Raw genomic sequence first — 72,089 nt, 5'->3', positions numbered from 1 at the left:
TGTCTAGGTATGACATCCCTTGGGTTGGCTGTCATATCAGCAGGTCTCAGCTAAATCTTGATTATGTGAATCAAATCTCATGAGCTTCACATTTTTCGTGTGACTTGAATTTCACAAAAAAATCGTTTTGTAGTTGCACCATTTCTTGAAATTTTCACCCTCATTAGATTGGTTCATGCACAAAATGTCTTTCATGAACTGTAAAACAGGTTCCTACTGATAACGCGTCCAGCCCTTATAAATTACCTGTACCTGGACACATTGGAGGTCGGTGGATCTTTTAACCAAGTCGGGCTCTCCTCATCCTAGGATAGTCGGGTCGTTCGGATCAATAATCAATAACTATTGTACTCGATAATCAATACTCAATTAATTGATCAATATATCACATCAGAAATCAACAACGGTTTGCAATTCGGCGCACCATGACCTTTCAGTCATGAATAACCACACCAGTTTATTAAAAGTTAGTGAATTTATTTCCCTATATTAACAAAGCTAGCACAATGTGTATAAGTCTCAAAACCAAATGATATATGTATATGAACATTGCAAGCTGTCCATAGGGGCGGAAGAAACGCAATCTACGCAAAATCTGAATAATGTACACTCAGTTATGGCAATGCAAATCACTAATATGACTAATTGTATTTGACTAATTTCATACATTGGTCAGCATAACAAGATCTCAAATTGACATGGTGCATCGAATGAATACCTCAACTAACCTCTAATTTAGCATTGGCATGTGGGGCTTCATGCAAAATGAATTTAGTTGACACAAATTTGGAAAACTCCTAACTTGGGCCCTATCAAAATAGCAGTTGGTACCTAAAAGGAAAAACACAATGCATAATACATTTATCCTTTCATATTTACCAAATACAAACAGCATTCAAGAATGTCTTCGTCCCTCAGGTACCCGTTCGATCAGCATGGGGCAGGTTAACAGGGGGAAAAGTTGAGGGCAAGTTTCCTTGCAGCGGCAAGGAGAATGGGGCAAAGTTACTGCATGGACAATACGGGGCAAGTCAAAGTTAAAGTCTCTAGGGTGAGAATTCTTAAAGTCTCCTTCTCTCAGATAGAGAAAAGAGCATCAAGGTGCAGTTCAAAATGGAGTATGGCATCCGGTTTCAAATTGACATCGAGGAAAATGGCTGACTTCTCTTTGTCCAGGGAGTTTAAGTAAGAAACATTCCAAATTCTGCAGGGTCTTCCATTGGAGGGTTCATTGGTTGGCTTCAAATTGTCCAATGAAAATTGCGCTCATTTATGCATACACTGTCCTTGGAGCCTTGGAACACAAATTGTAACATGGTTTGCCAATTATTTTACTATCTGTACCTTCATTGTCCGCACCTGCAGACTGACCTTGTATCAAAGGGGATGAAACCGGCCTAGTACGAAACCTTGGAGATAAATGTATTAGTCATCTCTACTGGAAAATTACAACTTCAAGCAAGAATATATGCTTCATTAGTTCAAGGAAAAGACACGTAGTTAGAATCTGAGACCAGGCAACTAGGCCAAAGCCTCTACTAAATTTAGGCTAAGCAAAACAGTTTCAAACGAGAAATCATGGCATACATTTGCAATTATGACGGATTACTACATTTTCAATACTTCATGATTAATAAAGCTCGTTTACAATGATGGCGAACTACCCCGAGGGCACAATTTCCTTCTTACATCATTTTCTTTACTAAAATCACACCACATTATACGTTTTGATTACACAATATGTATGAGTATATGCTAGACCGTCTTTTCTGCGTCATCAATCCCTCCTCTGATGACTAATTATGTCATCACATTAAATCTACCCACAAATTTTATTCCATTAAAATTCTGTATAGTAATTTGACACTTCAGTCAATTCCCTTTTTCTTTTAGTCCCTTTTGATTTTTCTCTATATATTTCCACCATTTTGTTCTCTATTTTCTCTTCTCTTCTCCTTTTGTTCCTTGCTTTTAGTATTTTAATAGCTTTCCATATTCCCCAAGAGCCTAATAAACAAATTAATATTATTAATATTCCCTTTACTATTTTTAGTAACATTCCGTTCCAAACGTTGCTGAGCCAATTTCCCACAGAAGCAAATCCTTTCCCGACCTTCTCCCAAACTCCGGGCTCTTTCAATTCCTTCAAATCTACACTTTCTTTGGTTAAATTTGTAAGCATCGTTCTAATTTTTCCACTGCTGTCCGGTATGTATGTACAGCAGTGACGGGTACCAAGCATTTTACAAACGCCGCCATCCTTTGCTAAAAGAATGTCTAAGGCAAGCCGATTTTGAAGAGTCATATCTCTTTCTGCAGCAAGTTCAGCATCCATCAGGATTATAGCTCCTGAAAACTTTGTCAGCATGTTATCCACAATGGTAGACAACTTTCGTATTTTGATTGAATGCAATATGACTCCTACTGAAGGAATCAATGCTCCAAATATATCTCCTACCACACCAGAAGCTGTTTCCCTTTTCTGAACATGATGTGATTCAGACAGCCTTGGAAATTTCTTTAAATCGTCTAGTTGATAAACCTTTGGGAACACTATTCCCAAATAACATCTCCCATACCATCCTTTAGGAAGACGATAATAGGCGTTGAGTCCACAAATATAATATATTCCAGGAATAACTGGGTCTTGTCCATTCAGCATGAACGTCCACTTAGGTTTAAATGCATACGTATGTTTGCATTCACTCGTTCCCACAAAAACTGTGTCATAATATGATTCAGCTCTATATATACAAAATCTCCCTACGTGCAATGTATCTAAAGCTATTTTCCCTTGTGTCTTTATTGCGGCAAATGCATAACTATCTACAGATGTCCTTTTGTGTAATTCCCTCTCTAATTTCTCCTTCATTTCATTCCTCCTATCATCAGTGCGGTCTAAAAAATCAATTTCTACTGGTGAAAGCAAGCATGTAGGATTCTCCCTATGTGTGTGAGCTGTGTGAAAAGGTGACATTGGCTCGAAGAATTCCCTCATTAATTTGGCATACCAATCTCTAGCTGTTTTACTCGGGTGCCCTATTATGGGGACATATGCAAAAGTAACATTATAATTAGTGTAAAAATAATGAATGTTCTTTTGATCATAAAATCTGGACGCTATTATACTACATGTGATTCCATATGTAAGTGGCATGCTGTGATATGTTACCCCTTCCACCACTGAGGTAGGTATTTGTGTACACACATAACAATCTTTCGCATCCATGGTCTCAACCTACTCACTCAGCAAGCGATAGAAAACGTTAGATGAAAGTTCCTTTTTATCATGCAAGTGTCTCTCGTCTTGTTCGAGTCTCTTCAGAGCTTTTAGTTCAGTAACGATAATAGGTTTAGAAGTAGAAGCACCATTCGTCTCATTTTCATTCTTTCCATGCATTCCAAGAACTATCGCTACAATGATTATTACGCATGCGGTTATTAAACCTATACACATGTATTTACAACACTTCATTTTATGCCCTTGTGTAGTGAAACTAGTCATGATCTTTATAGAATCAGAAAGTTGAAGACACCTTATTAAAGCGGATTCGCAGGTATTTACAAAGCTGAACGAGTTCAATGTTCACACAGTTTTCTTTAGCAGCTTTTGGTCTCTTATCGGTTAGCAGCGTTGTCTCAAGAACGGTTTCAAAGTCAATCAAGTTAGCAATGTCTTAGCCGGTTGAAAGTCAATCAGATGGTCAACGTCTTCAATCGACAGAGTCCATGAAGTTTTTATTTCCAAAGTGAAGTTCTGCCTCTTCGTTCTCGAGACTGAGGGATACGAATTCGTCTGACCAATCGTTATTGGCTACATATGCCCACTCCGGACCGGAATACCTTCTGCTCGGTATCCTTTTTCTTTTCAGTTTTGCATCTCTCTTTGATTCTTTCTCGCTGGTACTTTCCTCTTTGGCCAAGTCCTTTTCTTCACTTGGTGCCGGTACTACGACATACACTTCCTTTCTTTTCTCTTTCACCTTCGGCCCTTCACTGTCGTTCAACGTTTCTCTTACTCTTAGTTTTACCGGTGATATGCTTTGTCTTCGTTTTGCACTGGGTCCACTTGATGAACTTGCAACTTCTTCCGAAGGAGTTTGAACAGTTTCGCTCTTTCCTGTTTTGTCTTCTCCCTCTGGGAAGTCAATCAGGTTTTCCTGTTCTTTTCCTATATCGTCTGCTTCTGGGAAAGCCCTCCTCTGATCAGACTCTCCTGCTTCTTCACCTGTTTCGAGCCCTTTGTCACCGTTACTTTGTTCAGGCTCTTTATCACTTTCAGCTGCTTCAGGTTCTCTGTCACCCTCAGCTGCTTCGTTGCTTTCTGAGGCTCCTCCTTGGTCTTCCCCAAGTGAATCAGTTGCTTCGTCCTCATAGAATATTTCTCCCTCCTCTATTTCTGCCTGTTCGCTTCTAGTTCTTTTTCGCTCTGTCTCGGTGCTTGGCACTTTGTTATCAGGCACTAGTGACTTCAGCGCGTCAACTTCCTCGTCTGTGGGACACAATACCCTCTTTGTGTGACTGGCGTGAATCCAGTTGGGAACTCCCGCACACTTCACAGCGGTGGTAGTCGTCAGAATCACTTGAAAAGGTCCTTTCCAACGGGGTTCCAAGCACAACTTCCTCACGTGCTTCTTTATCACGACCCAGTCACCTGCTTTCAGGGCGTGTCCTGGACCTTGGATCGGTGGCAAGGTGGTCGCCTCCACCTGGTGAGAGAAAGAGCGAACCACATCAGCTAGACCTTTGCAGTAGTCTAACACCATATCATCTGTAATATTCAAAAGAGCATTTGCAGGAACTGCTGGGAGTCTCATGGCTCTGCCCATGAGAATCTCGTGTGGGGACAGTCCAGTCTTTCTGTCAGGGGTGTTTCTCATTGACATTAGCACCAAAGGCAATGAGTCAGGCCATTTCAAGTTTGTTGATGCGTATATTTTCACCATCCTCGATTTCAATGTGCCGTTCATTTGCTCCACTAGACCTGATGCTTCAGGGCGGTAGCTACAATGCAGCTTTTGCTCAATGTTCAGTGCTGCACAAAGCAACTTTATTACTTCGTTATTGAAGTGACTTCCCCTATCTGATTCTAAAGAGATCGGGAATCCGAAACGGGGTATTAGCTCTCTCAAGAGTAGTTTTGCAACTGTGAGGCTGTCATTTCTGCGTGTAGGGTATGCTTCAATCCAGTGACTGAAAATGCACACAAACACCAACACATACTTCAAGCCTCCATGCACAGACATCTCAATGAAGTCCATTTGCATCCTGCTGAAGGGACCCCCTGCTCTTCCAATGTGGCTCAAATTTACTACAGTTCCCTTCCCTGCGTTCATCTGTTGGCAAATGACGCAACAATGGCAAACTGCTTCAGCAACTTGACGGAATTTGGGGTTAAACCAATCAGTTTTAAACAGTCTAATCATGGCATCCCTCCCAAGATGAGCTTGTCCATGGTAAAACCTAGCTAACTGTGTCAAAAGACTGTTTGGAAGAACAAATTTCCCTTCACTTGAAACCCACAATTCATCTAGTCTCTTTACACATTGTGATTTGGCCCATGAGAGTTTCTCATCCTCACTTACATCATTCTGTAAGGTTTTCAATTCATCCATCGTGTCTACAACTTTTAGAGAAAAAATTTCGCTTGGTTCAAGTTCTGGTTCGTTTATCAAATTCCATTCATCTCTGAGCAATATACAGTTCATTGCGCAAAACCTTGAGACTTGATCCGCATATCCATTTCCCAGAGAAACATAGTCTTGTCCCTTCGAGTGTGCACTGCATTTTACCACTGCTACCTCTCCTGGTAATTGAATGGCATGTAGCAATTCTCTTATTCTTTCACCATTTTTCACTGGTGATCATGAGGAGGTCATGAAGCCTCTCTGCGACCACACTTGTCCAAAGTCATGCACTATTCCAAATCTGTACTGGCTGTCAGTGTAAATGGTAACTTTCATTAATGCAGAGAGTTGGCAAGCTCTAGTAAGGGCTACCAATTCTGCTACTTGCGAAGAGTAAACTCCTTGAAGCCAAGATGCTTCCAGAACACCTGTTACAGTACACACAGCATATCCTGCTTTCAATATACCTAGTGCGTCTCTTAAACATGAACCGTCAACAAAAATAATTTGATCATTTTCTTCCAATCGGGTATCTTTGATATCAGGTCTTGGTTTGGTGCAAAATTCAGTCACCTGAAGACAATCGTGCTCGAAGTCTTCAGCGTTCTCAATTCCGGCATTTTCACTGGGAAACAAGGTTGCTGGATTCAACGTAGTGCACCTTTTCAGCTGCACGTTAGGTGATCCCAGAATTATTGTTTCATACCTTGTGAGTCTAGCACCAGTCATGTGCTGCGTTCGGGAACATGTCAAAAGTATCTCGACTGAGTGAGGGACCATGACTGTTAAAGGGTGTCCCATCACTATTCCTTCACTCTGAGTGAGGCTGATACCAACTGCAGCTACGGCACGCAAGCACCCTGGCAGTGCTGCTGCGACCGGATCCAAAGTAGCTGAAAAATATGCTACTGGTCTGTTTACGCCACCATGGGCTTGGGTCAAGACAGACAAGGAACATGCATCACGTTCATGGCAAAACAATGTGAAAGGCTTTGTGTAATCAGGCATACCTAAAGCTGGAGCCCTGAACATGCATTCCTTTAACTCAATAAAAGCATCCATTTCATCTCCTTTCAGCTCGATTTCATCCAGTGCCTCTTTCTGGGTCAGTTTCAGTAAAGGTTTTGCTAGAGTCGAAAAATTGGGAATCCATTGGCGACAGTAGCTCACCATTCCCAAAAACGTTCTCACCTCCCTCCTTGTCTTTGGGGGACTCATTTGAAGTACACTTGTTATTTTTTCCTTCATTATTCTCCGTGACCCTTTCTCTATTTGGTGACCCAAATATTTCACTTTCTTCTGGCAGAATTGTAATTTTGAAGGGGACACCTTGTGTCCATTCCTTCCCAAATGGTTCAATAGGGCAATGGTGTCAGCTGTACAATCACTTTCTGTCTTGGATGCGATCAGTAAATCGTCAATGTACTGTACTAGGGTTGACTCCAATGGCAACTCCAGTGCTTCCAAATCTTTCTTTAGAATCTGATTGAAAATTGACGGTGACTCCGAAAACCCTTGAGGAATTCGACACCAACTCTAGACTCTGTCTAGGAATTTGAAACAAAAGAGAATTTGGCTGTCCTCATGAAGTGGCACAGAAAAGAATGCTTGTGATAAGTCGATAACTGAGAACCATTCAGCATCACAAGGAACTTGAAACATTATCACAGCTGGATTTGGTACTACAGTGCAACATTTTATTATTATGTCATTTATTTTCCTCAAATCCTGAACAATTCGGACCTTTCCACTGGGTTTTATTAATCTCATTATTGGCGAATTACATGGGCTGCTCAATACTTCTTTCAGTACTCCCTGTTCTACAAACTCATCAATGAGTTGGGCAACTTTTATGAGGGTGTCTTGTGCCATGTGGTACTGAGGGGTCTGGGGAAAGGTTACATTGGGTTTCACAGTCACTTTCACTGGTTCCACTCCTTTCACCAATCTTACCTCTTTCCCTGTCATATCCCACACTTCCTTTCCGACTGTTTCCTGTAACTCAGCAGGAATATCTGCTTCAGTGATCATCGGATAAAGGGTAATCAGGGGATACTCTTCATCTACAGTTTCCACTTCGTCCCCTCCTACACTGTCCTCTTCTTCCCCATTGCTGCTCGTCTGAATTTTAATTCCATCGTTTGAACACATAATTGAACATCCCAATTTGCACAGTAGGTCTCTCCCTAACAGTGATATCGGGCTTGAGTCACACACCACGAATTTATGTGACCCTTGGTAGTTGCCAATTCTGACTTGTACTGGGTCTGTGATTGGGTTCGTCAGATACCTATTTGCTACTCCCACTACCTGAACGGTTCTCCCTGAAAGTGGCAAATTTGGTACTTTAATGCTCCTAACAGTGGAACGTGTAGCCCCTGTGTCAACCAAGAATGAAACGTGATGACCCATAACTCTTCCTTCCACATACAGACCCTTTTGATCAACTTCCATAGATGCTGCAAGCATGCAATTTCCTTCCACATCTGAACTTTCACTCTCCCAGGCATCGTTTATTCCATTCTCACTGTGTAATGGGAACTGGTGTACTGTGTCATTTTGATTCGTTCCTTGACCCGTGACCTGTTGAGGAAGCATCGCTTGCTGCTGATTCATTGGTGCGAAGGGTATTTGCATTTGCTGATTAGGTACCATTGGAAACTGCTGTTGCATTGGCTGCAATTGTGCCATTTGCACACGGTGCATTTGCACCTGTTGCGGTTGCATGGGTTGTAAACCCTGCAGCTGGTTTATATTGTTTTGGAAATTTGGATTTGGACCTCTCAATTTCGGTCCTCCCATAATCTGGAATACATTGACATCATTGTTTTGCTGACCTACACCTTCCTGCACCATCATTGGGCACTCCCGTTTCCAATGCCCGACGATTCCGCACGTGTGACATGGCACTACCTTCTTCATTGCCTGTATACCATTCGGAATCATAACGGTATTCAAATCAGGACCATTATTCACAAAACCTCCTCGGCCTCTGCCTCTCATCTGTGGCTGAAACATAGCATTTCCCTGCTGCTGCTGCGGCATTTGTTGTTGAAACCCTTGCAAACCTTGTAAGCCTGTCTGAGCTGCTCTGAGCTGCATCACCATCACCTTTTCTTTCAACCTTTTCTGCTTGGTCTCAATCTCATCACTGCAGTATTTTGCATAATTCAATACCTCATCGATCGACTTCGACTGCCAACAAATCAAATGCGTCTTAATCATCTGGCTGATCTCGGGTCTCAACCCTTCCACAAACCTGAACACAAAATGGAGCATATCCTTTGCCTCAATCGTTTCCGTGCCACTGTAATTTTTAAATGCTTTCAACAACCTCTCATAATACGCATGTATAGACTCTTTAACCTCTTGGGCAGTCCTGTCAATCCTCTGCCAATCCATATTTTTCGACGCAACCTTGGTTTTCAAGTGCTCGATCACCTTGTGGTACAAACTCATTACCGTAGGTGATGGCGCACCTGTATCCCTATCTCTCTCTGGTTCACTCGTCGGCCAACCTACAGCCCTTTTACGATCTTCCCACAAATCTGCCGGAACCACAATTTCAAATAGATTATTCAGGTCCTCCCAGAGACATTTTGCAAGTTTCACAAATCTATCTGTTTGTTGATACCACTCAATCGGCTTCTCTCTCAATTTGGGAAAGTCATCCGTAAAGGATTGAATATCGCACCTGTGCCATGGTACATGTACAAGTTTTCCCCCTGCTGTCTCTCTCATTGGTAACATAGTTATCAGATCGTCGTTCTGTTGTTTTTTCTCATTCCGCTCTGGAGTATTTTCTTTCTTTTTGTCCTTTTTCTTAACCCATCTGCTTTCCCATTTGTCTAAACATCTCCAGACCTGTGCACTCTGTAGTATCTCTTTAAGGTGTGTTTTCATCCCTGCGGATCTCATGTGTTCAAAATCTTTTGTCTCGAAATCTAACCTGTAACTTCTGCTCAGGTGTTTAGTCTTACTTATATCGATCTCATTTCTGTCTGCAATTTCTTGTAACTTCTTGTGTATGCTGCTTACTTCTCTTGTAATTCTAGGGCATATGTATCTTAGTTCTTCCTCTGTGTATGATTCTAATCTGTTCAAACCCATTGTTCCCTCTACCAGTTCATCTGCCTCCATACCCAACCTTATCTTATTCAGGTATTCTTCTCCCTTCCCGCTAGATGTACTCTGTGGGGAGTTCAGACTGTTGAACCATTGCATTAACTGTTGCGCGTTCAGTCCCATCAGTGTGGCAGTTACATCAACTGCCACTGATGGTTTCTGTAATGTTTCGGTCTGTGAGGTCAACGGTACTAATAGTGGTGGATGTGATCTTACCACAGTTGACGGAGCACAGATTGGAATTGGACTAAATTCCGACAAGGACCTAGATCCATCTGGCAGTGCCGCTATCGGAGTTGTCTCTGGAGTGGTTTCTATGCATCTTCTCCCTGTCCCATTCTGTATCATTAACCCTTGGTCGCTTGTGCTTGAATTTGCCTGTATGTACAGTGGTACTGGTGGTCCTACAGTGATAGGCAGAGATATCGCGTCTGGATTCTGTCTGTTCCCTGAATTCTGTGGCATGTTAATCCCCATATTATGGTTCATCATTGCTGGTATGCCTAACTGGCACCCTGTCACTTGGGTATGCTTCAGCACTTCTTGTGTCTGCTTTTGAGGCATCAAGAACTGTGTTGATTCAGCTTGAATCAATGTTGGTCTTTGATAACTCTGTCCTCTCTGCGCCGTTGAATCAGAAGTCGTCCCCATGTTATGCTCATCACAACAGTGCCTTTGAACCTGTGGCTGATAGTTATCAGCAAGTTTCAATGTAGGCACATCCGGGTAAATTCTTCGAACCTGTGGTATCTGCTGTGAGAAAGGCGTATCAGAACTATTCGGCCTCTGAGATATCCTCAAATTCGGTGTTACATTACCCTGTATTGGTTCTGGAGGGGCAGTACTAATGCTTGAGCCCTGTTCGCTTTCCACATATGGTGGCGGGCGATCATTCAACAATTGTATAATGAACTCCTCATGGTCTGACTCATCTCCTCTTTTCGAGTTTCTATTATTCTCTCTATCTCTGGACTGACTCCTGTTTGTCTTATAGGTAGCTTTTCTTCCTTCCGTCTCCGCTTCATCGGTAATTGCTGGAAACAATTTAATCCCCTGCAATACGTCTGATCTCCAAACCTTTTGTGTGGTGTCCCATCTAGCATCCGCTAGTGTCTTTTCTACCTTTCTTATTCTGGTTTCGAACTCCTTTTGTTGTTGGTTTCTAGCCATTAGCTCCCAAATTGCTAGTGCCTCAAATTGTGCTGGTCTTGGAGGTACTTTCATGTTGTATAGCGCAAATCTCAGATTTTCTAAAACCCTTAGATTAAACGACCCGTGGATAGGGAACGCTACACTTCCATGTTTCTCCGTTAATTTGCACCATTGTTTTAACCACAGACATGGTGCTACACCCTTTTCTTCAATAACAATGTAAGCTGGTGTACCCTCAGGCGGTGTTTCTTCTCCTACATTTGCTTTAATATAAACATCTCCCCTCATGGCACTCTTAAATGCTTTGAAAAATGTAATCTTTCCGTCTCTTATTTTTTTTTCTTAAAATGTGTAATCAATAAGTGACTTTAATTCCCGGAATACTCTTCGCTTGCCTTTCCCTTATCAGTTGCACTTTACGGACTGTGTCCAATCCGTGCGCGACCCTTCTCTCAAACCGACCTATCCCAGCGCGGCTCCCAGTGACGTCACACTCACACACTGCGGCTGACAAAGTCCCGCGGCTTGTCCTCTTTCACTCGTTTTTCACTCACAAACTAATTTCTGCAATATAACGCAAGCGTTTAACCAAAATAATAAAACAAATCTGTCGGTTTACTACAGGAAGGGTAATACAATCGCTTCAGAAACCTTAGGGATTTTTCACTAGCCTTGGCAGTTATTCCATCTTTCTCGGTTTCCCACTTTCGCAAGCAAGGTTTGACCTGCAAACCTTACTCTCAACTGATCAATGAACTATTCTAGTGCACTTTAGAATTCGTCAAATCTCAAAGTCGAAGTTTTTCTTTCACTCCGCAACATTCGTACCGACTTGTTGACCACGCCCGATCAACCTATTAAACCGACCAGATTACAACATTAAACAAGTGTCTCATACACTTTTCAATATACTCCGGAGTCTCTTGACCTCGCAGGGCCCGTCTCAACATCAACAACCACGTGGACAATTTTTTCTGCACAAAACGCTACACACACGTGAAGTTCGACGACTTCCCTACTCTCACACTTTTAGAGTAACACTCCTCTAATATCTCTTAACCCCCTCAAATCCTCACAAACTTCTCAATTAATCTGCGGCAATAAGCTGTGCAAGCGCAAAACCCTAACTTCACTCATACTGTCACTAGAAACGCCGAGAACATTCTCACACCCCCATGTCCTCCATTTGCAAGCTCCGAGATCCCGGGAAAGTCATTGGGGACTTAGGGCATCATCATCCCTCCAACTTGTTTTATCAAAGAAAGTTCTAATTTGACTCTGTCTATCGTTCGGATGGGGTCCCAAAGGGCTAAACCATCAATCTCTGCTACCATCTACTGATAACGCGTCCAGCCCTTATAAATTACCTGTACCTGGACACGTTGGAGGTCGGTGGATCTTTTAACCGAGTCGGGCTCTCCTCATCCTAGGATAGTCGGGTCGTTTGGATCAATAATCAATAACTATTGTACTAGATAATCAATACTCAATTAATTGATCAATATATCACATCAGAAATCAATAACGGTTTGCAATTCGGCGCACCATGACCTTTCAGTCATGAATAACCACACCAGTTTATTAAAAGTTAGTGAATTTATTTCCCTATATTAACAAAGCTAGCACGATGTATATAAGTCTCAAAACAAAATGATATATGTATATGAACATTGCAAGCTGTCCATAGCGGCGGAAGAAACGCAATCTACGCAAAATCTGAATAATGGTACACTCAGTTATGGCAATGCAAATCACTAATATGACTAATTGTATTTGACTAATTTCATACATTGGTCAGCATAACAAGATCTCAAATTGACATGGTGCATCGAATGAATACCTCAACTAACCTCTAATTTAGCATTGGCATGTGGGGCTTCATGCAAAATGAATTTAGTTGACACAAATTTGGAAAACTCCTAACTTGGGCCCTATCAAAATAGCAGTTGGTACCTAAAAGGAAAAACACAATGCATAATACATTTATCCTTTCATATTTACCAAATACAAACAGCATTCAAGAATGTCTTCGTCCCTCAGGTACCGGTTCGATCAGCATGGGGCAGGTTAACAGGGGGCAAAGTTGAGGGCAAGTTTCCTTGCAGCGGCAAGGAGAATGGGGCAAAGTTACTTCATGGACAATACGGGGCAAGTCAAAGTTAAAGTCTCTAGGGTGAGAATTCTTAAAGTCTCCTTCTCTCAGATAGAAAAAAAAGAGCATCAAGGTGCAGTTCAAAATGGAGTATGGCATCCGGTTTCAAATTGGCATCGAGGAAAATGGCTGACTTCTCTTTGTCCAGGGAGTTTAAGTAAGAAACATTCCAAATTCTGCAGGGTCTTCCATTGGAGGGTTCATAGGTTGGCTTCAAATTGTCCAATGAAAATTGCGCTCATTTATGCATACACTGTCCTTGGAGCCTTGAAACACAAATTGTAACATGGTTTGCCAATTATTTTACTATCTGTACCTTCATTGTCCGCACCTGCAGACTGACCTTGTATCAAAGGGGATGAAACCGGCCTAGTACGAAACCTTGAAGATAAATGTATTAGTCATCTCTACTGGAAAAATACAACTTCAAGCAAGAATATATGTTTCATTAGTTCAAGGAAAAGGCACGTAGTTAGAATCTGAGACCAGGCAACTAGGCCAAAGCCTCTACTAAATTTAGGCTAAGCAAAACAGTTTCAAACGAGAAATCATGGCATACATTTGCAATTATGACTGATTACTACATTTTCAATACTTCATGATTAATAAAGCTCGTTTACAATGATGGCGAACTACCCCGAGGGCACAATTTCCCTCTTACATCATATTCTTTACTGAAATCACACCACATTATACGTTTTGATTACACGATATGTATGAGTATATGCTAGACCCTCTTTTCTGCATCATCACTACCACAGCCAAGGAATATTTTCTGCCAGAACTAGTTTCCTGCCAATACCATGCATGACGTATGTACAGGTGGTATAACCTTGCATTAAATTTTCATGTGTGCTGCTTGCCTGCCAACAACTTTGATTTAACATGCACATGTTTCCCAAAAATTAAGTGTATTTCATGTATTTTTTCACAATTTTTCCCACCACTACAGGGCACCTGCACTTTTTTCGCACAGTACATGTATTTTTATTACTTTTGAGCATACCTGTACTCGCACTGAACTTTCCTTATGTCCATACTGTAATTTAAAAAAAAATACTCAACAGATACTGACAAGCCATAGTTGGAGGCAATCTAAGTGGTTGTGCTGAATCGGTTGTGTTGATTTAATGTTTCACAAAAATGATAAACAATGATACAAAAAAATTAATCAAAGCACTTTCTAGATAACATTACCAATAACATTAATTAGAAGAAGATGCAAACAGTTCCTTTTTCCAGAGGTCACTGGACATAAGTTGGGGTCATCGGACTGCAGATACTGCACCCCAGAACTACTGATTGCCCACCTGCCACAAGGACTTAAAGTAAAGGGATCAAGGAGGTGTACCCTTTTGAGACCATGAAGTAAGGAAACTAGATTAGGGTCTCTCTTGTCCTAGGGCACACCAAAGCTGCTCCTGGTAAGTCCTAAGGGGCATATTTATGAACCCCTTGCACCGCGGTTGCATCACGTTTTGTGATGCCACAGCGGGGCAAACCTTGAAATTATATCCGTGAGGCCACGCAAAGCGGCATTGCGTGGCTTTGAATGGCCTCACAGATATGGATTAAGGCAAGACAGAGCAAATCACTGCATTGCCTTACTCTGCAGAAGGGAGGCATCCCTTGGGCATTGCAGTGGGTGTTCCTATGCAACACCTATGGATTTTGATGCATCCCCAGATTTATAAGGACTTGTAAACCTGAGAATGCGCCAAAACCTTACACGGAGAAATAACCGTTAAAAACAAAGACAAAGGGAAAAGTGGCAGAAGGCACAGCCAGCTCAGTCAGCTTGCAAGCTTCCTCCTTACTCCAGAGCTATATTTGCTGTCCACATTGATGCAGACAAATGAGTAAATGGGAGCAAGTGTACGAAAGGTAAACAAATGAATGTGGGAAAGCAAAAAACCACCAGCAGCCCGAAAATGCGACAATGCAAGGCAGCTCCAAAGAATATTGGTTATATGCAGAACCACCCACACAGACACACTCTCTCTCTCAGACATGCACACACTCACACACACAAACACACCCACCCACATTCACACACACATACACACTCTCTCTCTCAGACACACCCACACTCACACAGTCACACTCTCTCTCTCAAACACGCACACACACACTCTCTCCCAGACACACACACAAACACACACAAGTAACACGAGGCAGAGCCCATTTCAAGCCCCCCCTCTGGTGACCCTGTGTCAGACATCAGACAGTTCTCCCCATAGAGCATTGACACGTGTGACAGTGCGCTTGCAGGTCCACCTGAGCAGCATGTGGCACGGAAATGACATAAGAAGCTTCTCTTTAAGAGCGGCACACTCGCCAATGGAGCTCCTGGTTTGCCTGAGGAAAAAAACACAGTCATAGTCTCAATGTATACATGAAGAAAGAACCATGCAGCTATGGGACAGGGAGAGGGGGTACATAGTGGAGTTAGTTATGGGCCTGCAACTTTGGAGGTGAAATCTCATAATTAAGGCCATAAGGAAGAAAAAACCGGTGGGAGGAAAGGGAAAGGAGGATTGAAGGTTAAAAGGAAGTAAAGGTAAATGTATAGAAGGGGGAAGAAGCCTGATAGGAGGGATAGTTGGATGGATGAGTGGGTCAAAGGGCGGTTGAATGGATAGGTGGAAGGGTCAGTTAAATGATGGCACAGTACATGAAAATCTGAGGATACATGGATAGAGGAATTGATGGATGAAAATGTTTATTGGTGGATGGGTAAGTCAAATGATGGATGTACGGGCGGATGGCTGTAAGGATGAATGCATAGACGATATTTGTGTGAACGGATGGATGGAATGACCAATGAATGAATGAAATGGTCAAAGACTGAATAATTATTAAAGTATTAAATGATGATAGAATGTAAAGTTAAAATGTTGGATAGGGGTGTATGAAAAGGTGAAAGGTTGAACTGAACTGATAATTGATTAAGCGGAAGAGACAAAAATGATCTGGGGAGGGTTCACTTGCTTTGCTTGTTTGGTCCTGTCAGAGCCTTAGTTTAAAGTAAGTGGGACTTTAATTTTCTGGCTACTCCCTTGATTTGCATCATTCATAGGCAGTTGTTGTGCAACAGACGTAGAGGGAGCTCAGTGGCGGCCCATCCTTTAGGGCGGAGGGGCCCCGCCCCCCCGCCCCATGAAGAGTGTCTGTCAGGCTGAACAAAGGTCAGCCTGACAGACACTCTTCATGTTCAGGTCAGGCAGCCAGGAGCAGACATGCGCGATTTGCGCAGACTCCTGGCTGCCTGAGCTGAACTTTGCTGGGCTGAGGAGATCACGACCCCTATGGGCGTGACCTCCTTGGCCCAGCAAAGGTGCCTCGAAGCCCTCCCCTGGGTGACGAGGAAAGCGTCACCCATTGACACTCTCCCTGGGCGCTTCAGGTTTAAGCCCTGAAGTGCCCAGGGCGAGTGTCAATCAGTGACACTTCGTCACAGAGTGGGGTGGGGTCAGCAGTCTTACTGACCCCATCCCACTCTGTGACGAGGCTGGGACTGCTGCCTTCCCTCATTGGCTGACCTCAGGTCAGCCAATGAGGGAAGGCAGCAGTCCCAACCCTCCTGGGACCTCCGAGGCTGAAGGTAAGAGTGTGTGTGTGTATGTTTGTATGTATGTCTGTTATGTTTTACATTGAATGTTTGGTGCGCGCGTGCATGTTTGCGTGTTATGAGTGTTGTTAATGGATGTGAGTGCGTGCGTGCGTGCGTGCGTGTGTGTGTGAAAGAATGAATGTGTGTGATCTTGGAAAATGAATGTTTGGTGCGTGCGTGTATGTTTGAATGGAATGAGTGTTGTTAATGGATGAGCGTGCGTGCGTGTCTGTGTGTGAAAGAATGAGCCTGTGTGTGTGTGTTTGTGTGTGTGCCCCGCCCGCCCCCCTCCCAAAGCTGCCGGCCGCCACTGAGGGAGCTCATGGTCCAGTCTGTCAATGCCAACCCCCAGGTGTAAGAGTTGTTCTCTGTTCCTACATCACAATGTAAAAGAGATGTAAACTGCTAGCGGTCCATTTAATCTCTGCCCATACCCAGGGTGCTATGGCGTCGCCCCCCTGGCTGAGCCTGGAGCAGAAAAATAAAATTATAGTTGTTTTATTTTTCTTCTGCTGGCTCAGCCAGCCATGCTGGAAGGGGCGGGCTGGGCCATGGGAGGTAGGAGAGGAAGTGGAGAGAGTGCAACTAAGTGCGCATGTGAGTTTGGCCTTCTGTCTCAGGCCGGCCAAACACACATGTGCACTTAGGTTTCTCTAGCCTGGCTGTGTTTAACAGCTGTGCTAGAGAAACTGCAGAGACCCCAGGGCTGTGTGTGAGGGGCTGGCACCACCATTCAGACCAATTCTGACGCTGCTTTCATGCAAGCGTAAAAACAGCACCAAGTTTGCTGGGGAGCCTGTGCCTGTGTCCCAGCACTTAATGCTGGGACACCGCAAGAAGAGTGATGAGCCAGGCGGCAGGAACGAAGGCATCGAGGTAAGTGTGTTTTATTTTATTTTTTTGAGTTGTGTGGCAGGTGCCACTGGCCATACCATGTGTTGAAACTGATAGGGCAGGGACGCACTGTGCATGAAGTCTACTCTGACCTTAGAGTGAAAAAGACACATACTCATGTTATATCACTCTGTCTCAAGTCCATGGTGCAACAGTAACAGAAGAAAGTATTGTGGAACAAGGAAAAGGTGTATCTGTTCTCTCAAAATATTCCAATTAATGCATTCGGTGTAATAGACAGAAATACTCTGGAAGCACTGAGTCTGTCCACAATGTTTGTTCTTAGAGGAAGAGATCTCTTTTTACAATGGACCTACCACACATTGTCAGCACATGATGACAAATGTGTGGGGTAATGGACCATCGATTGAATGTCCTTGAAATTATCTAGGATGTCTTGATATAGCCCTTGGGTATGCACATCACCACTGGGGGGGGGGCACCTTGAAGGACCATAATATGTTTATATGTTTGCATACCTAGTTTCACCTGGGCACCTGATGTGGATTCTGGGTCAGGAGGGTATAGATCAGCCCTTTCATCCTAGGGTTTGAGTATTTTTTTCCTTTTTGACTGAATGACATGTTCTTACTGATTGGCAGCAGATCCCTATTGTATTTATGCATTCTTGGGTGATTCTGTTTCTTGACTCCTTTGTTGTTCGGTCAAATTTGAAGAAGCGTTTGGGGGCAGGGTATTTGCAAAGTATTGTACGAGCCTTAAATTAAGTGGAGGAGGAATGGAAAGGCAGTGTGTATGTTGGGCAATTGATCTTGTGTATGCTCCAGTTTACATTGAATACAAATATTAAAGAGTGAAGTGATGTGTAAGAATCACCTCATGCTCTCAGAAAGGGCTAAATGCCACATAGCAGTTTGTTTTGTCACCATTTTATGCCCATAACATAAAATAAAGGCCCCCATGAAACCACATTGTCGCAATTGGCCAACATATGCTTCAAGCGGTGTGTACTTAGAATATCGGAACCAAAAATATTGTGGGACAAAATATTGTGTCAAGATTATCGAGGACAAAAATATCTTAAAGATAAGTTTCAATACATAAGTAAAGTTTTACTATATATAACTCTACATATAAGTACCTTGATGATATATATATATATACATATATTTATATATATATTTGAGGCACGCAGATGTGAAGTTAAGAATAGTAAATGTATAGTTACCTATTTGCTCATACTTACTCAAAATTTTGGTCCTCAATATTTTTGACACAATATTCTGTCCACACAATATTTTTGGTTCGGATATTCTGTCAGTGATCCTTTGCATTCAGAGGGTACCACTGCCACCCTTTACGTATGTAATGGGAAAGATGCAGGAACATTACATCACGTCACAGGTACAGGGATGCATAGGCAATGAATGGGGTTTTATGTTCTGGGACAATGGCATTTTCATTTTTAGGATGACGAATGAAGTGATCACCTCACTGAAGTTTAAAAATGTGAAATTATCTCACACTTACAATAAGGATTCTTCCCGGCCATCAATCCAATGCCAGTGGCCACGATCTACATCCTGGTGGCCCACCCAGAAATACTGCTCGCCTGCTGTTCTGCTGATGAGAGCACCCTGTGGAGAAAAAGCACTGCCATTAAAAATCCACTCTTTCCTAAACAGAATTAATTGAGCCAGCACTGATCTGATCCTCTTAATGGGGAACAGGAAGTGCAAAGTTACACCTACCAGTTCGTTGAGATCATCGGAGGTAGCAAGGACACCAGCCTTATTAGAGCAGGCAGTTTTGCTCCCCGGCCAGGAAAGTTTTTCCTTCTCATTTGAGAAATAGTAACACTTGTTCCTCAGGCAGGTCCAGTTTTCAGGACAGACGGAGTAAGGTGCTGCAGACAGAAAAACTTTTATCAGAACTAAAGGAGAACAGGAAAAAAGAGAATGACTTAGGAAGCAATGGGAAGAGAAACAGGAGAGAAATGAACAAACATGGCAAAAAAAGGAGAGGTGAAAGACATTCTAAAACTAGAGGGAGTGAGCAGAAGAGCGTAGAGATAATTAAAGATAAGAAAAACTGAGGCTCCGGAGGACACAGTAAGGAGAGAGGAAGGTAGAGGAAGGAAATAGAGAACAGCAAATAACCAGAGAATTGGAGTCTCGGGGCAGTTAAATTAGTTATACTTGTAAATATTATTTATTAAAAAGGAATCCATCAAAGAAGAGCATGAAGTTCTCTCACCTCTTGCAATATTACAATGAACCCACTCAAAATTACAAAATTAATACACTATTTAAAACAGTTTACAATTAACTATTTCACATTATATTTCTCATCAGAGCAGAACTCTATTTGCGCAGTACAGTTCAAATTTGATGTACTTTATACCTTCTTCATAGCCCATGAGGGAAAGCACTTAAATCAATAATTCTTTTGACTTTTGAAATTTGTTAGGGTTCCCAGTTTGTAAATGTCCACCTCTAGTTTTCTAAATGATTATCGTTTCTTTTTTTTCCTTCTTCATTCAGTCTCCTGTTTCAGTCTGAATATTTTACTTTGCTATTGCAAATACCAGATAAAACAATCACACACTTTTTTTACGGTGCCAAATTCCTACAGTGCATCCATCCTACTTTTGCTTCCCTGTTATCCTATGGTCCCTAACCTCACACTAACTTACACCAAATCATTTTAGGGATATAGAATTGTTCTTGTCCTGAACTTTAACCTTCATAAATATATTTAGCTCTCTTCTATCCCAGGGTGTAGCTATCAATGGAGCAGCTACGACGCCATCACCCTCCACGCACTCAACGCCGGCTGCTCATCCACCTGCCACCATGCCACCCCGAGGCTCACCCGCGGACCCTTCTCCTGCCGGAGCTGCACCTTTACCAGCCTCCAAGCCAGCAACCCACCCACCAGGGCAGGACGCAACCATCTCAGATGCATCCTACTCAACACCCGCTCCATCCACAAACACGCCATTGACTCTGAAACCTACTCGACTCAGCCTCCCCGGACGTTGCCTTCCTGACCGAGACCTGGATGAACCCCTCCTCAGCACCCAACATCGCCATAGCCATCCCGGACGGCTACAAGATCACCCATAGGGACCGCACCATAAGCCCAGGAGGAAGCATCGCCATCGTCCACAGGAATACCCTCAGAATCATGACCAGCACCGAAGACACCCTCAGCACCGATAAACACATACACTTCTAGATCCACACCGATCCAAACGCCACCCTCAGAGGGACCCTCATTTACAGACCCCCTGGGCCCTCACAGCAGTTCAGCGACTCCATCACTGACTTGTTCAGCACGCACGCCCTCGCATCCACAGACTACATACTCCATGGGGACCTGAACTTCCACCTCGAGAACACCAACGACAACAACTCCACCACCCTGCTCGACAACCTCGGACTGAAGCAGCTCATCACAACACCCACCATCTCCGCAGGACACATGCTCGACCCCATCCTCTCCGCCAGCAAACACGTCTCCTTTAGCCACACCACCATACTCCACTGGACCGACCACCCCTACATCCACTTCACCTTCGGGAAATCCACAACGCACCACCACCTGCAGTGGATTCCCCGCCGCAGCTGGAACAAGGTCACCAAAGACCAGCTGATCACCACCCTCTCTCGAAACCCACCTACCGACACCACCAGCACCGACACAGCCGCCCGCAACCTCAGGCAATGGATCGACGACTGTGCCAACACTCTCGCCCCGATCAGGAAACCTTCAAACAGACGCACCAACAGAAAGGCCATCTGGTTCACCGCCGACCTCCAGGAATCCAAGCAAACATGGCAAAGACTCGCGAAGAAGTGGCTCCAAGAACAGACACCGGAAAACCACACAGCCCTCAAGAATGCCATCCGCAGACACCACCAACTCATCCGAACTGCCAAAAGAACCTCGTCCAAAGAACGCATCGACAACAATGCAAACACCTATAAGGAGCTCTTCAACATTGTGAAGAAACTCTCCAACCCCGGTTCCAACGCCAACGACATCCTGCCATCGCAAGACCTCTGGGACTCCCTAGCCTCCTTCTTCTACCGCAAGATCACAGACACCCACGACAGCTTCAATACCCAGGACCCCGTCAACTGCCGACACCACAGACTCAGTGCCCCCCAGCGAAACCAAACTCCTGCTCTCTTGGATCCACGTCAACGACGACGACACCATCAAAATCCTGAACACCATCCACTCTGGCTCACCATCCGACCCCTGCCATCACCACATCTTCAACAAAACGAGCTCCATCATCGCACCCCAACTCCGGAAAATCATCAACAGCTCCTTTGAGACCGCCACCTTCCCGGAGAGCTGGAAACATGCTGAGATCAACACCTTACTTAAGAAACCCAAGGAGGACCCAAAGGACCTCAAGAACTTCTGGCCCATCTACCTGCTCCCCTTCCCAGCAAAAGTCATCGAGGAGATTCTCAACAGACAACTGACCCGCTTCCTTGAGGAGAACAACACTCTGGATTCGTCCCAAGCCGGATTCCACAGCAACCACAGCACCGAAACCACCCTCAGCGCCACCACCAACGACATCAGGGCCCTACTTGACAATGGAGAAACTGCGGCCCTCATCCTCCTGGACCTCTCGGCCACCTTAGATACCATCTGCCACCACACCCTACGCACAGGCCTCAGCGACGCAGGGATCCACGACAGAGCCCTGGACTGGATCACCTCCTTCCTCACCGGCAGAACCCAGAGAGTCCACCTCCCTCCATTCTGCTCTGAAGCCACCAAGATCATCTGCGGCGTACCCCAAGGGTCATCCCTCAGCCCGACCCTCTTTAACGTCTACATGACACCGCTCGTAAACATCGTCCGATCACACGACCTCAACATCGTCTCATATGCCGATGACACTCTCCCTCCCCAAGCACCCCGCCACTGCCAAAACCAACTTCCACGAAGGAATGAAGGCCATCGCCGAATGGATGAAGAACAGACTGACAAGACTGAGGTCCTCATCCTCAGCTTCACCCCCTCCACCTGGGACGACTCCTGGTGGCCTGCCACACTGGGAACCGCACCGACACCCACCGACCACGCACGCAACCTGGGGTTCATCCTGAACTCATCGCTATCAATGATCCAGCAAGTCAACGCCTCTCTTCCTCCTGCTTCAACACCCTCCGCATGCTTCGAAATTTCTACAGATGGATCCCCACCAGAATCAGAAGGCCGGTCATCCAAGCCCTCGTAAGCAGCAGACTGGACTACGGCAACACCCTCTTCATGGGAACCCCGGCCAAGCTCCAGAAAAGACTGCAACGCATACAGAATACCTCTGCATGCCTTAGCTTGGACATCCCCCACCACAGCCACATCACAGCCCACCTGAGAGACCTGCACTGGATACCCGTCAACAAGAGAATCATATTCAAACTCCTCACCCACGCCCACAATGCACTGCACAGCGCTGGACCAGAATACCTCAACAGACGACTCACCTTCTACACCCCAACCCGCCAGCTTCGCTCTGCTGACCTTGCCCCCGCCACTGTTCCACGCAGCCATAGAATGTCTGCCGGTGGCAGATAGTTCGCCCGCCTTGCCACCAAGATGTGGAACACCCTTCCTATCCACCTGCGACAGACACAGGACCTGCTAACATTCAGGAGAGACCTCAAGACCTGGCTGTTCGAGCAGTAGCAGCACCCCCGCCTCAGCACCATGAGAGCCTCACGGGTGAGTAGTGCACTTTACAAATGCTATAATTGATTGATTGTCACAGGGGCCCTGGTACCCAAGGGCCCCACTGCACCAAAATCACAGCTGTTGATGCATCCAAATTAGGGATGGTGCCTATTTTCCTAGCGTGCGTTGGGAGCAGTACCGCCCTGGGGACAAAACTGCCCCACTCAATGAGCTAGGGATCCCTAGAGGAGTAACTTTAGCCCTGTAACAGAAGGCCTCTTCTACAAGGTTTGTTATTACTATTGAATGCAAAGAGTTGTATATTAACAATGGTTGCTACTGTTTGAGCCCTGAAATGCAAGATTATTTCTCTATTTTACTGACTTCAGTGGGTCATCCTGATATTTGAAAAAGTAGCAAAGCTTCTCAATACTTCCATTTCATTTTACTAAAATCAACAAAGGAGACTAGCTTTGATATCATTACACCAGTGACACAGCAACAAAAAAACTCCCATTTGCTCCTTTGGAGGAATCTTGTAAACGTATGCCGACCTGATCACAAGCTTCTATGGTTTGTTGCGGAATGGTATTAAAACTCATCCCGCCTAGCTCTCTTAATAAGTTGCCTATAACAATTGATTTCAGGCATGATTCATAGATGATGTCCATTATGGATTTCAGAAACACAACCACTATTAATTGGTCCAGCATGAGAACAGTACAATTTATGCCCATATTCAACTATAATTTGCTCCACAGATCAGCTCCTACAGTTGCACCAACGTTTGAGCAGCTTCATATAGTCTATGTTTGAAACCTTTTGGCAGATTTCAATAATCTTCTGTCCTGAAGAAGACCATGTCAGTTTAGCTGAAGGAGTGAAATAGTAACACATTTATCTCAGCTTATCTGTAGGTCAAATCTATAAATATTGATTGACTGTGATTCCTCTGTATCACTGAAATTTACTTGTTATATTTGTTTATAACTTCCCATGTCCCTCTGTCTCACATCCATCCACTTGTTCACTGCACTATTGGACTTTCTCATTATTGACACCATTCATTATGTATGTAATTAAGATGATTTTTGCCCTTTTTGTGAAATTTTCACATTTATTTCTGTAATGTATCCACTTTTAAAGAAACAGTTGTCTCCTGAAGGGATATTACTTTATTGTGCTCCAGTTGGGAGTTGGGGGTGGTTTTCTGACAGCATGCAAATATGTGGTGGACAACTTATCTATCTCTAGGGCATCTTTTGCAATGAGTAGCAAAGATGAGATCCATCTGGAAATCCTAAGCGTAATAAAGTAAAAATCATTAGAAAACTCTTCTCATGTTATGCATTGAGTATCTAAGACTTATGAGCAACAATAGCTTCCCCTCCCTAAGTCATATTGCAGAAAAAGCACCACAGTCTCCCTTTCAAGATGCACCTTCCCATCGAAGTCCACCAAAGAAAGTGTTGGTCCTTTAATTAGATGATACATCAAGTGATCAAGGCAAAGGGCAGACTGGATCCATGACATGGCCTCAAAGAAACTTGATTGATAACTAATCAGACTACGGTGTGGCATAATAACTGATTGCTCCCCTCAACTGTCTAACTTTAAGGTCTGGAAAAAGTTTCCTTTGCTTAACTAGTCAAACTAGGCACTTTTCTGTCATTAACATCTACATCGGAAGGTGTGGTACCTCATGGCTCCCCTCTGTCTCCTTACCAATGTACTAATCACACCTCTATTCTCAGGTATTAAGGCAAAGGGGTTGCTATGTCACTCCTAGGTTGACGACACCCAGATGTATCAGTGGGTTACCGGTTTCGATACTGTGGAACAAGGACTACAGGAAGCAGTGCACAGGATGGAAGACAGTGGGCTAAAACTGAACGAAGTATTACTAATGGGTTCTCATCACAAGATGAGATCCCCAATAATCTCCTACAGAATTCTCATCTTTTTGGTTTCTTCACCCACTTCAATGAGCAATCACTGGGGGCGTGGATTGGAAGAGCAGTCGCAGCCTAACAAGCCTCCTGTGCAGACAGAAAGAACCATTGGCATTTGGGGTCATGAAAGCAGCTTACCAGAGCCAAAAATAAACAAGAAACTGAATGCAGATGGTTGATGAGTAGCTCTGCATATTTTCATGAAGAGGTGAGATGTGTTTATTGTGACAAACAGGCCGCACCCCCTGTTGTCTTGAAGATGCACCTGAGGGGATTACGTGCTGAGTGACTAATTCTTGTATCATGTTTTTCTTTGTTCAAATGCTGCTTTGAACAGAACATTAAATAAATGTTCTTCTGTGACGTGAAACTATTAGTTATGTTTAAAGAATGTGTCTATTTGACCACTGACTAAAAACAGCAGCAAGGTAACCAGTCCTCTGAGGAAAAGGCTGTGCATTGCTATAAAAAGTAAAACATTATTTTATCAGCTGACATATATATATATATATATATATACTGCAAGGGCACACTGAACTAACTATTTCAAAGAAGGAATACAACCTTTTCTATGTGCAGTACTTTTCGTAAACTGACTTTTGGCAAAAATGTAGTTTTATGTGGGGTTTTCTGCAGTGTGGTTTTCCTCCTCCTCTTAATTGATATGAGCTCATTATATAATACTATTCAGATTATTTCCAGGGCCCCTTTGCATACTGTTCAGTATTTATTTGTCTCTTGGCTGAGCTTTAAGGTTTTACTAATATCAAGACTGCCATTTCAGTGAACTACGTACGTTTATGGGCAGGAGCAGAAGCTTTATTTAATAATTCCAAATAAAACCACTTAACCTTCTGGTTCTAAAAAGGTTGTATCGAATTTGTCTCATACAACGGATCTTCAATTGTCTGAACTGACTAAGCCTGTCAATAGCGTTGTTAAATTGTCTGTGCAGGAAACAGACACTACAACACGGTCATTACCACGCATGAATGTTACGACGAAGCCTTTACCACGAATATATCTTTACCGCGCATGCCTTTACAACTAATTTCGTTTGCAAGACATGAATGGTAAAGACATATGCGTGGTAAAGGTTTTAAAGGTAAGTATTATTTTTTTTATTTTATAAAAGCATGAACGCTAAAGGTATATGTGTGGTAAAGATATATATATATATATATATATATATATATATATATATATATATATATATATATATATGTTTTTAGAGGTAAGGTTGGTTACTGGTTTTTGGGTGGTAAAGGGGATTTTTCGGTTTTAGGGTGGGTATGGGTTTTGGGTGGTAAGGAGTGTTTAGGGTGGGTATGGGTTTTAGGGTGGTAAGGACATTTGTTAGGGTTTAGGGTGGGTATGGGTTTTTGGGAGGTAAGAGCATTTTTAGGTTTTAGGATGAGTTTTTGTGTGGTAAGGACATTTGTAGGTTTTAGGATAGGTAAGGGTTTTTGGGGAATGAGGGCATTTTTTGGTTTTACGCTGGGTATGTGGCTTTTGGGTGGTAGGGGCATTTTTAGGGTTTACAGTGAGTGTGGTTTTTTGGGTTTGTTAGAAATGGGGTCTTTGGTTGGCAGTCAGGTTACCCCCTGTCATAGCAAGGACCCTCACTCTAGTCAGGGTAAAAAAGAATCACCCTCAGCTAACCCCTGCTTACCCCCTTGGTAGCTTGGCACGAGCAGTACACTTAACTTCAGAGTGCTAGGTGTAAAGTATTTGTACCAACACACACAGTAACTTAATGAAAACACTACAAAATGACACAACACAGGTTTAGAAAAATAGAAAATAATTATCTAAACAAAACAAGATCAAAACTACAAGAATCCACAATACACAAGTCAAGTTATCAATTAAAATGCAAAAAGAGTCTTCATACAATTGACAAAAAACACTAACGCTGTTACCGTGAAAATGGACCTTGGGTGCGTCAAAAATAACCCCGCACGGACGAGTGTGCGTCAAAAAGGGCTTGCGATGCGTCAATATCACTCACGAGCGAGACCTTGCATCGTTTCTCCTTTAGTCGGGTCGGCGTGCATCATTTCTTCTCTCTGCAGGAGAGCGATGCGTCCATCCGGTCAGCACTGTCGAGTCCGGGCAGGCCTTGCGTCATTTTTACACGCCCAGCGGTGTTTGCGTCTGAACTCCAGCCGCCCAATGATCCGAAAACCACGCAGTGCGGGTTGCGATGTCACCAGCCCCCGTCAGCGAGCGCCAATTTTCTGGTCGCATTGCATGCGAGCGTTGATTTTCAGCCACGAAGCCCACGTGCTTCAATTTTTCCGCCACAGATCGGAGTCACGTTGATCTTTTCCCCGCACGGCGGTCGGTGCGTAGATTTCTCACTCTTGGGCTGCCAACTTCCCCTTTCAGGGTCCCAGGAACTGGATGGGCACCACTTGGCAGGGTAGGAGTCTCAGCAGAGGCTCCAGGTGTTGGCAGAGAGAAGTCTTTGCTGTCCCTGAGACTTCAAACAACAGGAGGCAAGCTCTAAATCAAGCCCTTGGAGAGTTCTTCACTAGATGGAAGGCACACAAAGTCCAGTCTTTGTCCTCTAGCACAGGCAGAAGCAGCAACTGCAGGATAGCTCCACAAAGCAGTCACAGGCAGGGCTGCTCTTCTTCCTCAGCTCTTCAGCTCTCCTCTGGGCAGAGGTTCCTCTTGGTTTCCAGAAGTGTTCTAAAGTGTGTCGTTTTGGGTGCCCTCCTTATACCCATTTGCCCTTTGAAGTAGGCCTACTTCAAAGCAAAGTCTCTCTCGTTTGTGAAATCCTGCCTTGCCCAGGCCAGGCCCCAGACACACACCAGGGGGTTGGAGACTGCGTTGTGTGAGGGCAGACACAGCCCTTTCTCCTCGCATAGATGGCTCCTCAGGAAATGCAGACTACACCCCAGCTCCCTTTGTGTCACTGTCTAGTGAGAGGTGCAACCAGCCCAATTGTCAAACTGACCCAAACAGGGATTCCAAAAACTGGCAGAGTTGCAGAAATGGTTTAAGCAAGAAAATGCTCACTTTCTAAAAGTGGCATTTTCAAACACACAATCTTAAAATCAACTTTACTAAAAGATGTATTTTTAAATTGTGAGCTCAGAGACCCCAAATTCCACATGTCTATCCACTCCCAAAGGGGATCTACACTTTAATCATATGTAAAGGTAGCCCCCATGTTAACCTATGAGAGGGACAGGCCTTGCAACAGTGAAAAACAAATTTAGCAATATTTCACTGTCAGGACATATAAAACACATTACTACATGGCCTACCTTAACCATACACTGCACCCTGCCCTTGGGGCTACCTAGGGCCTACCTGAGGGGTGTCTTACATGTAAGAAAAGGGAAGGTTTAGGCCTGGCAAGTGGGCACACTTGCTAAGTCGAACTTACAGTTAAAACTGGACACACAGACACTGCAGTGGCAGGTCTGAGACATGATTACAGAGCTACATATGTGGGTGGCACAACCAGTGCTGCAGGCCCACTAGAAGCATTTGATTTACAGGCCCTGGGCACCTTTAGTGCACTTTTCCAGGGACTTACTAGTGAATCAAATATGTCAATCATGGATAAACCAATTAACCATACAATTTACACAGAAAGCATATGTACTTTAGCACTGGTTAGCAGTGGTAAAGTGCTCAGAGTTCAAAAGCCAACAGAAACAGGTCAGAAAAAAATAGGAGGCAGGAGGCAAAACGATTGGGGATGACCCTGCAAAAGGGAAAAATCTAACAGGGTTATATTGGCATTTGTAGGTTTTAGGGTGGGTATGAGTGTTTGGGTGGTCACTGGTGTTTAGGGGTTAGGGTGTGTGGGGGTTTTTGGGTGGTAAGGGCATTTTTCGGATTTAGGGAGGGTATGGGTTTTGGGTAGTAAAGGAATTTTTAGGATTTATGGTGGGTATGTTTTTTTGGGTGGAAAGGGCATTTTTTTATTTTAGGGTGGGTATGGGTTTTTGGGTGGTAATGGGTGTCTAGGGTGGGTATGGGTTTTTTCGGTAGCAAGGGCATTTTTAGGTTTTAGGAAGTGTATTGGTTTTTGGGAAGTAAGGGCATTTTTATGTTTTATGGTGGGTATGTTTTTTGGGTTGAAAGGGCATTTTTGGTTTTAGGGTGGGTATGGGTTTTTGGGTGGTACGGGGGTTTAGGGTGGGTAGGGTTTTTGGGTGGCAAGGTGCATACACAAACACACACACACACATATATATACACAACCATACATATATATATATATATATACACACACATACACATATATATATTTAAATATATACACAAACATATATATATATACACATACACACAGACATATATGTTATACCTACCACATTACTTTTTACCACGCATATGCCTTTACCAATCATGCCTTTACAATGAAGTGTTGGTGGTAAAGGCATGCATGGTGCAGGCTTATCCTTAATAAAAACGTTTGTTGTAAATGCATGCGTGGTAATGACACATGTGTAGGCATGTGTGGTAGTTGCATGGGTGGTTTCTTCATACAGCCGTCTGTACAATCTTCTTTGAATTCCCAACACATCAGGTTAGACTGGGCAGGCAGCTGTGCTACGACAACAGGCAAGCAAAACAAGACCAGCCTTCACCAATTAGAACTTTTGATAACCTATCCTTGAATGTTTTTTTTAGAGGAGAATGGAATGTTTCGCTCTTTTTTTGTAGGACACTAACACAGCAATACAAAGCCTAGCGAACCGTGGACTATTGCAGAAAGGAGATTATCAGAACTGGAGAAAAGAATTAGCAATGTGGAAGAATAAATTCCTAAAATGGTCAAAATGGAGAAGGAAATATTTTCAATTAAACTGCAATTGAAAATTTAGAAAAAACAAATTTGCAGAAATAACCTGACGGTTTGGATTTCTAAATCCTCAGAAGGCAGCGTTTTCTATAAATTCCTGACATACTTTTTTTCTAAAGTTACTGGCCAATCCTGAGTTGTTGAAAGTTAATATCCAACGAGCTCACATACTGTGGAGTAATATTGTCAACAGTAAAGTATCTCTGGGCCGGATGCATTATCATTTCCTTTTTTGGGGAATATACCTATTTTTTAAAAGCTGTTCAAGCTACGAGAAAGAAGAACTTGAATTTGAATAGCCAGAATAGTTTTATTTCTCAATATGTTGGAAGAGTCACAGCCGTGAGAGGGAAAGATTTTCTGTATTTGAGCCCTGCGTTAAGAAAGCTTAGTGATAGATGTGGCCGTGTCCACCCTGGAGTTTTTTAAAGTCACACACAAGAAAACAAATTGTTACTTTGACCCTTTTAATCTAAAAGAATGCAACGTTGTCAGGGAGTTGATAAAATTGATATTTCTAAACAGGGAATAGTTTAAATGTTCGTCTGTTTATGCATTCATGCTTCTGTGCAATAATGGAATGTTTCTTCTCATGTTTTAAATGTTATGTTTTACATATGGAATGCTTTGTGGGTTTTTCCCAATTGATGTGGTTCTTTATAGGTTTGTGTCTTTGCAATATCTTTTGTGCATGCTGTTACGTTCCCTAATAAATGTTCTCCTCTGTTGCAGCTGTTTCTGCCTTTCTATGGTATGCACAATTTTCTCCCAATAATAATTTTACAGCAAATGTTGCACTGATATTATCAATGGTGTCAAAGAAGATCTCATCAGTGATGTAATATGTGGGCAATTAGCAGTGCATGGTCAGGGTGCACGTTATTGTTACGTTAGGGCATGAGTCTTAGGGCCACATGTAGGTAGCCTTTTGCACGTTGCAAACAGTGAATTTCGCTGTTTGCGACGTGCAAAAAGCACATCGCGATGCACAAACCCAGATTTGCGATTCGGTAACCTGGTTACTGAATCGCAAAACAGGTTTGCGACTCGCAATTAGGAAGCGGTGTCCCCTTCCTAATTGCGACTCGCAGTGCGATGTAGGATTGTTTTGTGACCGGGAACACGTCAAACCAATCGCAGTTTGCACCCATTTCAAATGGGTGCTAACACATTCACAAAAGGGAAGGGGTCCCCATATGACCCCTTCCTCGTTGTGAATGTCAGTGTAAACATTTTTTCAGAGCAGGCAGTGGTCCTACGGATCACTGCCTGCTCTAAAAAAATGAAACGAAAACGTTTCATTTTTTGTAATGCATCTTATTTTCCTTTAAGGGAAACAGGCTGCATTACAAAAACAAAAAAACAACTGCTTTATTGAAAAGCAGTCACAGATATGGTGGTCTGCTGTCCGCAGCAGGCCACCATCCCTGTGAGGGCCGCCATTCGCAAGGGGGTCACAAATTGCGACCCACCTCATTATTATTCATGAAGTGGGCATTTGCGAGCCCCTTGCTAATCACAGATGGTGTCAGGGACACCATCCTACATTCGGATTTGCGACTCACAAATTGCGAGTCGCTCTGACTCGGAATTTGCGGGTCGCTAATCTGAAATTTCATACATGTGGCCCATAGTTACTTAAGATAAATCCAACTATAACTGCTGAGTTTGTAGTGCTTTGTATCTGTGTAGGAAAGTACCATCTTGCCTGGCATGTTACCCCCATATTTCACTGTATATATGTTGTTTTAGTCTATGTGTCACTGGGACCCTGCCAGGCAGGGCCCCAGTGCTCATAAGTATGTGCCATGTATGTGTTCCCTGTGTGGTGCCTAACTGTCTCACTGAGGCTCTGCTAACCAGAACCTCAGTGGTTATGCTCTCTCTGCTTTCCAAATTTGTCACTACAGGCTAGTGACTAAATTCACCAATTCACATTGGCATACTGGTACACCCATATAATTCCCTTGTATATGGTACTGAGGTACCCAGGGTATTGGGGTTCCAGGAGATCCCTACGGGCTGCAGCATTTCTTTTGCCACCCATAGGGAGCTCAGACAATTCTTACACAGGCCTGCCACTGCAGCCTGAGTGAAATAACGTCCACGTTATTTCACATCCATTTACCACTGCACATAAGAAACTTATAAGTCACCTATATGTCTAACCTTCACCTGGTGAAGGTTGGATGCAAAGTTACTTAGTGTGTGGGCACCCTGGCACTCGCCAAGGTGCCCTCACATCGTTCAGGGCAAATTCCACAGACTTTTTGAGTGCGGGACACCATTACACGCGTGCACTATACATAGGTCACTACCTATGTATAGCGTCACAATGGTAACTCCGAACATGGCCATGTAACATGTCTAAGATCATGGAATTGTCACCCCATTCTGGTATTGGGGTGACAATTCCATGATCCCCCGGGACTCTAGCACAGAACCCGGGTACTGCCAAACTGCCTTTCCGGGGTGTCCACTGCAGCTGCTTCTGCTGCCAACCCCTCAGACAGGTTTCTGCCCTCCTGGGGTCCAGGCAGCCCTGGTCCAGGAAGGCAGAACAAAGGATTTCCGCTGAGAGAGGGTGTTACACCCTCTCTCTTTCGAAATAGGTGTGAAGGGCTGGGGAGGAGTAGCCTCCCCCAGCCTCTGGAAATGCTTTGATGGGCACAGATGGTGCCCATCTCTGCATAAGCCAGTCTACACCGGTTCAGGGATCCCCCAGCCCTGCTCTGGCACGAAACTTGACAAAGGAAAGAGGAGTGACCACTCCCCTGACCAGTACCTCCAAGGGGAGGTGCCCAGAGCCCCTCCAGTGTGTCCCAGACCTCTACCATCTTAGAAACAGAGGTGTTGGGGGCACACTGGACTTCTCTGAGTGGCCAGTGCCAGCAGGTGATGTCAGAGGCTCCTTCTGATAGGCTCTTACCTCTCTTGGTAGCCAATCCTCCTTCCTTAGTAGCCAAACCTCCTTTTCTGGCTAATTAGGGTTTCTGCTTTGGGGAATTCTTTAGATAATGAATGCATGAGCTCACCAGAGTTCCTCTGCATCTCCCTCTTCACCTTCTACCAAAGGATCAACCGCTGACTGCTCCAGGACGCCTGCAAAACCGGAACAAAGTAGCAAGACAACTACCAGCAACATTGTAGCACCTAATCGTGCCGGCTTTCTCGACTGTTTCTAGGTGGTGCATGCTCTGGGGGGTAGCCTGCCTTCAACCTGCACCAGAAGCTCCAAAGAAATCTCCGTGGGTCGATGGAATCTCCCCCCTGCTAACGCAGGCACCAAAAGACTGCCTCACTGGTCCTCTGGGTCCCCTCTCATCCTGTCTCCTCCTCCAAAAGGCGACATCCTGGTCCCTCCTGGGCTACAGCAGCACCCAAAAACCTCTACCGCGACCCTTGCAGCTAGCAAAGCTTGTTTGCAGTCTTTCGGCGTGGGAACACCTCTGCAAGCTTCATCGCGATGTGGGACATCCATCTTCCAAAGGAGAAGTTCCTAGTCCTCTTCTTTCTTGCAGAACTCCAAGCTTCTTCCAAACAGTGGCAGCTTCCTTCCACCTTCAGCTGGCATTTCCTGGGCTCCTGCCCATTCTCGACACTGTCGCGACTATTGAACTTGGTCCCCTTGTCTTACAGGTACTCAGGTCCGGAAATCCACTGTTGTGGCATTGCTGGTGTTTGTTCTTCCTGCAGAATCCCCCTATCACGACGTCTGTGCTCTCTGGGGGTAGTAGGTGCACTTTACACCTACTATTCAGGATCTTGGGGTGGGGTATTTTTCTAACTCTCACTGTTTTCTTACAGTCCCAGTGACCCTCTACAAGCTCACCTAGGTCTGGGGTCCAAGGGGTTTTTCGCATTCCACTTTTGGAGTATATGGTTTGTGTTGCCCCTATACCTATGTGCTCCTATTGCAAACTATTGTGATTCTACACTGTTTGCATTACTTTTCTTGCTATTACTTACCTAACTTTGGTTTGTGTACATATAACTTGTGTATATATATTACCTTCTCACTGAGGGTACTCACTGAGATACTTTTGGCATATTGTCATAAAAAATAAAGTACCTTTATTTTTAGTAACTCTGTATATTGTGTTTTCTTATGATATTGTGCATATGATACAAGTGGTATAGTAGGAGCTTTACATGTCTCCTAGTTCAGCCTAAGTTGCTTTGCCATAGCTACCTTCTATCAGCCTAAGCTGCTAGAAACACCTCTTCTACACTAATAAGGGATAACTGGACCTGGCACAAGGTGTAAGTACCTCTGGTACCCACTACAAGCCAGGCCAGCCTCCTACAGTCTGTAAAACATGAACCTAACTACAACGGCCAAAGGCAGTGCATGGAAGGGGGTTGGCCGCAGGGCTTGGCTTGCGTGGGGTGGGGTCAACATGGTTGGGGGCACGCAGCCCCCTTCCAGGGTCACTTTTGGCCCTGGGGACCCCATTCTCCGTGTCCTGCCAACTTTTTTTGGGACTACATCCCCCATGCTCATCCCTTAAATTATGGGGAAAGGGGGCATGCAGATACCCACCCAAGGCTGATTTTGACCCCTGGGATCCACTCCTGGGGCTGGGCCTCATTATAAGGGGGGGTGCACCCCCCCTTCCCGAGCAAATCCAGGCAATGGGGACCACATCCTTCAGGGCCTTGCCTGTATCGAAAGGAAGAGAAGGATATGCAGCCACCCCTCCCTGGTCCGATATTGGCCCCAGGTACCCTACCTCTTGGGGCCCAGACTTATTGTTAAGGGGGAGAGATGATTTCAACCCACCCTCCCTGGGCAAATATTGGTCCCGGAAACCCATAGCATGGGGCCTGGCCAGTATCTGCAGTCCCCCTCCCCGGGCCTATATTAGCCCTGGGTCGCCATCCCCTAAGGCCTCTCTAGTAAATGGTGGGTGCCTCTGCCCAACACAAGGCACCCAGTGCCCCGTCGGCCATGCTGGCTCTCCTATCTCCAGGAAAGTCAGCATTGACAAAAATGCTGCTCCCTGCGTGCAATGCAGGTTTTTATCTGTTTCCCGGCCCACTGCACAGTGGGCAGGGAAACAGATGAAATGTCCGCTCCCACCAGGCAGGAGCTTTTTCCCTGTTCCCGTCTGCTGGATGCAGACTTACTATGTGCTCTCACTTGGCGGGAACTTTAAATTGCTTCTACCAAGCTAGAGCAAACAGAGGTTTCCCTACCCACACCAGGGGCACACAGGGAAACTGCTATTTCCTGGAGGTGGGCACCCTGGGACACAGCAGTAGCCTGGCCCTTGGGGCAGGGATCCCCAGAGGCATTTATGGCTCTGGGAGGGGGTGTGTGAGGCTCCCCTCCCTTTTGATGGCACAGCCAGGCCCCAGGTGTTGGGGTCCCCAGGGCTGAAAATGCCGGGGAAGGGGAACCGTGCAGCCCCCCTTCCCTTAATTGTGTTTGTCCGGGCACCAGTGATGGCGGTTTCTGAGGCAGAAATCAGCCTTGAAGAGGGGCAGCATGGCCACCCTCCCCCTGTTTGTATATGGTTAGGCCCCAGGGGATGGCGGTCCCTGGGGCTGAAATCAGGCAAGAAGGGAGGGGAGCGCCGGCCCCATCCTGCCTTCTTTTATTTGGCCAGGTCTCATAGGATGGGGCTCACAGGGCTGAAATCAAACTGGGGAGGGGGGACAAGCGTACCCCCCCATTGTAATTAATAATCCTCTCTCCAAGACCTGGCCAACCCAGGGTGCAAATATTAAACAAGCGCAGAGCCCACTTTAGTTTTTTAGTTTTTTGTTTTTTATTTTAACGCTGATTTGCGGATCCTCTGCAAATTTGCAGCCAAACATTTTTGGCCCACCACCGGGCCTAGGGGTTCAGGGTATTTGTAGCCTGCCCCTTTGTCTTTTTTTAATGTTTTTTCTTGGGATTAGATGAGTCCAAGTCCAAAGATAGCTGCAAACACTTCCTGGTTGAAGTGTGCGTAACCAATCAGATCGCATTTCGACTGAGATCTGTTTGGAATCCGTGGGCCCTCTGCGTTCCTAGATATCTATATTTGTTTTTCTTTAATAACTCCAAAACTAATGAATGGATTTACACCAAATTACAAAATGTACTGTTTCTGGACCAAGAGCTAGTATTCTGCCAAATTTGGTGTAATCCCATCTAGCGGTTTGGCTGTAGTTGTGTTTAAAATCCCTATGGGAAGTTATATAGGGAAAATGTGTTGTGGGACCGCCCCTATTTCTTGGTCCCCTCTCGACAAATCACTCTGAAACTTTCCACACAGCACTTAAAGGGAGTTGTGCACTAGGTTTGAAACATCTGTGAAGGTTCGTCAAACAGCATCAAAGTGATTAGCAAAACAAAAAATGCTTTGGCTATGGATACTAGGTCCTAACTATAACTACCTACTGGTGACTGTCTGTGGGAGATTCCAGTACATGTTTTCACCATGCAATCTCCCATAGGAACTTTAGACATTGCTACATCCAAAACAAAAGATATGAGTTGCCCCCACCTGATGGATTGGATTACCACAAAACTTTCCACAAAGGAGTTGAAGTGGATGAACCTTTTTGTAAAGTTTCACGACTGCCACATCTGAGATATATATATCTTTCATCAGTGTTAATTTGTAAAGGAAATAAGTTCAGACACCTAATGTTTTTACCATGAGCCAACAGTCAGGAGTGCCAAAATGCTGGGTTTACAGAATACCTAATCCTACACGTGATTCCACTTCATCACTCTTTAATTCTCTAACCTACACTTCCTGTCTTCTCTCACTCTGGCAGGTTCTTTTAGAATGTCTGGTTTCACCATTTGTACTGCTAGCCTATGTTTTGCTTCCTACTTTTTCTTCACTCTTTCTTTCTCTCTCCTCATCTGAACCTAAGTCTGATGATGAAAAATATGTTCCAGGCCTCAAAAATGAATGCAGTGCCCAATAATCTGGAATTACTGACACAAATTAAGCCATGTTTGCCCTCTACAATGGGAGAGGAGAACCAAAGTGTGTCTTTAACAGGAAGAATGAAATGTACATTTTCTTTTACAAACAGAACAATGACATGGAAAAAACGAAGTCAAGGATGTGAGTGCCTCCACATTTTTGTGTGTAAAAATTCCATCTGAGCATCCTTTACTCCACTTGAACTGCTGAACAAGAGCAGCGATATGTGGATGAGAAGGGCAGCCATGGGGCCTTTTCTTAAAATACTCAGGGCACCTAGGACCATGCAAGGCCTCTATGGCACAACACAGTTAATACCTGTTCTCCTCCCATTCTTGTCAGAATTCCTAATGTAAGCCCTTCACTCTTCCACATATGCATGTGAACGTACCCTATTCTCAGCCTCCCACCACAAAATCCATCATGACATCCTCTAGCCAATACAAAAAGTAAACAACACATCTCCCTTGTTCCTATAGAGTTTTCCAACAGATAATGCCCTATTTTGAAGGTCTGCATAGTACTTAGCATTCCGCATTTGCTCTATCTCCTTTTCTCCTCTATAACTCACATGCGAACAGTTGTGGTTGCAGGACAATGTAGAGAACATCCACTGTTAGACCTGTCCGCCTTAGGGTGGTCTTCAAACGTTCTGCCCTCACCCCACTTATTGTTGCTCTTTTTTGTTGGCCTTGGGACTGACTCTGTGTACTTTACCACTACTAGCCAGTGCTGAAATGCTTGTGGCCTCTCCTTTAAACATGGTAGAATTGGTGTATACCTGATTGGCAAGTTTAAACTACTTGTACGTCCCTAGTAAAGTACATATGTACATAGGGCCTGCAAATTAAATGCTATTAGTAAGCCTGCAGCACTGATTGTGCCATCCACTTACGTAGCCCTAAGAAACATGCCTCACGCCCGCCATCCTTTGTGTGCAGCTAACACATGGGGCATTATATATTTCTGGGGGTGAGTACCTTACAGTTGGGTTACCTTCTACACTCCAACATGAAATGTGAGGTCTGATTCCCAGAATGCGGAAGACCAGAACTGGAGGCACATCTTTGGCTTTTCTGGGTGCCACATCATGGACAAACTCCTGTGATGTTACTAATCCATCAGATTTTTAAAAAAGGCTGAAAATCAGGTTTGAACTATGGTGTTTGACTTCTGACCTTATGCACTATGAGGGGATTCTCCGCTGAGTAGCTGTGAGCAAAATAATTTGTACACATCATCATCAGCATGAAACTGCCATTTCAACCTAGCACAATAAAACTTTCTCTGGGCCCAAACCTTCCTTTTTAATTCATATAAGTCATCCATAGGGTAGGCCCTGAATTGACCAGACGGCAGTGTGCAGTGTACTTAAAAAAGTTGTGCATGCACTTTTAAGTTTACATGTCCGAGAATTGAAAAACTCTTAAATTACTTTTTCACCACAGCAAGGCCTACCTCTCCTATAGGATAACAATGGATTTCTTTATTCCATTTAAAGGCTCTGAAAATTCATAAAAATGTTACTAGAAGGTTGAGTAGCGTGAATCATCTACACAACCTAACTGTAATATACTTGACTCGGAAATGGGTCTCAAATTGTGTGATCCGACGCAAATATTGTATTTTACAGTCGCCTTTTTTCTCATTCTCTCATATGAGTGCATCTTCAAATATGTGAGTTCAGCATTTCAGCTGTGAAAAAAATCCTCTTTTGTTTGAATAAATACACCAAATGTTTGCTCCATGTGTAAAACATCCAGCCCACATATAGGGTACACATGATCCATGGCTTGCCTCTTAGTTTACTAATAGCTTTGTCATCAGGACAGGAGTGTTTCTCAGCTTGTGTTTAAACACTCACTTTTAATAAGTATATTACGAAAGCATGAAGGGGTAGTGCACTATCATTTACAGACGGCAAATTTCCAAGAAATATCCAAAAACCTTCCCACTTACTTGCAGATTTACTGATAAAACTATAAAGTGTATTAACAATAATCTATGAAAAAACACATTAATCATTTGCACGTTACCAAGTAAGGTGTTCTGATTTTATTTCATCCTATTAAAATATTGTTTTCATCACACAGAAGTGCAAAAATGGTATTTCACAGCCACTAAAATATATTTTGAAATGTTTGTAAAGATGACTTACTGATATAAATGCTGTGTAGTAGGAAAAACCTGATACAGACAGCTTTTCATTTCACACAAGTCAGACAGTTCACCTTACAAAATCCTGGAACTCTGCAGTCACAAGAAAAAGTATTGCATTGAAAGAAGACAAAAACACAGAGCAAATAGCGAGTGGTCGAGTGGATTTTTTGAACCCTGATTTATTAAGTGATAACTTTCAATTGGGAGCAGGTGGACAGATCTAGTTTGGTGTCTAAAGAACTGTAACTCTAAGCCCTCTTTAAAAATAGAGTCAGATTTTCAGTCACAATTTTGAAAATGCCACTTTAAGAAAGTTTGTAATTTCTTCTCCCAGTAATTGGGTGCCTGCAGCCTGTCCCTGGATCACATGACTAGGTTTAGCTGGCGGCTGGTCTTTGTGGATTGCTCCCAAACAGTGAGTCAAAGAGAAGACAGGTTTTGGCAGGATGAGCCATTCTGACGAGGGAGATGAGCTATCACCTAACACACTTGCACATTAAAAAGGCCCTGTCTGAACACACTCACAAATGGTTTGTCTTTAGTCTTTTGTGTCCCAAGACAAGCTGGGGCCAGGGTATGGAGGAAGTGGCTGCCTCACACCTCAAGGGGGGTGTAAACCTCCTTTTCCTTCTCCTCCTTCAAAGTGGGCACCATATATAAATATTGGACCTCAGGCCCCAACTCTTTAGTACACATCTGGACCCGTGGAAGACTCAGAAGAAGGACCGATGTGCTGCTCCACTGTATGAAGGACTCCCACACTTCTGCTGTGATGCCTTGCTGCCCTCATGCCTGAGTGAGAAGGACTGGACCTGCATCTTGAACCTAAGACCTCCAGAGTGACTCCAAGGGCTAGTTGGCAGACCTCCTGATCAGAAGCCTCAGGGACAGAACAGTCTTTCTCCATCTTGAACACAGTACCCGGACTCTGCCAGCTGTGCACCCTACCCTCCCAAAGGCTGCCACCCCAGTCCTGGACCATGAAAGTGGGCTGAAGGTGCTCTGCCTGCCCACCTGTGGTACCAGCAGAATTAACGCATCAGGATGCATCACTTCCCAAAAACTCTGCATCGGACCCACTGTGCAGTGCATTGCTTCACCGAACTACACATCTAGACTGATGTGTAATGCATCCATGCCACAGGACTCTGCATCACTGCCCACAGCTTCCCAGGAACCAGATGGTGCATGCAGCATCTGTGACATAGCACTTCGCATCCCAAGCCCCTCAATGACGGCTTTCTCAGTGATGATGCATGACCGTGCATCACAGTCTCAGCGCTTCCCAGCTCCTCCCCTGGACGATGCATCCCTACTCCAGGATCCTGCATTGCTTCAGCTGTGCGACACATCTTGCAGTGCTTCACAATCAGGATTTAAGGTACTCTTGTACAGCTGACCTAACCTGGTCTTTATATCTGACACACACTCCATGGTGGCGGCCTGAACTTTGTCACGCTCTGGCATGACCAGATAGCCACAGTTGGAGCTTTGCATGTTTTGGTGTTATTTTCACTTAAATCTTTACAATTGCATATCTTCATTTCTACTGTTTGGATTTTTGTAATTTTGGTCTTAAATACTTATTAAATGTTACTGCATTCTTCTAATTTGACATGGGATTTTTATTGTGTTGTGCTTCACTTTACTACCATGTGAACAGTTGCATAAATACCTTACACATTGCCTCCAAGTTAAGCCTGACTGCTTTTGTGTCGAGCTATCGGGGGTTGAGCACAAGTTAAGTTAGGGTTTGCTTGTAACATCACCCTGACAAAGACTGCAGTTGCTGCTTGAGTAGCGTCTCACCCCACCCCAACCAGTAATCCAATTTCTTACATCTACAATATCACAGTAAAATAAATTTGTGAATACACAATAGCCAGAAGTCTGCGACCGAAAAGCAAAAATTTGATTTACACACTTAGTTTTGAAGACTTACACCAAAAGAGAATTAATGTGCCAGTAGAAGTATCCTAAAAAAATCTCCCAGCAAAAAATGGCACTCAACATCAACCACACACAATCAAAAATACACCCGTGAAAACTCAGCTGTTCACCAATCTCACTCATACTGGCTCTATCAGGCGTAAATGCTCAATTACTATTGGCAACCAATTCTCTACTTTTTCTCCTGCCCTGAATTGTTCCTTCTGACCCAGAAGAAGCAGAGGGAAGCCAGCAGAAGTCCCAGAAATATTTGTAAGGCATCCAGTTTCCTCGGTCATAGAGAACATTTGAAGCAAGGGAGAAACCGGCTGCCTGAAAGAAAAACTTCTCACATAGGACAAAAAAACTTCTAAGTTCAGGAAGCTGCAAAGGAAATTGATTACACCCCTCGGTGACACCACAGTTATGTGAAAAGACCCTAAGTTCTTTCTGTGACATACTACTACAAGATAGAAAGGCCTTCCATAATATATTTTGCTTCAAGTCTGATTAGTGACTACGTATAAAGAGGGTTAAGATGTGTTTTAGGTGTTTGTGTTTGTAAACTCTAACTCAGGATGAAGTAGGGTCAATACAACCACCGTGGTAATGCTGGTGCAGTTAGTCTTTGGGAAGAGGCAGAGTACCAGAAAAAAGGTTGGCATGATTGCAGCCTGTAAAGGAACTGTCTTCCTTGATACCACTTTTGACCAATTCCATAAGAAGCCTTAGATTCTCACAACCATGTGTGCAACCATACAGAGTTAAGTGAATATTCAAATGGAATAAATGTTACAATCATTCACACACTCCCTACCTAGCATCAACATCCTCACCTTTCACAATAGATGTTGAGGGGCCCTCACACAATACCACCTGGGACAGTTTGAGCTTCTCCTGTTGATCCTGCAGGCTTTTCTGTGAATGTCTACAGAGGCGTGACCATTCCATCAGTTCCTGTTGACAGTCTCTGAGCTGTGGTGATCCTTCTGGCTCCAGTGACCCAAGGGTCTCATTGCAGGTGTTATTTGCTAGAGGCATTCTCCCACTCACTTCTTCCTGACTTTGCGAGCTCTGAACACCTTAGAAAAGAAAAAATAATTACACCACTCATACACCTCAGCGACCCCATAGTTGTGATCCAAAAAAGCGTCCTTGCCGAGGGGAGATGGGTAGTGGGTAATGTTCTATAGCCCCAGGCATGAGAGTAGCACAAGCCACAGACAGTGTTCATGTCTTGTTTACATGCTTTGGTTGGGTGCAGAGCATGCCATTGACCTCGAACACAGACCAGAACGAGTACATGTTAACACTTCCCGTCTCATGATGGTCACCATCAGAAAGTCTTTCTTGCAAAAATAGCTCTGATTTCCAGAGATAAATTTATACTTATCTGTAAATCTACTACTCATCTGCGTGTAAATCAACACTTTTTTAGCTGGTGTCTATTTTTGAGTGTAGATTTACATCTAAGGCATCACAGAGGTAAGTTTACATGTGAAGTTTTACTCAAATGTAAACCTGCTAATGCGCACAGGTATGAGTCTTCACTTTGTTGCTGTCCACTATTTCCGACTGCATATTAACACTTAAGTGTAGACTTAAATGTCTCCCACCACAGGATTTATGAGTGTTAAGTTACTACTAGTAACTTTTCACACATAGGTGAAGAGCTCTGTTACTGTGGCCGAAACCTCCCTGAAGGAAAGTGTAGTTACAAACATTAATGTTTATTATTCGTAGAAAGAATTATTTAAAAATATCTTAATGTAAAATATAAATTAAAAATTAGTTACAGTACACTTATGCATTACATTAAATGTGTACTAACTCAAAAATAAAATATATGTATTTCATTTATAAAAAATGTTTCTTGAAAAGTAATTTAAAATAAATTCTCATCTACGGTGACATTTTTATTTAATATGTATTACACTCTGGTAAATGGTATATATTTAAAAGTCAAAATAATTGTATTTCCTAAACATTATTTCCTATGGAGTTCCTGCCACCATTATATTCCAACGGAGTGTGTTCCAGTAACTGTGAATGGCCATGTGTGGTGTTTGACTTACTCCAAGGCTGGACTGGAGTACATTTGCTGCTGTTTTCTCAAATTTAGAACTTTAGTAACTTTAGGAGTGATGTTTGTGAATAGCAAAGGACTTAGGGCGTGTTTACGACCTTGGCGGATGGGATAATCTGTCACAAACGTGACGGATATCCCGTCCGCCATATTACAAGTTCCATTATATCCTATAGAACTTGTAAAACAGTGGGTGGGAAATCTGTCACGTTTGTGACTGAGTATCCCATCCACAAAGGTCGTAATCAGACCCTTACTCTTTTCTGAGTAGGTGTTTATAGTCGCCTATTTGTCCCCAAGATCCTCGTTACTTTGCCCTAAGCCCCTCCAATTTAGTAGTAAACATTCCCCATTTTCTGGCCCCTCCTAATTGTCTGTCCCACATTTACTACTATAACATAAGTTGAAGAGTGAAGACATCTCTGCCACAGAAATGATCGAAGAAATGGTAGCAGAGATTTACACCTGTAGGTTAGTGAATGGTATTTTCAATGTTTTGGTTTCAGACTTATATATATATATTATCTTCTTTTGTTAGATGACTCTAGTTTGTTTGGAAGAGCAACACCAAGCATGCGTAGTGCTGATGATTATAAAACCGGGCTAGATGAAAGTAATATTAGTGGCATGGATCATCTTGTCAGCTCTTAATCTAGAATCTTCAATGGCATATCTGACCGTAGAAAGACTGGGTATTTCACCTTTAAAAGACAAAAAGGAAAGCTAGTCTTAAGTGGCAGTCAAATTCAAAAGTAAACTTTAAAGTCCTAATTCTCAACATGATCAGAGTAGCCTCTATGAAATGCATCCGCTAACAACCTATGTGAAGGATTTTAAGGAATTAAAAAAAGCATTGTCTTGCAGGATGAGAACCACACAGAGAAGTTACAGAAATAGTGAGTAATCCACATTACTTCAAGGGTAGTAACTTAAAAATGGTCTGCCATTTCTGTGTTTTTCATTCAACAGCCAGAAAGCACTGTGGTACATGCTTAATGTGCAAGATGCACCCACTAATCATTTTTTAACCTTAGCACATTGAATAAACTTTGACTGATAACTTTTGTACTCCTGTACCTTGGATGAAATATGCTTATAATAATAACAGAAATTAAATATTATAGACATAATTCCCTATGAGTATTAATTGTGCTAAAGTAGATTTTCTCAATATTCATCTAGAGTGCTACCATCGTATTCTATTCGTACAAACCCAGCCTACTGTTTAGCAGAGCCAATCCCAGCAGATCTACTATCACAACTGATTTCTAATTTTGATATAATACCTTCCAGTGAGCTACAGCCCTGATTGATTACTAAGGACCCCCTTAAGCACAAGGCATGGCAAAGATGACTTCTCTCTGTTTCTCCTCTCAAATATCTATTGCATTTTAGTTCATTTATAAACCCCCGTATATTAAACCTTACTACAAGATAGTGGCCTCATTGCCCATACCTAGGAGCCATAATGGAATGTCTGCTTAATGACGAGCTATGATTGCCCAACACTTGAGTAATCGTGCATTCCAAGGAACCACAGAAGCCTCGTTTAATGATGCTGACATACTTTGCATGGTCTTTGTGTCTGTGGTCCACACTGGGTGGTGGGAGGATGGTCTGGCTTTCCATAAAGAAACAGGAGCATCGATAACGGCTACTGTCCTTTCGTCTGCCTGAGATGCAGTGTTGTATAGAATGGCATTATGTTGTTAGATATTTGGCAATATAATGTATGGGATATGGATTTGTAATCCGTATGTCACAAGTTTAATAGCATTGCTAGAATATAGGCCCTCATTCTCACCCTGGCGGTAATTACCGCCAGGGCGGAGGTCGGCGGTAGCACCGCCAACAGGCTGGCGGTGCTCCGCCGGGCATTCTGACGCCGCGGTCAGAAGCGGAAAGTCGGCGGTGTACCGCCGACTTTCCGCTGCCCGTCAGAGTCCTCCATGGCGGCGGAGCGCGCTCCGCCGCCATGGGGATTCTGACACCCCCTACCGCCATCCTATTCATGGCGGTTCGCCCGCCATGAACAGGATGGCGGTAGGGGGTGCCGCGGGGCCCCTGGGGGCCCCTGCCGTGCCCATGCCAATGGCATGGGCACGGCAGGGGCCCCCGTAAGAGGGCCCCAAAAAGTATTTCAGTGTCTGCCTAGCAGACACTGAAATACGCGACGGGTGCAACTGCACCCGTCGCACCTTCCCACTCCGCCGGCTCAATTCTGAGCCGGCATCCTAGTGGGAAGGTTGATTTGCCCTGGTCTGGCGGGCGGTCTTTTGGCGGCCGCCCGCCAGCCCATGGCAAATATCAGAATCACCGCCGCGGTCTTTCGACCGCGGTGCGGTGTTCTGACGGCGGTACCAATGACCGCCATAGTCTCTATAATCCTATAGCACCAAGGGCTACATTTAGCAGCATGCCACAAACTGAAAGATCTTGATGCATGGCAGGCACCAGAGCCGAGGGATGGGACTTGGCCATTTCTGGACAAATGCCTGATCTCAGTTGGTGGTGCCTCTCTGATTCTGCACCTACCATCCCACAAATGGCACTGCTTCAGACTGCAGCACAACCCAAGGGTTGGCATTTTTTTTTATTAAACCAACAGTGAACGGAATAATAGACTATCACAATCCCTTAGTTTAAAACAAAAAGGATTAGAAGACAAGGAGGTTGGAGCCCCCAATGCCCAAAGGGGTGAGCCACCACTGACTTATTCTTGTCTTTATGCCATCCTAAATCTGCATTTCCATGTAGTGAGCCATGTGATGAAAAAAGTCAGATCAGCCTGGGTTTTTACGTGATCTTCCACACTCACACAAGATGGGACATAGGATGCAGCTTCCGCACATGAGACTTGAAGGTGAGATCAGGGCCTGATTTAGAGTTTGGCGGATAGGTTACTTCATCACAAATATGACAGATTTCCTGTCCACCATATTATGATTCCCATAGGATATAATGAGATCGTAATATGGTGGACGGGAGATCCGTCACATTTGTCATGGAGTAACCCCATCCACCAAACTCAAAATCAGACCCTTAATGTGAATCGCTCTATAATGGGGTGTTAAAGCAATTTAAGTACACGCCAAAGTTTTGCAGTGGCTGGTGGAGGTTGTGTTGAGTGAGAACTGAAAAATGACAAGTTGAAAGTTCTGTTCCCAGTGGTTTTGTGGCATTTGCTTTGCAAATAGTTACTTTTATGCAAGAAACCTTGTGAAATTGACCATTCTTGTAATCTACACTTAGAGCACTTTGATTCATAAATTGGTTACTTGTGTAATCACAGAATGTGAATTTGGGCTCAAAAGGGGTTTACGTGCATCTGTTATCACAATAATGTGGGCAATATTATGTGTATGGTGGAATTGTATATATGAGAAAGTCATCCCACAAGCAATGTGTCATGGGCATCCTAGCATGGGATTCCTTTGGAATATAAAGAACAACCACAAATCTATGAGTTTACAAGTATTCATTATCTTTTTAAAGGCATATTATCACCCTTAGTGCAATTGGGGGAAAGGAGTCAGTCTGTAACCAAGAGGGTGCTAAGGAGGCAAACCATAGCACCTCTGGAAAGCTCCTACCATGCCCTTATTAAAAACCTGGAATAACTTGCTCTTACCCACCTCCTCCAGTGTTCTAACATCACCGCCTGCTATCCTGACTTCTATAACTCCCCTTTTCAGTCATACACAAATGGACTATTGTGGGTGATACAAAAATGGACTATTAATGTGGTATCTTACTGTACCCACTTAGTTCTTATGACTCTTCCTCCGACACAATGACATATGGACACCTACAGTGGGTTCCTGCCCTCTCACTGACTTCCACTCATGGAAATAGTTGCAAACACCACTTAAGTGGTTTCAAAGTTGCTGAGATGCTCAAATTCCACTCATGTACAGAAAACCTAGAACCACTACATTGGTTTCATCTATTGACTGTGGGTTGCTGTAATAATGCTTCTGGTAGAGCAACAAGGGTAGGGCTACATGGACCACTACACTGCTCTCTAACTCTTCTCTGTGTTATTTCCAACTCTTGTCACTCTGTTGCTCTAAATCCACTCCTTAGTAGAGTTCCAAAAACACTGTTTTTCATCTACACATGCTGCATTGCTCTAATTTGAGTAGCTCTACGTGGATCACTATATTGCTTCCAATTCTTCTTCCACGGGATCTCTAATTCTACTCCTGGATAGAGCTACAAAATCCACTACAGTAATTTATGGCACAGTTACACTGTGCACCTAAACAGTTCCCACTCCACTGCTACAGCACTCAGCCACCTAAAGATAACACAGAAAGAATATGTTGAAACCTTCTCTTGCTCCTTTACTCTAACTCCTTGCTTGAGCAACAGGCACCAACTGCATTACTTCTGATGTACGCACTATTTGCTCTGTCCTACAACTGAATAGATTAACATATCTAATTCATCAGTATGCACCATCACACAGAAAATATAAGCAAGATTTGGCTTTCCCGACTTCTCCTTCCATAATCTGTTACCACACCCCAGTCCTACCTCCCACAACACTTGCCACACCTCATGTCACTCATCCACTTTTGTCTCAGACCCGTTTCATGCTCTTCTTTTCAGCCATCAAACTGAAAGCCACCCATCTTCTCCTGTTCAACAAACCATACCATCCATCAGACATGTAAACTCTCCAACATATATCCCTTTCCTGACATTTCTAATCCCCTACATTTAATTCTGCTTTCCTATTCAGAACTATCAAACTGCTCAATTTCCTCCCTATGTTCCCACACCTGTCCATTCCCCCTTAACTTTTAAAGGTAACAACCGGCATTCCCCAACTTGGTCTTCAGCATCCTTCCCTTAATTCCTTGCCGACCAACAGCAACCTTAATTGTTCATCTGCCTGCGCTTTCTATGTTCTCTTCTTTCAACCCACCTCATGGTTCTCAACGAACATGTCAAAATGTCCCCAATGTAGTGCCTCCCTCACACATCATGACTTAACTCCAGCTCCTCCCTCTCCATCACTTCTATCACTATGCACCCATGCTTCCACATCCATATCAAACTAACTAATCTTTACTCATTTACACAAATGCATCCTACATACAGCACCAATCACTTAAAGAATCCTCTCTAGCTATCACATATACAAGTGGACCTTACAATATTTTATTATCCAATTCTCCTACACAACCACCTTCCTCCATCATGTCCAGTCATTCGAACACACACTGCTCTCTACATCACAACCACTAACTGCACTCTTCATCTGACACCCTCCATCCTCACCTGCTTAATGCTCACAGACATTTGAAATCAAACTCCCAATTAACTTCAAAAACATTAACATCAATCACAACTTTCAGATCAGTCAAGCTGGACCCTAGCCTCCTCCAATCTCCCTTAACAACTGGCCCTTAACATTTTAAAGACACAAAGGGACCAGAGTTCCCACCTGCCTTGGCTTACTTCACTCCCCTTTTCTACTTGCTGCCTGCTTCTATCCACTCAACAACATCAACACAAAACTGTGTGGTTATAGATTCATGGCCAATGTTCAAAAAGACACATATTGAGCAAATATCAGCAGTAGACAAACTATAAAATTAGGAGACCAAAGCTTCAAACAGAATAACTCTACTGGAATTCCCCACACAACAAAAAAGGAAATAGAAACAAACCACAATGTACCATAAAAAAGATAAAACAGCTGTTCACAGTGCAATGCCTATGGTACAGATCAAAACACAAGCAAGATAAAATATAACTTCAAAGATACAACAGGACCTATGAGTCCTCCATTAAAAATGCAAAAACATCCCACAACTCAGACAGGATTTTGATCACCAAGTTCCTAATGAAGGAACTTCAAAAAACACTGTTGTAAATTCTCCACATACAATGCAGAGCTGTGTCTAAACATCTGTCCCAGGTTTTCTTTGACCGAATGGCAAATCACATTGACATCAAAGCAAATGCATTACAAGTTTATCTATTAAACAAAATAAGATCTTTGCATTTAGGACACCAGTACAATTTTCCCCCTCAAAATAAGACTCCAGTTTAATCTCTAAGCAGCTCACCCTTCTTGAATTCCAAACCCACTGAAAGGCAGTGAACCAGCTGGTTCTCCAACAAACCCACACAAATTGACAAAAATGTTGCTATCAACTTATGTTGCAGTTTCAGCATTGAACATTATCAACTTTTCCTTTACTACAGACATGTTTTCATCAGAAATGAAGATGTCATGTACATGTCTACTTGCTAAGAAAAACAACCTCAACCCACCAGACCCTAACAGCTGACAACTTCTAATGGGTTGTTCCTTAGAAAACTAATACAAAGAAAGGCTTTCTACCAGATCTCAAACTTTCTGGTCAAGAACATCCCACTAGTCAAGCAAAAACCTGATCTCAGTTTAGGGTGGTCTGAAAACAGCAATGGAGAGCAACAGTTTTTTCAGAACCACTACTTATCAACTTATTGTCAGTCCTTGATATTGGGTATTATGAAACACTAATAAAGGGCACTAAAAGAAACTGACACTAAAAGATTCAGACATACTTAGGTATCCACTACCTTATGGACAGATCAAGCATTAACCCCTCCTTTCATATCTACACTATACAGTAGCAAGGCGGGAGTTACTCAAGGTTCAATCATCTTGTCACTCTTCAAAGTATTCCTTTGCCAATCCAAGATATCATTAAATGTTTCCACTGCAGATGTTATAACTCCAGTGATGATATTCATAGAACCCTCAGCTCACCTCACAGAACACATATTTTTTATCCCGCAGGCTTCAGACTGGGTCCAGAGGACTATGATTTCTGCCTACCAGTTCTCCGCATTCTGCATGTAGGATTCAGCAGACGGACATTGACATGTCACCCCGTCAGTAGTACTCGTGCTCTGTTAACTCTTGAGTGCATCCTTTTTCTGTTGTTTAAAAACCTCTTTTTGTTTGTGTTGTGTATGGTAAGGTGCTTTGTTTCCCTTGTGCTTAGGTCTATTCATTATAAATAACACTGTAATGCTCAAAATTAAAGAGGAGAGCGGGGTAAAAGAAAGTGGAATTTACTTTGCCTCCTTTGGCTGCCAATACTGCCTGTTATAAATCAGTCTTGCAAGCTGGATGAATGATTTTATTTAAGTTGGAGGAACCTGAGTAATTGTTTCCTATAAACGTTCTCAAAATTACATTAAATATTTGCAAAATTATGCGTTTGTGCTTTGCTGGTATCTCGGTTCTTTATTGTTACCAGAAAACACATCTTCTGTAAAACCTTTTCCTATGGTCCATTGGTGAGACATTTTCTACTATACCCACTCCCCTCGGTAGCTCGTGAGAATTTGTAATACATCTCTACACAGAAATTTTACATATTTTACCAGCATCCTCATACACTCTTTTCTCTGCCAATCCTTGCTCCATGCACTAACCTCTTCAATTACCCATTTATACCCAATTTACTGATTAATCTCACAGAGTAACCTATTCGACCATCCATTTCCTTTTCATCACATGGCCAACTGCACATGAAATATTCTACCTAAACACTAGTTGTCCATCAATTCACTCATCTATCACCCATTCCTTTAAGCCTATTATTCACTCTTGGAGCTAAAATGTAAATTCAGTTTTTCATTCACTCATTAACAGACCCATCCATTCATGAAATCATTTTCCCAGTTACCCTTCATCCACTTATTTTATTCGTCCTTACATTCACCTCTTCAACCATCCAAGCATGCATTTACTTACCTTCCAGATATTTTACCACTCACTACAGTATATACATAAATTGTCCCATCTTTTACTTTCTGATTGCCCAGGATCCAGAGGGAATGTCCTGAAAGTTACCTGCACACAAGAAGTACAACAGGATGCCCATCTCTAGGATGCATACTGCCATAAGGACACGAGAGATGCACTGCCAATGTGTACTCTGTTGCTTGGTACCTAAAGGAAATAAGACCATAACAATGAGACTTAATACAGTGCAGTGGATACTATATTCAGCCTTTACAACGCTGATTTTACCATGCATGACATTTACCATACAGGTAGGTACCACAAAGGTAAGTAGGGTATAGGTTTTCACCTTTACCGGGCATCCTTTACCATGCAGTACATTACCACGCACAAACGTATTATATTTTTAAATAACATCATCTTAAAGACATACATAAAAGCTAAGATTAAAAGTTTCAGCTGGCATTTGTGTGCCACAAAGTAGGCAAAATGTTACAAAACAGCACAAAGAGCTGCAAGAGAAATTAGTTCACGCACAAAAGCTATTTCATGGCATAAATTGACCCTCAAGCAGCACTAGAACTCTTTGTTCCATCCCCCTGTTAATGAATGCAAGAGGAGGTGTTTTGGGCAGGCTAGCACAGAACCACAGGATGTGGCACATAGCCAGATCCATCAATGTAGCATGCTTTGATTTTGCCCTAGATCCCTAATGACAAAAAAGCAGGTCAAGCAGCAAGCAGTCAAGTGATATTGTGCATGATACCGCTAACACATTTGCATTATACTAAAGCACACCTCCAATGTGTCTGACCCCTGTGCTATTGTCTAAATGTGGAATTTGTAGTACAAATTGTAGACTAGACACTGTTGACTCACTTTTGCACAAGAATATGAGGTTGAGCGGCACTCAGAAAAGCGAGGTTTAGCACATGCACCGCCAATGATGTACTAAAGAGGCTGTCGACACTAAACCAGATACTACACTGTTCATCGCACAACTGTGTTGCATATATCACACAACTCTCCAGTGCATCAAGGGCAGTAAACCTGAGTCTAGGAGCACTGTGAAAGCGGGTTCATTGTGTAGCGTGTTTTTTATGGAGTGGAGTAGTATCCTCAGGGCATCCCAGAGAGATGGGAATCTGTAGAGTCAATCAAGAAGGAGGGTACGCTTGAGTGTGCACTAAGAAGGGAGTAAAATCCTCAGCATGGAAAATTGGCAGTTTATACCTTAGAAGTGACAAATAGGATGTTCACCAAGGATGGATTACTATTCGAAGTGTGTACCAAGAACTCAATAGAGAGAGAAATACCAAGGCCCATATTTATAGTTTTTTAGCGCCGCATTTGCGCCGCTTTTTGATGCAAAGCCGGCGCTAGCTTACGAAATACAATTGTATTTTGCAAGTTTGCGCTGCTTTTGCGTCAAAAAATGATGCAAAAGCGGTGCTAAAATAATATAAATATGGGCCCAAGTGTGTCTACAAGGAGAGAGAAATATGTGATGTTAAAAATGAAAGCCAGAGAACTGAGCATGTCTAGGAGAAAGGTTGGGATGGACTGAGATGTTTGTAGCAAGCAACAGGTTGAGAACAGAGAAGACGCATTAGGAGTGAAACTAAGAAAGTAAGTAAGTTTCTTCGGTGTAGTTTACAAAATAGCAAAGTCAATGGGAGCCTCTGAATGGGACACCTATTGACCTAAGTCCGATCTTTTCCAGTTACAGGCACTAGGCCCATCCACACAAGAGGGACATTGTTTTGATCAGCACAAGCTGGGTGTTAGGAATTTTGTGGATTCCTACGGATTCCGGAAATTTCCATCACAGTAAAATAAGGAAAATTAATGATTTCAACAAGGATTGAGGTATGCAGGGCAGTGTGAGTAAGAAACTTTTGTGGGATTCACACAAGGCACACCATCCTTGAATCCTCTGGTTGTCTGCTTTTCGGAAATGTCTGTGGGCTGTAGGTTTCTATGGGTGGTGGCTCAGCCCGGCCCCAAATCTTGCATCTACCCCTATTGCTGATCTCTCCATGTAGCAATTTAGGGCCTTTTGTGTCAAGGTCTTGTGGCCTACCCACACAAGTAAGGTGTCATTTTTATCAGGGAGACATGGGGGAATACTGTGTGGGAGGGAATTTGTGGCTCCCCACAGATTCCATATGTTTTTCTCACAGAAATATGAGAAAATATGTGTTTTTAGTCAACATTTGAGTATTGCTGGGCTTTGAGGTTAGGAAAATGGTATGGGATACATGCAAAGCACACCTGGACTCCCCTAGATGTTTAGTTTTCAGCACGGTCTGGTAGATTTTTCCATGTGCCAGCATACCCAAGCTCAAAAAGTGCAGCCGTTCACCACTGCAGGTGAAACTTGGGGTTTGACACACTCTCCTGGCCCATATGTAAAAACAACATACAAAAGAATCAAATGCCCTCTCACTTGCCATTGGGATGGGATGCTTCAGTCTGCCAGGGAGCAGAAAGGCTGTTGAGCATTTAGGGGTTGAGGGTGGGGCCTGATGTTAAGATGGGAAAAACTCACACCATTATTTTATAAAAAATATATATTGGTACCATAGAGTAGGCTTTTTGCCCCCCTCAGGGCCAGATTGATTGTAATTAGCTACATCTGCCCCAAGGGGGGGGGGGGGGGGGGCAGAAATACTGGTACCTCATTTACCTGGGGGGTTCATGACCATAATCATGCCGGATAGCGTCCACCCATATATTTTAAAAAACAACATTCCCTGACATCAAGTCATCAAATTGACTTTCTGTCCACCCCTTGAGTGGGAAGACAGATCTAGGGAAATTACCCCAATCTGCCCAAGGAGGGGGGACAGAAAGATTGTTGCCCCATTTAGGTGGGGTGGGGTCATGGCCACACATGGAGGGCAGCCCCAACCCATATATTCTTTTTTTTTTTAATCCCTGGTGTCTAGTGGGCTTTTCCGCCCCCTCAGGGAGGCATATCAAGAATAATTACCCCCATCTGCCCCCGAGCAGAAAGACTGTTTCCTCATTTTCATGGGGTTGGTGTGGGGGGTGTGGCCATGCCCTTTCTAGGCCGGCCCCACCCATATTCTCAGTCAATTAAACCCGTGGTGTCTAGTGGGCTTTCTGCACCAAATGTATTATGAAAGTAGAACTTTACTCAGAAAGCTTGATAGTGACATTTAAACATGTTACCAAGAAGGCTTAAAATGGTTAAAGGTTTTATGTGTCTCTACTGTTTTAAATCAGAAGTCATGATTGACTAATCCTGCTAGTCATATTTTGCTTTTTTTGTGAAATGTGATTGGCTGCATTAGGGCTCTGAAAAAAATGGAATCAGTCATCCTGAAACTTGTGAGTCCGCACCGCTGTGGAAAAACAGATTTGGTCAGCTATGGGAGTCATCTTCAGAGGAGAGTAAATCTCAAGGCCCGCACCAGGAAAAAACTGCCGAAAGTATCACACAACTTAAGAGTCAAAAGGAAATAGCAAGCTCAGCAGCAGCCATTTTAGATACTTAATTCAACTGATATTTTGTTCAAAATCGCAAGTCAAATGTAACACCCAAAATTCAAATATGGTGAAAAAAAAAGTCAGGCAGCATGTTAGGTAAAGCGATCGAGATGTGTGTAGTGGGGGACAGCCACTAAGAGTAGGTAGCATAGGTAGCGTCGGCCCACCTATCAAAGGCAGTGAGATGCAGGGGAGGTTGAGTGACTGTGGCAACCATTTGTGGATCCGATGCAAGGTCCCTGCACCCTACAAAAAAAAATAATGGAAGGTCCTATTATGGGGCATAGTGGGCACATCCTGGCCCTAAGTCAATGTATGTGGACCCCTAAAAAATTACCCTTTGAAGGATCAGTAAAATGTTTTTAAAGAGTCACGCGGCCCTTTGTACCTCTCTGCAGAACTGCAACACGAAAACAGTGGTGGGACAACCAACATCAGCCAACAGCACAGGTGGTGTCAGGACTCTGCAGTTCCTACAAAAAGTTACTGCTCTTCCAGGCCAGACAGGGACCTAGAACTGGTGAATTCTAGGGTTGTTTGACATTATGACTGACATTGTCTTCTAATTATGACATCACTTTACCCTTTGTTTTTTTCATGAACTTCTAGTTTTTTTAATGTAATGTTAAATTGTATTACCATACCGCCATATAACATAACTTTAACCTTTTTTTCAGTAAATTTCAGGTTTTTTTGTGAAAGGTAAGATCTAATTACCATGCCTTACCATAACGTCAAGATAACCTTTGTGTTAGGCCCCTAAGACACTATTTTGTTTTTTGTGTGGTAGCATTGTATCTACCAGTTAGGAAGTGAGAGTTTGACTTGCAGTCTGCTGGTGACAGCAGACTTGGCAGGCAGTTACATCATATTAAAAATAGTCAGCAAGAGGCTGTGCAATTGGCTTCTTGGTCCTGGGAAGTTGAATTTCTGTTCAGCCTTAAAATGTATCCTGAAAAGGCTACTCTTGTACGAAGATCTCATGGCAGTAATCGTTTGTTTACAATCCTACTTGGTGATCTCCTCATGCTGATCTTGACTTGAGGAGGGCCCTGGTCTCCGATCTTCATTGCCATCCACTGGCTGAGCATGCTTTTCATGTTTTAGAGGGACTAGGCAAGAGATGGCCCTTGAAATCACTGAACCCCAGGAAAGCCTTCAGGAGTCTATACGTTGACCAGAAGTGTGGAACTACTGTAACTTGCTCTGAAATGTAAGTAGCAAGGTAGGATGCTTTCCTGTCATGTTTAGTGTACATCTGTATTTTATTTTCTATAGTGCCCTACAACAAAAATTCTATTAGATATAGGACAGGAAAAACAGGTTTGTTACTGCTCTATAAGTTTTGCCCCATTAACAGTTGACATGGCTCTTGAAAAAAAGAAATTCAGTTATAAGTGTCCTTATTGTTAACATAAAACTATCCAAAGTCCTTGTGTAGGGTCAGATTTATTAGTGATCAAATAGGTGCTTTTCCATAAGCAGAACTACAGTCACCATCTTTAATTCTAAGTATGTTGAAACATAGTCAAAGTGCAGTCAGACATGACAAAGAATAGACACCCTGGACTCTTTCAAGGTACATGTTTGTTTTCTTCCCCCACAGCATGCTTGTGCATATGTTTCTGCTACAGGACTTATTAAAAATATGTTTTACTTACATTTCCTGGAAGTGGTTTCACTAGTGTCTTCATATCTTTGTCTAATATCTTTAGGGTCCCGCTGCCTGCTCACTAGAAATGAAGTAAGAAAAAAGTTGTGTGTGTTTTCAACAAACTCAATAAAAAAAACGACTATAATATTAATTAAAAATATAAAGGAGAACAGTGGTGTATTTATTTTCTTTTTTAGTTGAAAGTTTTTTATACTGGTGACCAGATCGAGCAAGTGACAGAGCACTTTGCAAAAGAAAAAGTTATCAATTAATATTTACAAGTTATCAATTGTTACTTTTGTGTTACAGTAGGAAAAATACATTTAATCCTGGAGTACATAGAGCAAGACTGTAGAGCACTTAGATATCACACAATAAAGTAAGGTACATGTCCTAATAAGAGGTGATGCAAATGCACAAAAAATAGAACATCATGTGGTAGCCCATCCAGTGACAGATTATAATTTTGCTGGAACAAGACTATCAAAAATTGCAAAAAGCAGTCCTCCAGAATCAAAAGCAATCAACACAGCATGCGTCAATCTCCTTGTGTTTTAAGTTGTGGGGTGAGCTGGAATATCATTTAATTCTTTACAGGTATAATAGAAATGTTTTATGCTGAAAAATGGCAATAAAAGGAAAGAGACACATTTCCAAAGGATGAAGCAGAAGAGATTATCTTAGAAAAGGGCACAGCTTTTCAGGCTAGCAGTCTAATTAATAACACCACCACAATAAAACAATCAGTGCCACTTTATGTTCTGTCCAAGCTGATAAACTGTGGGATTCACTACCAGCAAGGAGACAAACTTTTAATAATCACTTTAGAACTCAGGAGGGTTGTGGAGACCTGGCTTTTCCCCACCTGTATCTACTAGAGACAACAGACCTGTGCATCACTGTTACCACATCACCAAGAGAATAACCACAGAATCATATTTGGCACAAAGAAAACACCTATCACCTACACATGGTTCCAAATGACAAATCCTCCAGCATCTTATACCAAGATGGAAAAAATACAGAAATCTCAGTCTCAACTACAATGCCAAACTCAAATACAAAATTTAAGTAATTCTAATCACACAATATTAGGCACAAGAAACAACAAGAGTATCTCTTCTCGAGCCATAATCTACCGCTGTTTGATTAAAAAAAAAATCACAGCAAGCTGAGAAATTGACATCATTGTTGCATTATTTTACACTTAGCATTACCTAGCTTGCTGCTTGCAAATATTGCTAGAATATGCTAAAATATGCATAGATATTTCTCTCTAAATCATGGTTTGACTGTGAAATGAAGTACATTTCTTTACTACAATTTGGAATACTCATCAAACTTGATGCCACATTTTAATGTGCTAAGACGGCAGTTCTTAAACTGTGGTCTGGGGACTCCTGGGGGACCAGGACACCTATTCAGAGGTCTTTGCTACTTTGAAAATTATATAATATTAAAAGATGAATAAAGAGTGTATAAATAAAGAAGCAAAATGTTGTAAAGCTGAACAATTGAAAACATTCCTTTAATATGAATGAATTTGAAATTAAAGTCAAAAAATCAAGTTGGTGTCTTCAGATTGACTTGCGGGAGCAGAGCACATGCATCATACAAAATGTAGTATGGACTTTGATTGGCCTCAGTTGCATTTAGAAAATACCAAGCATTTCAATTAAAATGAAAAATGTATTTTTTTTATAGTTGTGAATTGAATAAAATATTGAATCACTTTGGTAATTGTGTGATGAATGCTTGTTTCTCTATTTTTGTGTATTAGTTTGAGGCTCAAATCATGGAAATTGCTAAAGCCGGGTCCCTAGCTTCCACTACTGACTCAGTAGGGATCCTCAGATTCTAATAATTATTCATTGGGGGGTACCTGGAATCGAGGAATGATTAAGTGTGGTCCACAGAACTCAAAAGTTCAAGAACTAGTGAGCAAACAAATTCCAAAATAGTGTGAAAACAGAGCACTAATGGCTTGATAACCCAGTATCCAGATGTATAGCTACAGAGGCATGCCAATCTATTATCCATCAGTATGACCATATTCCTGATAGTGGGAAACATCCTATTAGGTACATAAAATTAGAACTACATTAGAACCTGCACAAAATTGCAATTATCTACATAGGAGGAATATTTCAAATTTCATGGCACAAACTGAAAACTACATACCTTATACTTGACTAATCAGTAGCATTGAGCTCACACAAAGGAGCATGCTACTCATCTGCATAGAACTTCAGCACATGATCTGGGGTAGCGAGCACTATATAAATACTCATACCATGCTGCAAATGAAGTATTGTATACTAAAACACGATGAGCATGATCACTGGCCACTCAAAGCTAGGATAAAATTCAATCTTTAACTTGCAAGGCAAAGAACTGTTCCTCTTAATTTAGATCATCTTCCCCACCTAACAGCCTGCTTAGATGAAATGCATTTTTCCAGCTGATCTCATTATACAATTATGTTTTGAAGTGCATATTATGGATTTAGGTAGTGGATCCATGGAATGGTATTATGTAACTACATACCAGGTGGTTATGTGCCTTAAGGTAAAGTTGAAGAAGCTTGGAGTGATTCATTGTAAGTGCAAAGGGTTGTATGGCAGCATATTGAGGCTAAAAATATCGTGGGATACAAATATAGGGCCTGATTATAACTTTGGAGGAGGTGTTAATCTGTCCCAAAAGTGACAGTAAAGTGACGGATATACCACCAGCCGTATTACGAGTTCCATAGGATATAATGGACTCGTAATACGGCTGGTGGTATATCCGTCACTTTACCGTCACTTTTGGGACGGATTAACACCTCCTCCAAAGTTGTAATCAGGCCCTTAGTGTCAAAAATATTGAGAATCAAAATATCAAGAAGTTAAGTGCATACAATTAAGTGTAGATGTATAATTCTTAACTTCACATCTATGTATCTTGAAGATATATATATTGTCAAGGTGTGTAAATGTAGAGTTAAGTACAGTAAAAATGTGCTTACTCATAGAAACTTGCCTTCCAATATTTTGATTCTGTATATTTTTGACACAATAATCTGTCTCCATGATTTTTTGCAGCCGATATTTTGATGGAATACGGCACAGAGGAAATTGGAAACCGGTAATGGCTGGTCTGATTGTCATTGCAGAGAATTTAAAAGAAAGTTATGAACGGTTTATTCCAGGGTGAAGATGTCAACCTACCCAGGCAAAAGAGAAAAATATAAGAAATTGAGAAGTAAGCTTAGGAATGCACTGAAGACTGAGAAAACTGAATTTTATTTAAATGCTGAAAGAAAATGTTTTGATACAATTACTGTCACTGACAGTAGAGGATACTGGAAATTAGTGAGATATGGAATATCAAAGAAGCAGCCTTCACTTACTTGCAGATTATCTGAAGATACGATGCTTTTGTAGAAGAATTATGTGGCTAATGACTCCCCCCTCCCCCATTTATTAAATGACCATAGAGATGTGGCAACTATGGGTTTATCTGTATTTGAAACTATAAAAAACAACAGCTGCTTAAAAACAACACGACGTTCGACATCAGAAAATCTGCTGCCAATTATGAAAACTAACTTAGAATGATGGACCAGAATTTTTTCCAGCCTGTTTCTGGTGGTTTACAAGGTTGGGTTAGTTCAAGAGAGGTGAAAAGGGACAGTTGTTAGGCAAATATATTCAAGCAGTGCTTCCCAACCTTTTGATTTCTGTGGACCCCCACTTTAACATTAATGGAACCCAGGGACCCCCACTGAATCATCATGGAAATCCGGGGACCCCCGCCTAGGTCATTACTGGAATCTGGGGACCTAATTTAGGAATATTTGTTAATATTTTTTAATTTTCTAGGCTCTCGCAGACCCCCTGAGAAGGCTTCACTGACCCCCAGGGGTGCCCGGACCACAGGTTGGGAACCACTGTATTAAAGGATTAATACAGGTTACCAAAAAAAATGATTACCTAAGCAACTTAATAGATATATAGGGGCTAAAGTTTCTGGAAAAATAGTAGTGCAATCTTAAAAAATGGACTGAGTAAGAAAAATGTTATCCCTTGACAGCATATGGGTTTTAGGGAGGGTCATTCAATCTCTTATCTTCACTTAAGTTTCTGGGTAATTACAAGAAGTGTATAGAACACTAAGATAACCTCTTCTGCTGCTTTGTTGATTTTCAAGACGTGTTCAATTTGGTAAACCATGAATTTACTTCCTTTTCAGTTCCAGCCTGCCTATGTGCAGTTTTGAAGAAAAGACATTACCAAAACCGGGACAGAATGAAAACTGATCATAAAGGTTGCTTATTGGCGGAAATTGCAATATATAGTAGCCTGCAAGGGTGTGTATTGATCCCAACCCTATTTTCATTTTTCCTGGCAGATCTTCCCAATGTGCCAGTACAGATGAACTCATGGTCAGAGGGACACGCCTCCTATTAATAGTACATGGATGATGTGGTGATACCCGACAACACCCAGATTGGTTTACAAAGAAAACGTAATGTTTTTCACGAGTACTGTTTACAAAACTGTTTAACCATAAACTTAGATAAAAACATATCTTGATTTTCGGTCGTAAAAGCAGTAAGTTTAGATGGTACCTGAGGGAACCTAAAATCGAGGAAGTATTAGCATATAAATACTTGGGGAAATCAATTTGAGAAAAGTTCAAAGTGACGCCTTCCAAAACATTGTGAAGTACGAGCTACAATTGCAGGGTTACATCAATTTAATAAAGAGTATGGTGGGTTACCAACTGTCCCGCCTCTACATGCATACAAGGGCAAGAGTCGTCCACAAGTGATATATGGAGAAGAAACACTATAACTAGACTATAAAACGTCCTGGTTGTATTAAGAGTAGAGGTCAACCTCGCCCTCACCAGCATTCCACATATCCACAGGTCAACAGCTGGCAGCAGATCTTTCTCCCACCTCGCCGCCAAGACCTGGACCGTCCTCCCCATCCACCTGCAGCGGACCAAGGACCTGCTGACCTTCAGGAGGCACCTCAAGACCTGGCTGTTCGAGCAGTAGCAGCTCCCCTATCCCCCCTCCCCCCAGCGCCTCGAGACCCTTGTGGGTGAGTAGCGCTCTATATAAATGTATTGATTGATTGATTGACTGATTTGATACAGTTGTTGATGTTACCTAACTCAATGATGATGATTCAAGTGGCCAGGATAGACTTGCAATGGATATCTTTCAGTGACCTGTAGGCATTGCTGTTCTAGCTTTCATCTAATACATTATTAACTTTGTATAATAATATAGCAATACTCTGTTACGAATAATTATTTAAAAAGTGAACTTCAGTGGACACAAGTTGTGAAGCAAAAGATATGACCAGTAAGGGGATATGTCTGGGAAATGAGAGCTTAGCAGCCTAATTGAAGTATCCCAAAGCTTCTTTAAAAGAGATATTTAATAATGTCTCAGTGAAAAGAGATTGCCAGTATTTAGGGTTTTAGCAGTCAGTTCAAGTGTTTAGGCACATCTGGGATGAAGATGGTAAATTCCCTTATGTAGCAAATCTACCAGATCCTGGTATGTGTCCTGAAATATTTAGTGGTCAAACAAGCCTCAGCCTTATCACGCTATACCAATTACTGCAAATCGATCACATCCTAATAGGGTTTTTTCTTGGCGCTCTGTCAAGGGCGCAATGTACTAATGTTCAGATTATACTAGATTTATGTGTTTACTTGATCTCAGTTGGTGTTTTTAAAACACATTTTCTAAAGTATGATGACACTGCACAAAAGCCTGCAAATGATCTTCCAGCAGAATTGCACTTTGGAAGCACCTTTCATTGTAAGTCTTTTTCTTATGGAAATGTGTATTTGAATCTGATCTTTTTTATGTTAGTTTCGTGTACTGATTTTCGAGATGTTATGCCATTTTACGTGTGTTTTGTTTAGTAGCCTTTGTTTAAAAGGACAGACTAGTGTTTCACTGTTTTACAATGTATGCAGTGAAAAAACGAGATCCACATCTGCTAATAGCAGAAACATACTTTTTTAACTTTTTAGTAAATTAACAAGACTAAATCGTTTGAAATTGCAATGTCTCATGGTTACCCAGGTACAAATACCAATTTTTCTATATCCTTTTGCAAAAAGAGTAAATATTACGCAAATGAATCTTCCATTTCTTTTAACCAGTGTCACTGAAATTATGTGATTGTGCGGCCGCTGCACTTTTTCTCATCATTAAGGATTTTCTGCATTTGCCAAGTAATTCAAAATAATCCATCATCTGCAGATTTTAACAAAACAAATTGGTTCTACCTCAAATAGTTCAAAAGTTACTAAAAGTATATTGACACGTGTTGCTGAGCAGTGGAAGTTCCTTTGACTGGTCACCTTACTGTCGCTTAAACCTTTGTTCAAGAGTTAAGTTGGTACCAATAAGGTGCACCCTATGTCAGACAGTGTTAGCTAGCATAACAAGCATTTGCAATGGGTCTCGCATATTGCAAACAAATTAATTTTAATGTTTTAACAAAGGCATCCACCAGCAGAAACAAACAAAACATGAGTGAAAACTGAGAAAAGACAATTTACCAAATAAAATAAAGTTAGCTTTAAAAGATAAAACTTTGTAATTTTGTGCCTGCTAAGCACGTTTTTAGGAACGGAAATGATGCCAGACATGCCTTGACCAATTACGAGGCTGGAAAGAAGAGTGCCACACAGGCCAAAAAATTGTGAGCGACAGGCGGGGTCCAAGTTCTTTACTGATCACAACAGCGTCTCCCAAAGAGGTATGTGCAAGCGCACGCACGCGCCGGATCGACCCTAAAAATTACAAAATAATGAGAGGACCCTCATAAAATGTGCAGCATCACGCCTCATAAATTGTCTTTTCTTTCCACATAATTTGGCCTTCCTCTGCCTCATAATTTGGCCTCGCTCTGGTGCATAAATCCAGCGGCCCGGTTTTCAACCAGTGCAAAGATTCTGCAATATGGCCAGCTTGAAAGGTTTTCCTATCACGTCGCTTGCGAAATGTTCTTGATGTGTGTTAGCTCCGTGTATTTTCTTCAGCGAGTCTGAACTGAGCTGTCTCCAGTAACCACTTCCCCTTCAGTGACCGGTACCAGATGTGCACTCATGCGAAAATAACGGGGCAATCCAATTGCACCTACTTTGCGGTTTGTGTAATAGGGGATGGAACGGGGGTGTTTGTGGGGCATAAACACTTGGGGCAAACTGTTTTCACACCATTACAGCTCAGTTAAATATTAGAAGGTTTATACAAATTGACATGCGCTGAAACCAAACCAGTGGTTGGAGTGCGTTTTTTTCTGCTTAAAAACATTTTCCTTTTAAAAGGAGAAAGAAATGTTTGCTCCGAGGCTAGGTTCACAGGCAAGCGCAGTCGCTCAGTTATTTCTGCACAGTGGATGGGACCCTAGGTGCTGCACCCGGGACCGGCTTTAGGGTGCTTTAGGCTTTAGCACCGGGTGCTGACCTAGATTGGCGGGCGCTGACCTCAGGGGGGCGCTGTGTTTACCAATAATTTAGAAACTTGTGATTTAAAAGCACCTGCGGAAAAGTTCCTTGTGAGTCCAGCCTTCAGGAATCAATTAAAATGTCAATATCTCTGATTAATGTTCCTGCTAGGGCGGGAGCTGGGAGGTTTATCTAGGGGTAGCTTTAACTCGCTATAAGTAGCTCAGAGGGTTAATACGCCTGCTGCAAAGAACAGAACTATATTTTATGTGGACAGCGGGGTAGATTAGTGAAACCAGCCTTAACAAGCACCTTAAAACAAATTAATGTATGTGAAAGGGGGCTATGGAGAGGAGGGGCACTTTGCCAGGTGGTAATGAAGGAATCCGAGGAGGTGGTCATGGGGTGGAGGCGCATGAAAAGACAAGTGCCCAGGGCGCCACCAGCGCTAAAGCTGGCCCTGCTGCACCACCGCTTTCAAGCATGTGCATGGACGTTTGCTGCCAGGCTCCTCCATATAAGTTATCACCATAAACATATGGCATATATTTATGTGCAAACCCTCATCAATAAACCAAACTATTTTTTTAATATGTAGTATTTAAATATATTCCTAGTGTAATATTTTCTAGGGCTAACAAGACCTAAATATCACATATCTTTGGTGAATGCGATATTATAGTTTGATAAAATCAAAAAGAATAACTATTTTCAAAAATCATGTGCAGCTCTTCAGATAATCAACCTTCTTACGTTTGAACTGGGCACATATCTTTGTTGTATGCGATATTATAATATGATAAAATAAAAAAAATAAAAAAAATTGTAAAAATCATATGTACCTCTTGAATTCAGATAATCAACCTTTTTACGTTTGAACTGGACACATATCTTTGTTGTATGCTATATTATAATTTGATAAATCAAAAAGAATGAATACATATTTTTAAAAATCATATGCACCTCTTGACTTCAGATAATCAACCTTTTTACGTTTGAACTGGACACATATCTTTGTTGTATGCTATATTATAATTTGATAAATCAAAAAGAATGAATAAATATTTTCAAAAATCATATGCAGCTCTTGACTTCAGATAATCAACCTTTTACGTTTGAACTGGGCTCTGATCCGGCAAACCCTTTTTTAATGTCAAAATCCCTTAAAATGTCTAACTATAAGCAACCGGGTGAAGCCTACCCTATGGAGTCCTTCTCCAAAGTCGATTTTTCATGGCTGTAAATAATCTAAAACAAGGCCGAATTTCCTTTGCATTTGTGAGATATCTTATTTGGGTGAAGGTCGAGCAAATTGTTGGTGGCGCTGTAGGCCCTTGTTATAGCACTTAAACGCCAATTGATTTTGAACTAGTTTTTTACACTGGGACCTGCTGCAAGCTGAAGGTAAATTACAACACTCCCGTTTTGTCCACTCTCTCAGCTGACTTCCAAAGAAAATGTAAAAAAAAAACACGCGCAAAATTGAAAAAAAATGTTAAAGTGTTTGCTGTTGTTTTCTATTTTTAAACATAAGTGGGCACGGTGTGTAACATCTCACATGAAACCGATCCAAATCTCGTTTTGGAGTCGGATTTCCTCTGCCTCTAAATGTCCTCATAAGTTTCATGGAGATTGGCGCAACTGTTTGCGTTCGAGAAAAGGGGAAATGAACAAGACGCCAATTCATGTCAGTAGAAGGTGCTAGAAAGTGTCAAAAACAAGCTCAATTAGGTCCATATTTATAGTTTTTTAGCGCCGCATTTGCGCCACTTTTTGACGCAAACGCGGCGCAAATTTAGAAAATACAGGCCCATATTTATACTTTTTGACGCTAAACTGCGCTAACGCAGTTTAGCGTCAAAAAATTTAGCGCCGTCTAACGCCATTCTGAAGCGCCATGCGGGCGCCGTATTTATGGAATGGCGTTAGCCGGCGCGAGCAGACCGGCGCTGCCTGGTTTGCGTGGAAAAAAACCACGTACACCAGACAGCGCCGGCGTAGGGGGAAAATGGCGTATGGGCGTCTTAAAATGGGGCAAGTCAGGTTACGTCGAAAAAATCGTCGTAACCCGACTTGCGCCATTTTTTTTCGACGCCCATCCCCCATCAACATGACTCCTATCATTGTAAAGATAGGAGTCATGCCCCCTTGCCCAATGGCCATGCCCAGGGGACTTATGTCCCCTGGGCATGGTCATTGGGCATAATGGCATGTAGGGGGGCACAAATCAGGCCCCCCTATGCCACAAAAAAAAAAAAAAAAATACTTACCTGAACTTACCTTAATGTCCATGGGATGGGTCCCTCCGTCCTTGGGTGTCCTCCTGGGGTGGGCAAGGGTGGCAGGGAGGGTCCCTGGGGGCAGGGGAGGGCACTCTGGGCTCATTTTGAGCCCACTTGTCCCTTAACGCCATGCCTGACCCAGGCGTTAAAAAGCGGCGCAAATGCGCCGTTTTTGGCCACGCCCACTCCCGGGCGTCATTTTTGCCCGGGAGTATAAATACCACGTAAAGGCCTGGGAGTCATTTTTTAAGACGGGAACGCCTCCCTTGCATATCATTAACGCAAGGAAGGGGTTCACGCTAAAAAATGACGCACACTCCGGGCACTTTGGCGCCCGAAGCGTCTAACGCCATAGTATAAATATGGCGTTAGTTGCCGTTAGTTTAGCGTCGAATTTGCGTCGAAAAAAACGACGCAAATTCGGCGCAACCAGAGTATAAATACGGCCCACAATTCTATTTTGTACGTTTGTGCTTCTTTTGCAACAAAGAATGACGCAAATGCGGCACTAAAAAAAAGTATAAATATGGGCCTTAATGTCTTTAAGGGCATAAGGGTGACACAAAGGCCCATATTTATACTTTTTTAGCACTGCATTTGCGAAAAAAAATTAAGCAAAAGCGGCGCAAATTTGCAAAATATAATTGTATTTTGTAAGTTTGCGCAGTTTTTGCTTCAAAAAGTAGTGCAAAGGCGGTGCTAAAAAAGTGTAAATATGGGCCAAAATGTCTGCTATGGAGAAGAACATCCTCCCTTAAACATTTTGCAATCCTATGAGGGATAGTACTACGTGAAAGTCAACCTCATGGCATCGCATGTGGGTCGAAGATCTGTAGATCTGTAGTATCGGAAGGAAAATTAATCATAGATGGTTAAACCCAGCCCCCAATATAGACTCTGGATAAAGTCCAGTTCTTCGGTAAGGCCAGTCGGATTGGGAAAGAGTCACGCACATGTAAACGGAGTGTAATAGCAATCTGAATCCAGGACTTTCAGATGTTCCTCTGGCATGTGATAAATGTTTCTTCAGCCAGCCCATGTTCTAAAAATATTTCAGCAAGGATGGGTAAAGCTGAGCAGCACCATGTAGGGTTTGTGTGTCAATAAAAGGTAACACGAGGGACATGGGCCCCGCAGTACTTATCTGTTGTGAGATTCCATGTTTCTGTCACAGGGCACCAGGGACCACCAGACTGCCCAGAGAAATAGGGATATTCTTACACCGGCACCGTCTAGACCAGTGGTTCCCAACCTTTTGACATCTGTGGACTCACAGTTTATCATTACTGGAACCCGGGGCACCCGCCACTGAATCATTTTTAGAATCTGGGCCCTCCCTACTAAGTCATTACTGAAAGCTGGGGACCTAATCTGTTAATATTATTTAAATTTCCAAGCAGTTGCGGACCCCCTGAGGAGGCTTCGTGGACCCTTAGAGGTCCCCGGACCACAGGTTGCGAACCACTGGTCTAGACAGAGCAAGTAGGGGAGGTGCTAGAAACATCTTGGAGAAAGCAATACCTGCTGGGCGCGGGGGTGCCTGCTCCACCCTGACCACTGCATAGACCACCTCGTCGGCCATGGGGGCTGGACTTCTTCAGTGCTTGTCCCCTCCAAGAAGGACCAGCTCGCTGCTTGAGGGTTCTTATGAGCATTGGGATTTTTGTAAGCCTTTCTGTAAGCTTGTGGGCTTGGTTTTTCGTGTTCCGGTCTAGCCTTCTTCAGATGCAGCCCCTGCAGTGTGTGGGAGGGTGAGAAACGAGAAATACCAATTTGCAGCACAGGAAGGGGTGGTCAGAGTAAACAACAACCAGAAATGGAAAAAGTAACAAAAAACAAAGGCTAAAAATGTTCTTACAATGCAGGGGAGTTTCTGCAAGCAGCAGGCACCAACAGGAACTGTGGTGCAAAGAGAGGGACCTGCAGAGAGAACACTGTTTATGCTGACAGACCCTCTTGTCCTGCTTCTCCTGAGGGAGAACTGGGTCCAATGAGAAACAGTAGGAGCCCAGGTCTGGAGACATCTCCTTTCAGGTGAGAGGGTGGGCCGCCCTAAAGAGAATCCTCTGCTCTTTGCAAGTCTGTGGAATGCTTTGTCCAGGTGAGAAGTAGAAGACCTGCTCACAAAAGATGGATGGTAGGCCCATCCCTGGAGAGAGATCTGTCCACCTAGGGAGACATATACAAAGTCCAGACCCAGGGCCAGACGGGAGAACTGAAGGTAGCCCTTGGAAACATTATCAAACATTATCAAACCAGCCCCACTCTCTCTCTCTTTCTCTTGATGCCCCCCCATGCCTGCTGCAATGAACGTCCGGCAGCTGAGAAAAGTGTCAGAGGCACCAGGAACTGCACTAGGCTTTCAAAACCTTCCTCCAAAGGCTTCATCTCACTGGGAGAATGCCCAGTGGAATAAAAGATCTGTCCAGTGAAAGGGGAGGGTCTCCTCTATAACCACCTATACCTAGGCCAGGCGTGGAGAAAGATCTGTCCAGTTAAAAGGGAGAGTTTCTGCAATAGAGGCTTATACTGAATCCCGGCCTAAAGATAGGTTTGTCGGGTCGCGTGTGACCGGCGAATGATGACTCAGAGCCACTGCAGTTATGATCAACACCTTTATTTCTTACTCTCTTTCACACCATACCCTTCGCGCCTTTCTCCCCTCTATTTATAGCCTGCCCCTTCTAGCCACGGTGCGATCCATCTCTCTTCCGCCTCCGCGTAGTGGTGCAGTCCAGTTCCTGTGACGACACTACATCCCTCCCCAACGGGGAAGGGGAAGATTAAACTTGAACAAAAACAAACCATTGGAATAAAATGTTTCCTTAGCCTTGGTGGCCTTTTGAGGAGATGGGTTCTCTCCTATTCTGGAGGGTGCTCTGCTTGTGGACTCAGGGCTTGCGGTGTCCACGTCCAAACCTGCCCATTCGTCTGTGCTATCCTTGTCATTCTCAATGGATACTACATGGGGCAAATGTTTGAAGAATACCGCATTGTGTGTTACTGTCTCTGGTCCTCGCTGGGTTATTATCATGGTGCCTTTCACTGCGGTCACGTTCCACGGCCGTCTCGAAAGGGAGACGGAATTTCCCTCCTGGGTGGCGATCCTTTACCAGGACGATATCGCCTATTTGTACCTTTACCTCACAGGCTCTCTGTTTTTTGGAAGCATGCGCGTTAGTGCTGGCTCTCCTTGCTGTTGACTTGTCTGGCGGCGGTGACCTCGCTGCCCACGATGGGTGATGGGGGATGGCATCTGTCACTGCTCTCCCGAAACAGAGTTGGCTGGGGGTGGCTCCTGTGGTGGCGTGCGGGGTGACTCTGTATTCTCTCAAGAAGGCATATATCGCCCTTTCCGGGTTCTCACCTTCTGCTACAGCGATGCAAATTACTTTGTTTAGTGTTTTTACAAACCTCTCCACTTCTCCATTTGCTTGTGGCCATCGCGGTGTGATGCGCCGATGTTTGGTGTTCGTTGACGCTTGGAAATCTGCTCATTCATGGCTGTTGAAAGGGGGCCCGTTATCTGCACGCTCCTCTCTCCGAAAAGTCCATGGGTGGCCATCAGTTTTTCAAACTTGGGTATGACTGTGTGGGCAGATGTTGAGTGTACCACCTCGACTTCCAGATAGCGCAAGTAGTCATCCATCACTATGACCATGTATGAGCCATCGGGGAGACTCCCAAAGTCTGCACTAACCCGTTGCCACAGTGCTGTGGGCCCTTGCTCTGTGAGAATCGGCGCTGGGGGGTCAGGGTTACCTCTGGCTTAGCATACCAGGCACCTTTTGACTGTGTCTTCCACCAGCTTGTCCAACCCTAGGAACCACACTTTGTCCCTGAGGCAGGCTTTTGACTTAACGATGCCTTGGTGTGCTCCATGTGCAAGGGATACTGTTCTGGCCGTCAGTCTAGATGGAATCACTAAACGGAGACCTCTCAACAAGCAGCCCTCTTCGCTCACCGAGAGCTCCTGACGTATATTGAATAGCGCATGCAACTGGGCTTGGGCTTCTTGTGTTCGGAAAGTGTCGGGCGTTGGAGGGACCTCTAGTTCCCTGTCCTGGTGGCTGCTATGGCCATCTGTAGACACTCGTCCTGAGCAGTTGCTGTGATGACTTCGCTGAGTGGTATGGGCAGGGATCGGGTGCGCTCTACCACCAGCCTCACGTATTCTTCTGTTTCCCGCGCTTCTTCCATTTCTTCTGGTGTGGCTGTGTGGGCATGTCGGGACAGTCCGGTTGGTACTCCAGTGTGAAGTCGTAATCTTGGAGCTGCAGGATCCATTTCTCAATCCTCGGTGGTGGCTTTGAGGATGAGCCTTTGAATAGCGGCAATAGGGGTTTGTGGTCGGTCACTACCGTGAACGGCTTTCCGTACAGGTAGAGATGGAAGTGACGGCACCCCCAGTGTATGGCAATGGCTTCTCGTTCACTTTGCGAGTACCGCTGCTCCATTGGCGTGAGTGTGCGGCTGGCAAAAGCGATGGGGGCCCACTCTCCGCAATCTTGTTTCTGTGCCAACACTGCTCCCAAGCCTGTGGGGCTGGCATCGACAACTAATTGTGAGTGGTGTTGCGGGTCAAAAAATGCCAGTGTGGTATCTGCGGAGAGTGCTCTTTTCGTGGCTTGGAATGCATTCTCTTATTCCTCACCCCATTCTCATTGGCAATTTGCTTGTGTGAGCTGCCATTGAGGCCCTGTGATGTCTGCCAGGTTTTGCATGAACCGACTGAAGTATGTGACCATACCCAGGAAGCTCCTTAACCCTGATACTGAGGTGGGTGCTGGTGCTTTTTGGATGTCTCTGACTTCCAGGGGGTCTGGCCCGACTCCATTTTTTGAGAAACGATACCCGAAGAAACAGATTTCTTGTTTCAGGAATTCACACTTGTCCCTGTGTAATGTTAGCCCTCTGTTCTGTAGCCTGGCGAACACGGCTCGCAACCTCTTCAAGTGTGTTTTAACGGTGGGGGCGTGGACCAGGATGTCATCGCTCACATTGAGGACTCCCGGGAGCCCTTGCAGGACCTCTTTGATAACATGCTGGGAGACTTCCTCCCCGCTAGAGATGTCAAAATTGAGCCTCTTGTATCTCCACAGATCATTGTGGGTAGAAAATGTGGTTATGGGCCGTGACTCGGGGTGCAGCATGATTTGGTGGTATCCTGACCGGAGGTCCATTTTGGAGAACCAGTATGCTCCTGATAGTTCACTGAGGATGTCATATATCGTTGGTGTTAGGTGTCTCTCCCCTTTTGATCGCCAGGTTGGGCATACGCATGTCGACACAGATTCTGACGGCATCTGGTTGTTTGGGCTTCCGAGCGACTACGATGGGGGAGACCCACGGTGTTGGGCCCAATACTTTTTCGATGATTCCCGCCTGTTCCAAGAGTCTAAGTTCTTGCTCAACTTTGGGGCGCAGATGAAATGCTACTCGGCGATGTCTGAGCGCCGTGGTGGTGACCGATTCATCAATATGTAGGCATAGCGGAGGTCCTTTAAGAGACCCTATGCCCTCAAATAGCGTCTTGAACTCTTGCGTTAAGTCTTGGAGTGTGTTTACATGGATGTCGAAAGCGAAGTGTACTAGGTTTAGATCTTGGGCAGTTCGGCAGCCAAGGAGGAATCCTGTGCCGTCCTTGGAGACGTAGACTTTTGTGGCTGTTTCCGTGTTGTCATCGGCGATGTCAGTTGTGAAAACCCCTGCTATGTCTAGGGGTCAGCTGTTTCCAAACGCAAATATCTGTATGTTCGTGGATCGGAGCGCCTGTAACGGTTGTAGTAGCTTGTTATATATGTCCATGGCCATTAGGTTTATGGACGCGCCGGTGTCCACCAGTGCTGGTGTTGGAGAGCCTTTTACTATGACGGTGCATGTAGGTAGACGTCGGCCTCTGACGGCGTGGATTACTTGGATTGTGTGTTGGTCGTTGTCCATGTCACTTTCTGAGTCTGGGTCCAACATGGTTTCAACCATTTTGACGGTCTTCCTTGTGGTGTTGGTTGCTTGCTTAGGTGCGGATCTGCAGACTTTAGCAAAATGATTGAGTTTACCACATGCGCTGCACATTTTGCCCCACGCTGGCAAGGTGGTCGGATGTGGTGCTGGGCCGCCGCACCACTTGCATGGTCTGCCTCTTAGCCTTCCTTTATAGTGTTCCCCTTTTTGTCGTGGTGTGTTTGTTGTCACTGCGTTGGCTGCTTCTGCCTTTACCTGGGTTGTCGGTGCTTGTTCCATGTGGGCTGCTCGAGCCCGCAACCATTCTTGGGAGCGTCCTAGTGT

General features: G+C 43.5%; 1 protein-coding gene across 1 annotated transcript; it reads right to left on the bottom strand.

The window, feature by feature from the left end:
• Positions 1–15,269: 15,269 nt before the first annotated feature.
• On the bottom strand, positions 15,270–69,462 carry LOC138246811 (C-type lectin domain family 2 member B-like). The gene is made up of 5 exons (XM_069201573.1): positions 69,216–69,462; positions 50,988–51,086; positions 19,276–19,457; positions 19,055–19,161; positions 15,270–15,414 (listed from the first exon to the last, which is right to left on the bottom strand). Exons 1-5 carry the CDS (start codon positions 69,460–69,462, stop codon positions 15,270–15,272), a joined length of 780 nt encoding a protein of 259 aa, XP_069057674.1.
• Between the last annotated feature and the right edge of the window lie 2,627 nt (positions 69,463–72,089).

Source organism: Pleurodeles waltl, chromosome 7 (genome assembly GCF_031143425.1).
Source record: "Pleurodeles waltl isolate 20211129_DDA chromosome 7, aPleWal1.hap1.20221129, whole genome shotgun sequence".
In the NCBI taxonomy this organism is placed as follows: domain Eukaryota; kingdom Metazoa; phylum Chordata; class Amphibia; order Caudata; family Salamandridae; genus Pleurodeles; species Pleurodeles waltl.
This window is presented reverse-complemented; position numbering and strand designations above follow the sequence as displayed.

Bases quoted from the DNA above. Each gene is read 5' to 3' on its own strand.
- LOC138246811 (XM_069201573.1), bottom strand. From the start codon at position 69,462: ATGGTCATAGTGATGGATGACTACTTGCGCTATCTGGAAGTCGAGGTG. The intron at 19,162-19,275 runs GTAGGTGTAACT...TTTTCTCCACAG, and splicing joins CCGATGATCTCAACGAACTG to GGTGCTCTCATCAGCAGAAC. The intron at 15,415-19,054 runs GTAAGTGTGAGA...TTTTTTCCTCAG, and splicing joins GGCCGGGAAGAATCCTTATT to GCAAACCAGGAGCTCCATTG.